Source organism: Rhinolophus ferrumequinum, chromosome 16 (genome assembly GCF_004115265.2).
Source record: "Rhinolophus ferrumequinum isolate MPI-CBG mRhiFer1 chromosome 16, mRhiFer1_v1.p, whole genome shotgun sequence".
In the NCBI taxonomy this organism is placed as follows: Eukaryota; Metazoa; Chordata; class Mammalia; order Chiroptera; family Rhinolophidae; genus Rhinolophus; species Rhinolophus ferrumequinum.
The window spans coordinates 7,274,851-7,344,758 of record NC_046299.1 but is presented as its reverse complement, the minus strand read 5'-3'; the positions used below and the strand labels follow the sequence as shown (position 1 = coordinate 7,344,758).

The window sequence follows — 69,908 nt, the reverse complement described above, 5'->3', positions numbered from 1 at the left end:
TAGGCTAGTCTGAGTGCTGGCAAGGGATTTTCTCCTAGCAATTGAACCATCCGTAAGAGGATATTGCTTTGGTACCTATAGCGTAAGATCTCAGGTTAGTGATTGTGGGAGGGGAGGGAAGGGCCATGGGAACAAGTGAGAAAGAATGAAAGTTTCCTATTCACTCTCCTTCCTTGATCAGCCATGCCTAATGGGGAGACACTTAGCATGTTTTTAAGATGGAACACATTATTTTCTAGATGACAACAAAAGTGTCTCTTGGGACAGTCATTTTGAAAATGGATGTGGAAACAACTGTGTAGTCACAAAGTTTGCCTGCACCAGGATTTCCACCTCTGCCTCTCTGGGCCCTACTGTTTGATCCCTTCCTCTCCCACCAGTGATAGGTGTAGTGGGTTAAATAGTCTCCCCCAAATTCATGTCCACTGGAAATTCATTATGTGAGCTTATTTGGAAATAGGGTCTTTGCAGATGTACTTGGTTAAGATGAGATAACTGGTGCCCTTACAGAGAGGAGAGGACACAGAGATGGGAAAGAGTCATACTCCATGTGACGATGGAGTCAGATTGCAGCGAAGCAGCCACAAGCCAAGGAATGCCAAGGAGTGCCAGCAACCGCCAGGTGCCAGGTGAGGCATGGGACAGACTCTCCCTCAGAGCCCACAGAAGGAACCATCCCTACCAACACCTTGATTTCGGACTTCTGGCCTCCAGACTGCGAGAGAATAAATATCCGTTGTAATTTGTTCTGGCAGTCCCCAGAGACTAACACAATAGGTAAAGGGCTAAAGACCTCTCTGAAATGTTGGCATTTTTTTTCTTTTTTCTGTTTTTTAGGTGATAGTAGAGAAAATGGCAGTTTCACACCGAAGTATGAATTGCTAATGTTGACTCTTCGTGTTCCACTGGGAAAGCCATTTTGGAATAAATGTAATCAAAATGCAAACAAGTAAGCCTGCCTGTACTATGTACACTTTTGACAGAAGGAAACATGTTGGCTGGGCCCCCACTAGTGCCAAGCAATGTCGTAGGTACTTTCACATTCCACTGAATTCTCACAGCTGTCCTGCGAGTTAGGAATTATTATGCCCATTTCACTGTTCAGAAAACTGAGGTTCAGAGAACATGAACAGCTGACTAAAGGGAACAGAGCTGACTAGGGGCAGACCCAGGATTCAAAATCCAGACCTCCTTCAAAGACCAAACCATTTCCAACAAGTCATTTTGTCCTTAAGGAAAATCATTTATTTTAAATTAGGGAGAAAGTGGTATATTCTGAATGCAACTGTTGGTATATTCTGAGTGCAACAGCCGACCTCTTTGTAGGACCAAGCCCTCTGCCTTGGAGACCCTCATGTCCTTGTGTGGTAGCATTTCCAAGGGGCTCACTAAGGCTGCCTGGGTCAACGCTAAGGGCATTGCCATTTTGTAGGAAATCTGACCCACTGTCAAATGTCACAGGTTCCTGCAAGAGGGGGATGGTAGCCCTTTTCAGGGTGGGGTGCCTGACAATGCAGCCCCTGGAAGAGGGTCTTGTGGGGGTGGAGGTGCATGAAAACAATACTCTTCCTCTCTTTCCAGCGTGCCATACTCTTCTACATCGCTCTCTAATTTGATCTGTATAACTTCCCTGGGTGATGCAATTAGCCCCAGCAAACAAGTCGATAAGGAAACAGAGAGGTTGAGGGCCTTGTCCAAGATTGCACAGCTAAGAACCTTAGCACAAGACTCCTTTTCCTGTGATACTTCACACCACTGCAGGAAGGAAACTCGAATGGTTTCTGTTTGCCAACCACCTTCCCTACCTCAACCAAAGTCTGAGTGAGAATAAATCAGTGAACAAGAGAAAACTCTGCTGTGTGAGGACCACTGTTTTTGGCTGCTCATACTGTGTCCTCCTGGAACCCCCTCCCTTCTTCCCATAGCCAGACATATGTGGCTGACCAATCAGAGGGCCCCATATGCTTGACCACTATGATTGAGTCAAGAATGGCCACCTGACCCAAGTTGGGCCAATCACAGGTCTCTAAGGTTCAGTTGAAGCTGGGGATTGGTGGGGATTGTCTCTTGTGAACCTAGACAGAAAAGCAGATCCCAGAGCAAGAAATAAATGCATTGCGAGCAAGAGGAGTAGTGAAGATCTTTACCCTGGATCCATCTTGCTTGAGGACAATTCCATCTACAGATTCCCTTTTCTCTAGAGCTGATTTGAGTTGAGTTTCTGAAAGAATTGCAGTGATTGCAGGCATTCACAGAATTGAGCCACATACGCCAGGATATTAGTTGAAATAGACTAACAGACCCCAAAATGAGTAATGGCTCCAACAAAGAAATTCATTTCACGTTTATGTAAACAGTTCAAGGCAGTTTAGTTTGGCAGTGGGGTAGCGGTCATGGCTTTGTTTCCCCACTGTCACTGGGGGCAGAGGGCAGAGGTCCTCCCAACTTCAATATGTGGCTTCTGAAGTCACCCTGGACGTGAACATCCACCAAAGGAAAGAGAATACTGAGGATCGAGTGTGGAAGATCTTTACAGGCCAGGATATCAAGGGGGGACATGACCCCAGCTAATTGCAAAGGAGGCTGGGAAATGTAGTCCAACAAGTGTCCAGGAAAAGTAGAATCAGGTTTTGACAACTAGTTCTCAGCTCCTGCTATATGTGGTAAACACCTTGTCCCCCAGCCCCTGCCTTCGCCCTGCCCAGACACTCCACTCCTAATTAGCACCTGTCCTTTGGAGCCAAGCTCAGGGTCTGCAGAGGAGAGAGAGTCCTGTGGGGGGACCCTTGAGCACCTCACACAGGGGCACTGTGGTGGGCCCCAAGCAGGGCCAACCCCTTAGGAGCACCATCTGGTGCAGTTCTGAGAAGGAAGGCCCAGCACACAGGTACCTCCCTGCAAAGACCTGACTGCTGTGGCATGTTCTGCAGGCCCGCCTCTACACAGTCTCCTGAGAGTAGTTCTGTTGGAGCCTCAGGGGAGAAGTGGCCTCTCCACTCCCTCTCCTGCAGGCCATCTCAGCGGGCCTGCCCCAGCGCTCTCCCACTGCGAAGCCTTGACTGTCTGAGACAACAGCAGGCTGTTGGGAGTCCCCAAATCACCAGCAGACCGTCACCAGCAGACATATAAAGTGCCAAGGCTGCGCCTCCGAGCACTTGGATGTCGAGTCCTGTACGTAGCTCCCCGGAGCCCTTGGAGAGTGCCCAGTCACACCCTGTCTCCCTCAGGTTGCTTTGGGGGCCTCTGACTTGCAGACCGTCAACCTTAAATGCAGAACCTGCTGTCCCTTCTCTGACTTGGGGACTCCTCCTCCCACCAGGTCCTTCCTAGCCAGCAGGGGACACCGCTCCCCAAGAGGGCTGTTCTTGGACTGCTCACCCTAGCCTGAACCCGACACCCACCGCCAACGCCACAAGAAGCAGATGGTTAAAATCCAGCACTGAACCTAGTGGAACCCTCATCAACGGGAACCCTGGTTGGGGAGCTCTCACGGCTTATCTCCCTGCCTGGCTGCACTCTCCTTTTTCAGCAGCCTCCTGCTTGGTTAAATATCTATAACATTAATTATTACAATTTATGAAATCTGGATAAATAAAATCTTACTGCACTCCCCTCACTGCCACCCCACTCTCCCACCAAAATGGAGTATCTTATTTTGCTAACTGCTTAAACATAAAATTCCAACAGAAAAAAATTGTCCCCATGGCTCATATTTTTCATCATTTGGTCATTAAATAGTGATGGATATAAACCTATAAAGAACCTAAACTGAACCTTTTAACAATCCATGAGCAATACTAGCATTTCTTTAATAGAACCTGCTGACCGTGCCTCGCTCAGACACCATTTGTCATTTTCAGCACACAATAATCAATAAGTTGGCTTGAAAATAAATAATGTAACAGTCACAATATATTATCTTTCAGACTGGCCTTATACTAACCATAAAATGGGACCAAAACAAGAGGGAAACTTCTACGTAAATGTTAAAAAGTTAGGAACATCGCAGTTGGGCTTAATGCACGAATTAGACCCATGCCAGCGTCTCGCCCTCATTTGCTCTGAGTTCTAGTGAGCTGGGCCTTCGCTGCTGCAAACTGCTGAGGCCAGACTGCAGCGTTCTAATCAGCTCTGTATGTGGGGGCCAGATATGACAGAGTTCGGTCACATGCTCTAGTACGCAGGTGCAGCCAGCTGAGGGGCCTGCCAAGTACCCAGGTCATTGCTTCAAACAGAAAAGGCCCGATGGGTCACCCACCCAATGCCATGGCCGGGGGACAGTCTGCTGAGATCCAGGAGGGTGCCACAGCCCAGATTCACCTTTAGGGATTTGTGTTCTGTGGGAGAGAAATGCCACAAAGAATCCAGGCCACCACGTGGCATTAATAGAGAGTGGCTCCTGGAAGCAGGGAAGGAGTGGCCCCCATCACAGTAATCTTCCTGGCGTAGGGGACCCACCAGCAGGCCCTCAGCAGGTCAGCTTGAGTTTGCTGCCCATCTAACGCTGCTCCTCAACAGCAGTGGAGAACCTACTGGACAGGATCCTGGTTCATTCATTCATTCAGTCAGTCAGTCACCAAAAAGTTAGTGAAAGCCTACATAAGTGCCAGGCACTGTTGTAGATGCACCTAGAACAGCAGTGGAGCAAACAGACAAAAATCCGTACCTCTTGGAGTTCCCATGCTAGTTGGGGCAACACAACAGACATGACACGTGAATCTCTAATATGTCGGAAGAGTGGTCAGTGCTAGAGAAGACCATGAAGCAAGGCTAGGGGATAAGTTCAAGTTGTGTTCTCTTCAGATCAAGCCCCTGCTGACTCCCTGGTGCCCAGACCTTCCTTCAGCATGTCCTGTCTAGCCTCAGACTTGCCTGTGGTTACCCAGCTTCTCTGGGAACCAGCCTCCCTGGGGTCCCAATGATACCCTCCATGGGTCAGCTCCAGACTGCCAGGCACCACACACCCCTCACACCTCTGTAAGGCAGGCAGCATCATCCCTTTCACATCTGGGACCCCGACGTTCAGAGGCAGCATGTGCCTTGTAAGTTGGGTGACTCACCGTCCCTGTTCACCTGGGTTTTTCAGTGCTGAAACCAGGGCGGTCCTGGGCAAACCAGGACGGTTGGTCACGCTCTGGCACGTGGCAGAGCTGCATCTCAAAGTCATTTGTGTCTAAGGCTTTCTACCCGCTCTCTGAGGGGACATCTTCTTACTAAAGCTGGCACACCCCTGGGACACTCCCGCAGCAACTTGAGACAGCAATTGTCACTCGAAGTTCTAATATGACTAGGATGGCAGAGAGACGAACTTAGATGATTTTGGTTTATTCGCACAGAATTTGAAGTCAGACAGAATGAGGATCCAACCCCAACCCAGTCACTCAATAACTAGGTGACCTTAGTCAAACTACTTAACCTCTCTGAGCCTCAGGTTCTTCATCTGAAAATGGAGATAAATGTGCATATTTCAGCAGAGTCTTTATGGGGATTCGCTACCGTGCATGTGACATAGCCCGTGATAGGTATCCCGTAAGTGCTGGTGGTATTAATATGGACAGTATTTTATCCCAGGAGCTAATGGAAGAACTCCTACTCCCGGGGGAGGTGTGGAGATAGGAACCAGCACTGCCACATTTATTATGAATCAGCTGGCTATGGGGAGCCAAAAATACTCTCCACGGGTAGCGTCTCTGTGACTGATATTAAAAATGACTGATTTAAGAGAAAGTGCTTCACCCCTGTTGCAAACTAAGAAGGTAGGCTGGAGTATTCTCAGCCTTAAATGCTGCCAGTATTTCATCTTTGGGTAGTCATAAAGTTAAAGGTTAATAGGCTGTACAAATGACAGAGTTTAAAGGGAAAAATGGGGAGGGGATGAGGTGCTCCCGGGCAGCTGTGCGAGAGTGGGAGCTAGGTGGCAGCTCACCTGCAGAGAGGAAATATGGAGGTGGGGCTGGCAGAGCAGATCTCGGCCCCTTCTCCTCTCTGCTCCCACAGGGAAATTCCTTATTCCAAGGGCTCTTTTTCCATCGGGGCATTTCTTTCCTGGTAAAACCTGAGGACACGCAGCCTTGGGGAGACTGAGGCTGGTTAGGGTTGTAAGAGTCAACACTTAATTCAAAGTCCTGAGAAAGAGACTCTCGTCGGTGGCCCTGGGAAAAGGCGGAAAGGGTTCAAATGGAAGTGCATTCAGCCCCATTTGCACGCAGCTGACTCTGGTCAGAGCTTGGTTCTCAAATTTGGGAGCCCGTGAGAATCCCTGGGGAGCTTGTTGTTCAAATGCAGATTCCTAAGCTCCCGCCCAGATGTTGAGAAGAGGTCTGGGAATCTGTACTCTAACAAATTCCGACCCATTTCCAAGGTGACTCCAAGGTGACTCTAAGACAGGTGATCCATGGGCACACTGTGAGAAACCCTGAATCAGTGAATGCATTAGACTCAAGTTCTAGATCCAGCTTCCTTGGCCTTCGATGATGGTGGGACTTTGGAGACTATCATGCCACAAGTTGCACCCAAATCAACCAGGTACTTGTTGAGACTCAGCCCGCAGTGGCTTATCTGACAAATATAGTCTTGAAGATGCTAATGAATAGCCAGGGCTGGAGACTACTCCCCTACTCATCCCATCACGGTACCAATGGGGAGATGGAGGTGCAGCCCAGAAATGACCTGCCCAAGGTTAACCACAAAACAGCACAGCTGGTACTTGCACCACAGGCCTTCCTTCCATAGGCAGTGGCCCGGCTTGTGTCACTAATCACTGCCACGGAGCCTTGGTTTCACCGATTCCTTCTTTCTACACATATGGAGCCAGCTGTGTCCTGGGCTCCATCTGGGGACTGACAAGCAAAAGGTATGACTGAAAATGTCCTAGCTTCATGTGCACACCTAAAACTCAGTTTACCCCCAATCTGGGGTTTTAGACAGAGCAGGAACCGAGCTGCCCGCCAACACAACCTGATTTAGGAAGGGATAAAATGTTAAATGCAATTTAAGCAGGATCCAGCTGTGCGTGTCCCCTCGGGGAGAAGACTTTTTCACTGAGTTTCTTCAAATGACCAAAAGTAGTTTCTCTCTGTAAGGAATTTAACATATAACAAAACACAATTTAGGACAGAGAAACTGAGGCCCAGAAAGGTCATTGGACTTGTCCAAGGTCACCGTGTAGGCAGGATAATGGCCTCCAAAGATGTCCACGTCCTAGTCCCCGAAACCTGTGACTATGTCACTTTCATGGCAAGAAGGACTTTACAAATGTGATGACATTGAGGATTTTGAGATGGAGAAAGGATCCTGGATGGTCCTTGTGATGACAAGGGTCCTTATTAGGAGAAAAAGGGAGGCAGGAGAGTCAGAATGATGCCCTGTAAGTAGGACCCATCCCTTTATTTCTGGCTTTGAAGATGGAGGAAGGGGCCATGAGGCAAGGAGGGTGGGTGGCCTCTAGTAGCAGAACAGGCCAAGAAACAGACTCTTCCCTAGAGCTTCTGGAAGGGCTGCAGCCCCACAGACACCTTGATTTTATTCCAGTGAGACCCATTTTGGACTTCTGACCTGCAGAACTGTAAGCTAATAACGTTGTATTGTTTTAAGCCACCCAATTTGTGGTATAGCAACAGAAAACTAATGTAATCACACAGGAAGGAAACAGCAGAGTTTGACCGAAAGTTGCAGAGGCCGCTTTGGAGGGATAGACACAGGTGAGGGGAAATATTTCGTGATTTCCCAGCGTCCTTTCCCCCTGGGAGCTGGTGATAACAGCCACAGGATGATAAATTATTCAAAGTCCTGCTAAAGGCCTGAGCAGGGGTCACTACTGTTTTTTCGTCTCCTTCTCCCGGGCCTCTCTCCACGCCCACAACCTCAGCCTCCACCCAGCCTGCCTATGAGATGTGACTTGGCAGCCTTGGCCTTGCCCAAACCCTAAACATAGACATTGCTTCCTCTTTCCTTCCTCACGGCAGGCCTCCAGAGTGCAAGAATCCAGAGGCATGGGCCATGTGCCTGGGCCGGTCTCTGCCCAGGCCACGGCAGCGACGCCCTGGGGTTCTTGTGGGGTCTGGGGCCCTGGCTGAGCTCCTGGCCAGGCCTCATCCCCTGCCTGGAGGCTCCAGGACAGTCCTGAGAAGGAGATTCTTGCGATCAATCTTGCCGTGGTCTCCATGAATTTTAAATAATAGCGACTCTGCTCTTTCTCGCTCACTCCCTGGGTGCGTCAGACTGCAGCTTTTACAAGATCATATTTCTTCACATTTTCATACAATTATTTTAAATGGACAAGATAATGTTGAAATTCTTATTTAAAATGTATGCAGGTAGAGAATGAACCTTCCTGCTTTTTATATTTAACACCAGATGGAGCAATAGAAGGGAATTTTAACAACAGAATTGAAGTAGAAGTGTCTTACGCCTTCATGATGGACTATGGTTTTAAGCAGCTGGTTTTCTTTGATGAATAAATAATTACTCCCAAAATAGACAGCTTGGCCATTATTAATCTCATTTTAGACTGTGCACATTTTATTGATTCTTAAGTACAAGAATTTTGCCATTTTCACCAACGGGTGACTTTCTTAATTAAAATGTAAGTTAAAGGAAAAAAAAGTTTCAGCAGTCTTGTCAGAGGCAGGGGGGCAGAGGCCCTGATTTCTTGTAGAATAAATCCTTTCCAGACTAATGATCCCCAGAGATGTTTTATGCAGCCGGCCTATCTCCAGAGCAGCCAGTGAGATTAGCAGAGGCCCAGCCAATCTGGGGCGGTAAGACATGACCCGGGAGCCTGGGTGCCAGCACCCCAATGTTTGGTTTTTGTCTCCGTGACCCCAGGAAACAGAGATGTCTGCCCTCCCCCCATCTCTATTGTCCCCACTCATATGCGTATCTCTTGTACAAATGTTGAGGCAATTATGTCTTATTTTGTTAAATGCTTACCAGGATTTTATAAATAGAGAAAATTATAAAGAAGAAAATTCAATAATCTTATCTCACAGATAACACATATAGACCTTTTTAAAATAAACGGAGTAGGTATACTCAGAGAGGTCAAGTAGAAGCACGAAGTAGCTGATATTTAGAGAGCACGTATGTGGTTCTCAGTATACAAAAACTGTGTAAGGCAGACACGGTCATTTTCCCTGCTCACAGACAGGAAACGGAAGCTCAGGGACTGTGATGGACATGCCCGAGTTTCCCCAGGGAAGGAGGGGCAGAACCGGGTTTCAGACCCAGCAATCAGTCTCTAGTGCCCTTAGTGCAACCATTATGCTCTGCCGCCTCTTAAATGAAAGCACATTTTAAACATGTGAAAACCAACCATTCCCCCAACCCCTCCCACAAAGGGAAACACTGTCAATAGTTTCTGGTAATTTCTTCCATAAAAAAAATTAAATGTTTGTGCTGGCCTAGTGGCTCAGGCGGTTGGAGCCCTGGGTTCCTAACACCGAGGTCGCCGGTTCGATTCCCACATGGGCCAGTGAGCTGCGCCCTCTACAGCTAAGATTGTGAACAACGGCTCTCCCGGGAGCTGGGCTGCCCTGAGCAGCCAGAGGTTGGCGTGTGCAGCGGCCGGCTACCCTGTGCTGCCATGAGCGGCGGTGGCCGGCGTGAGTCGCCGGCTGCTGGCGGGAGCTGCCATGAACTGCTGTGAGCGACTGACGACCAACCAGCGACCCACTGCCTCAGTGGCAGGGCAGGGAGGCTCATAATACCAGCATCAGCATAGGCCAGGGAGCTGACGGCAGTTTGAACTGGCATGGGGGGGAAGGGGTGGCGGAAGAAGGGGAAGGAAAAAAAAGATTAAAAAAAAACATTACATGTTTGCAGTTGCTCCGTATTCTACTTACAAATGTCAGACATGTGAAGCCGCAGGCACATTTTCTTAAGCGGTCAGTTTGCTTGGATCACCAGCCACGCCCCCCCTCCCCGCCCAGCTGCCCTGGGGCGATCCCTCTCTTATCTGTTTCATCTGCTGTGGTTCTGTGTCGGCCTGGGTAAAACGGAGAGTTACTGCTGAAGAAAACAGCACAGTGATAACATGTGAGGGCTCTTCCAGCTCCAAAGCTCCTTCTCTCAGAATGAACATCACCCCGACACAGAGAAGGCCCCTAGCCTGCCCTTAGAGGAGATGGGGGCGGGGACTTGGGGTCACTGCGGAGGCTCCGGACCAAGGCTGGGTTGGACTGGGCCTGCGAATTGTGGGGAGAGTGCGGCCGCCCTTCTAGGCAGAATCACCCTGGAAGTGCCTTAGATCAGCCTCAAGTGTAGCATATGTGCCACATTTACCTGCCACTTGGGAGACTGACATGTCATATCCCAGCCAGCCAGGCCTAGTACCGGGGTTTTCCTCTGGCTTCAGGGCACAGTGTCATCACAAAATGGTTGGCGTTGAGGAGCCAGTGGTATGAGAACAAAACTTGAAGTCGTGGAGCCATACTCCTAGAAGGGCATAGAAATGAGACTTTGGAGGGAAGAGTAAAGTCAGGCCTTGGATCCCACACTCTCCCAGGGCACTCGCTCAGGCAGAACCAATCTCTCTTTCTCACTCTCTGATTATTGGGGAACAACCAGACTTGGGGTGAATGTGAGCATGATGCTACTTTTCTGTGCTGGCCAATGACCACAGGTCAGTGGGGAGACCAGCCAGGCCACCTCGGGGTCTTCGACTCAGAACAATCCATCTTTTAAAAATTCCATCAAGTCACCAAATTTACCCTTAGTGACAATTCTTTGGTCATTCTTATTAATGCCAAATTTATTTCACCTAATTTATTTGCTATATTGAAGGCCAGTGAGAAAATGGGGCACAGGTTCAGAATTTGATTCCACATATCTACCACCTACAAAAGTGGGGGCAGTTTCCTTAGTTCTGTAGCCATTTCTATTTAAGGTGCTGTCTCTGATGTCTGAGATTTATAACTAATTCTGATAAAATTTCAGTGGAATTGGGATGGTTATGGCTGTTTTCCTTTGATAGAGAATCAAACATGTGACTTGAGTGAATACTCGCCTTTTATTACCTATCCCTGTCTGTAAAATATCTGGTTTATGTGCCAAGAAAAGTATAAACATATGGCACAGTATTGGTTTTGCAGTAACTTGGTTGAAGCCAAAGGGGAAAACAAATTCCATCCTGACACTATTTATGAAACAATTAATGTTGTCAACAGCCTTCCCATCTGCTGAGTTACACGTGGCCATCTAGACTACGACGAGTCCAAAAAGTGTCAACAATTCTAATATGAACTGTTGAAGCAAATCCATTTGAAAGGACTGATTTCTACAACTTATAAAATGTGATGATAGATTGTTCTCTGACTGTAGGGCACAAAAGATACCTTATTCTCCAGTAAAATTCCCTCATCATAAAGCTAATGTCAAGACAACAAGCAACGCTCACGTGCCTGGCATTTCCACAAATAGTATCTTACTTAATCCTAACAACGACCGGGTGCCGTGGATATCATTATTGTTATTGGTCATGTGAGAGCTAGAGGAGTTAATTCTTACTGAGGTTACATAACTCACTCAAAGATACAGTTAGAAGCTGAACAAGGATTATGTCTTAGCTTGGGCTGCTACAATGAAATACCATAGACTGGGCGACTTAAACAACAGAAATTTATTTCTCACCCTTCTGGAGGTTGAGGTGAGCTCAGGGTTCCCATGGCTCTGAGAGCGTGCTTCCGGCTCACAGACAGCTGTCTTCTATCTGTGTCCTCTGTGGCAGACAGAGCGCTCTGCTCTCTTAACCACCATAGAAGGGCACTAATCCCATCACTGGGGCTCCACCCTCACAATCTCACCCACATCTAATTCCCTCCCAAAGGCCCCATCTTCAAATACCACCCCATTGTGGGGTAGGACTTTAACATATGGAGTTGGGGGTACAGAGCATTCAGCCCATGGCAGGTTTCAAACCTGATCTTTGGGATCTAAGGGACTGTGTGTCCCACAGCAGATCACCCTCATCTAAATAACTCAGGAATTTCAAAAGTAACTTCTTTAAAGCTTAGATTTTCAAAATCAGTTTTTAAAAAGGGAAAACATCATGAAACACTTTAGAAAACTGTTGGGCAGTTTTATATAAACTTAAATATAACCCTGTGTGCCACGCAAGTCCACACAAAGACTTGCACAAAAATGTCCGTGGCAGCCCTAAACTGGGAACAACCCAAATCTGGTTCAACAGGTGACTAGATAAACAAATAGTGCTAGATCTCTACAATGCTCTCCTAATCAGCAAGAAAAAGGAATGAACTCCTAATCCCGGCAATAATGTAGCTCAAGCCCCACAACGTACTGAGCCAAAGAAGCCAGACACAAAAGAGTAGATATCCTATGAGTCCAATCATATAAAATTCTAGAATGGGTAAAACTAATATATAGTGACAGAAAGCAAGTGACTGGTTGCCTGAGGCTGGGGGCGGGAGGGTGACTGCAGAGAAGCATCTGGGAACTTTCTGGGGAAATGGAAATGTTCTCTCTCTCTCTCTTTTTTTTTAAATTAATTAATTTATTATTATTATTATTTTATTTTATTATTTTTTTTTAAAGAGGGCACAACTCACAGTGGCCCATACAGGGATCGAACTGGCAACCTTGGTCTAACCAACTGAGCTAACCAACCAGCCACCCCAAAATGCTCTCTCTCTTGATTGAGGGTATATGCATTTGACAAAACTTCTCGAACCGTACTCTTTAAATTGATACATTTTTATGGCATGCAAATTCTACCACAAGCATGTTGATTTTTTTTTTAAAGGCAGGATGGCATGGCATGTGGAAGAGAGGCTGGTTCTCAGAGAGGAGAGGACCTGACCTCATTGCCCACCCACAATTTCACCGACTCACCACAGGGCTCCAAACACATTGCTCAGTCCCTCAGAGCTCCAACTTTCCCAACCATTAACTAGAGAAGATGCCAAGGCTGTGCTGGGTAGGATGAATTTGGCTACACGGAACAGAAGCCTTATGCAGAGTTCTCAGAGATGTTTACAATAGTTCAGCTTAGAGTGGGTTGGCTAACATCTAATAGCATGGCCACTCCTCACTGAAAGAAAGTCCTTTATTCCACGTAGTGAAGTGCCCACCTACAAACTGGGGACTGTTACCAGGAAGAGGGGAGAAGATGTTGGGGGAGGCCTCCAGCAGCCTCTGCCCCAAATACCTCTTCTTCCAGAATAATCTGAGGATCCAAAGACATCCACACAGCCATTCTGGGGAGCTCAGTGCGCATGGTTACTGATATTGGTTATTAATTAGATACGTATTAATCCTCGTCTGCATGGAATGTTTTCTATGCAAAAGCTGTCACATTAGAATTCTATTAAGCAGCACTGTCCCGAATGCCTTTGTACAAAACTTGTATCAGTTTCCCAGGAGTCAGAGTTCCTGGCAGGATCATCCAATCAGCCAAGTCTGGGTCTCATGTGCAATAATTATTAAAATAATAATAAATATCCTAATAATCATCATGGCAGACAGTAATGAGCCCATATTTTGTTCCAGGCTCTGTGCCAAGTGGTCATGTTCATTTTCTCCTTTATTTCTCCCTACGCTACTGTGAGGTTGTACAAAAAACATTTGCTGTGTTTGGCCACTCAACACGGGAATGCCAGCCCCATACATGAGTCACCCAGCATCGCGAGATCTCATAGGAGAGAGACCGAGTATTGCTTTTGCTGTAGAAGCTACGGAGGTAGGGCAAACCTCTCATCCTCCCATTCTAGCAAACACAGCTCGAATGTGGCATGGACATGCGCTCGATCAACCAGATGTTCCTGCCAGGACTTTGGGAGGCAGTAGGACACTTACTGGTAGAGGCGGTGACCATACTGGTGAGGCCCTGTGCTGGGTCTTCTGCAGCAGCCATGCCCCGACTAGAAAGTTCTTCTGGCAGGACTTGGTGCTTACTTCTGGCTAGACTCCTTTGGTCCCTGCTTATTTCTGAGCCAGGTCTCCAACTTCCTATCCCTTCTTTATTTGCCCCATGTCCTTCCAAAGAATTCTCTCCCCCTAATCCCACTGCCACTTCTGTTGGGACCCACCGTGAGCCTGTGCCAGGAGGTGCTGGATGTCACCTCTGAAAGCAGATACAAGACTGGCCTCCTCCCGAGGGCCCGAGCTCGAGCCTAGAGTCTCTCAAATTCTGTGTGAAAACAGTTCCCTCACTTTTGGGCCTCAACCTCTCTCCTCTCAGTGCTTCATAGCAATCCACCAGCTCGGGAACAATAGGACAGACACCATGCCATTCTTCTTCCTTATTGTTCTTTCAAGTTAAATCAAAATGAAATAAAACAACGTTCTCGTTCTTGCTTCTGCCAAAAACAAAACAAAACAAAAAAGAACTCCATTCACTTCAACTTACTGAAAAAAAAAAAAAAAGAAGACCATCAGGTCACCGGTTTTAAAGTGAGCCAAATCCTAAAACTCATTGTACATTTATTTAGCTAGGAACAACCGTGCCACCAAAACAATAAATATTCCACACACATGTCCACCGACTTTTGGTTAGTCCAACACTCAGATAAACTCTGCAGTGGGTAGACTTGCTATCTAACTGAGCTGGCTGGTCTTGTCAGGCCACCACCAGTTTAATTTATTCTTAACCATCGGCTTCAACCTTAAGTGAATTTCCAATCTACTATTATTCTTTCAAACGAACTACAGTCATTTTGTCCTTAGATTTCAAAGCAAATCGATGTTCAATAGAAACCCACGCTAACTCTTTTGTGTGTTCGTTTTGTGATTTATTACAAATAGCCCTAATACTTTATCCTCAAAATACTTTCCTTTAAATGCTTTATTTCAAAATGTACTTTGCTGTTTTAAAAAAATTGTAAAATTGTTTCTGGTTATAAAAATAATATGTGCTTAACATAGAGAATTTGAAAATTACAAATGTACAAAGAATAAACTAAAAGTACCCATACTCCCATCATTGAAAAATGGACTGTGAAAGGTTTTTTTATATTTCTCAAGGATTTTTTTCCGATACACATATACATAGTGTTATTAAAATTTTGTGTCCGTACTATGCTTTGTAACATAATATTTTTTGGTTAAAATTATATTGTGAGTACTTTTCTTTGTCACTAAAGAGACTTACTTCAAAAACACCATTTTTGACTGCTTATGTAACATTCCATTCTGTTTGCTTATACCTCAATTTATTTAACCATTTGCTTATATAAATAGGTCCTACTGTATTACCCATAACAATGGAATGTGTATCTCTGTGTTTGTGGGTATATGTATGTGTTTAAACTCACAACTATTTTTTTAGGATATATTTTAAAAGGAATCTGTCTGTTTAAACATTTTTAAAGCTCTTGATCCATATTGGCAAATTACTTTCTACAAAACTTATACTGGTTTACCCTCTCCTTACTGATGTAAGAATCTCTCTCTTCATCCTTACCAGCAGTGAGGATTATCTTTTTACCTTAGTTTTGCTCATTTATTAATTAAAAGGAATTTCATCTATGTTTTAAATTGCATTTAATTGATTGATAGAGATTATCTGTTCATTATGTTCATGATTTGCTAAAATAACATTACATTCTTTGCTTAGGTTTCTGTATCGGTTAAATATTTTTGGAATGATGTATAAATGCTTTTTAAACATTAAGAATATGAACTTTTTATCACATTTATGGCAAAAAATTTCTGATTATTTTTCTATATTCATAGGCATCTTTTAGTTGCATATTGAGGCCATATATCTTTTGAAAAGGAACAAACTTCCAATTTGTTAGTAAAAGTCAATGCAAAATTTCTGGGCTTGATATACAGACACTCAATTTACAGAATCCGTTTCTTTCATGAAGTAGTACAGGCTCAATTGACCATGGTTTCTTCTTCATAAACTAAGTCCTGAACTAAAGGCAGTCTTTCTGAAAGGCACATAACTCAGCTGTATGTTCACACCAGCCTCCTTTCTTCAGAATTTTCCATGTACTTCCTTGTGGTTCCCATTTCCTCCCTCTTGAATCTGACGACCTTTGATCTCTCCTAAACTCCTTCTGCCTCGCCTTCCTTCCTGCATTCACGAAACCTTCCTTCAAGCTGTACCTCTATCTTCCCTGTTTTGAGTGAACATTTGTCTTCTATTTTCCTCCCTGCCTGTTGAATATCTGCTGACAAGAAAGAAACAACCCTCGAAGTCAGAGTGACCTGGGTTCAAATGCTGGATTTACTGGGTATTTGCTGTGCGACCTTTGGTGAGGTCTTAGAAACTTGAGTTAAAGTAGGGTTACTTTGAGGTTTAGGATCAAGGTCAAGTTCAGTACAGAGCCTAGCACAGAAGAATTCAGTAAGCAGCTCCTATTATGATTTTGCCTTCCCACATTCCTTACCCATCTCACTTTCAAGATTAGGGAGAAGACGTGTCTTCTCCCATTCTCCTACCGTGTTTTCCCGAAAATAAGACCTACTCCCAAAAATAAGCCCCATTAAGAACGTCAGCCAGACGGACGCATTTAGTACGTTATGACGATGTTCCAGAAGAAGATAACATGACTATATTTGAATAAATGTAGCTTGTTGTACATGAAAAAATAAAACATCCCCTGAAAATATGTCCTAATGTGTCTTTTGGAGCAAAAATCAATATAAGACCCAGTCTTATTTTCGGGGAAACATGGTATCTCCTGTTCCCCTGTCTGTACCTGTTATTCATCAGCTGAGTTACTCAACAGAGCATTTACTGGTACAATTCCTACGTTGTGCTATTAAAAGTGAAGTTTTCTTGTATTACTTAATAGTGACACATTTTTTGCTATTTTTAAATAATGGAAAATGTGTGAACTGTGCCTGTCTTTATTGCCAGGTGCTCCGTTACTGTAAACTGTAAAATCACATGTTAGTGAGTAATACTCCTTCTGCAGATCATACGTCAACTATATGTCATCTTCATTGTTTAATTCACACTTTATTCCCCCGTTAAGATACAAGCAGGAGTAAATTTCACTTCCTCCCCATACATGAAATTTCATTTCCATCACACATGTCAGTGGGAGCAATAAAACATCAAGGAAGCAACAGATTCCTGACAAATACATGGCATTTGATGCATAATTGCTCCCCTCCAAACTCATTTTCCCCAAGGCCAAGGCTTCCTGGACCATTTCTGTTCCAGGTTTCACCCTCTAAACTCCAGCATGAGTCTCCTACCTCTTTCCCCCAGGATGGGTGTCTTGGATACATCCCACCCAGGAGGAGCTGGGCTGGCAGGGAGTTTGGGATCACAGATTAGTTATTCAAATCAGGAAACTGAGTCTGAGGAGGCGAAAACCTTACATGCCTCCTCCAGGGGCCCCCGTCCTGCCCCCCACCTCTGAGGATCAGAGCTGGGGTTGGAACTCAAGTCAGCTCACTCATTTTCCACTACACTGATTCACGACTGCAGGGGCAGCATAGTTCACTATGCAGAGGAGAAGGAAGGAAGAGACCAGAGAAAGCCCAGTGCCTGGGGTTGTATGTCAGAGAAGGGGGTCTCTTTGTAAGATGTGGGGGTGGTGGACACCTGGTTGAGAAGGCTATGCAGAGAAGCCCTTCTCTCGACTCCAAGCTCCCTGAGGCTGGGTAACATTCTGCAAACAGGTTTGAGGGTCCCCTAAGTGCTGGGCACCCTGCAGGCCCTGGAGACTGGATGATCAGGTCCCTTCCAGCGCTCAGGCATCCTGGGGACAGCCATGGGGCTGTGTGCAGTGCCATAAGAGATGAATAAAGCCTGTGTGGTGAGAGGATAGAGGAGAGAGGCCCCAGTCAGCCTGCAGGACTCAGGGGAAGGCGGGAGCGACACAGGAACACAAAGTGGGTGCTCAATAAAGAGTGGTAAATGGTTTAAAATTTCTTAAAGCAGTGATTGCTTCTCCCCCAGAGGACACCGCCTAACGCCTTGGCTGGAAGGCTGGCTGGCTTCACGCTGGCTGGCCAGCCCTGACGGTTCCAAGGATGGTAAATGTTTGGGGGGCCTCTGCCGCTTCTGGAAACCCAACGGTGGCTCCTTTTCCAGGAAAGGCTGTCACAATTGGACTATGGTGTCTGGTGGAGGGGGGTGGAATGGGCTGTACCTGAAGTGTCATTTAAGGGGATGTTTAACTTCCACTCCCTCTTTCTAAAGAGTCATTTTCTGCAGAGACATGAAGAATAATAGGAGGAATCTGGCTCATTTTGGCAAATTGCTCCAATTTTCCCACAATTCTCAGCCCCCTGTTTCACCTGCCCCCCACCTGTCTATTTGGGCCACTTAATGCTCCGGATTCGGACCTAATCGAGGCTCTTTGTTTGGCCCTGTCCCAAAGGTAGACTTGTTTTCAGGACAGAAGCTGGAAGAAAACCCAATCTGGACATCTAAATCACAGCCAGGACTCATTACATAAATGATATATTTACACAATTGATCCCTTTTCCACTGGGTAATTAATTCAGCATCGGAACTCTTAACGATGTAATTGTCATATGTTTAAACTGAAATGGTTGCCACAAATTTCCAAAGACAAGGAGCAGATTGAGGAGAGGGCCTCCTTTTGTTTTCAGCATGGGGGTAGTCGTCTTGTTTCAATATTGCCACCAAAATGGGAGGGGGAGCCAGTTGATAGCCCCCAAAAGGCAAACATAGCAGGACCGTGTCTTGGTCATGTCTTGCTGGATTAGGTCTTTTAAGGGCTGGAGGGGCATGAGGCGTACAGAACTTAAGCCCAGAAGGGATAGATTGGGGTCCTGCTTCCACCATGAACTAGGACAGCACTGGTGCTCCAGCCAGATCCCCAGATCCTGCACACACACGTCCCCCCGCCCCCCACCCTGGCACTAATGTGGATGTTTCTGCTTCTAACTGCAAGCACCTGTGACTCTGGGATGACTGCCTCAGGGCTACTGGGGCCACTTTGCCCAAATGACCATATTGCTGGAAGTGCCTAGGAGTTTGTGTCCCCCCAGGGTGGCCTTGGCCAGACTGTCCGAGGGAGCAGGAACTTGACAGCACGGCATCCTTACCTCTGACAAGGACACTCTGAGGCATAACTGGCACCTCGGAGTTCCGCTGCAGGATCAGAGGGAGCCTACCCACTGCAGGATTCGGCCCGAAGTTGCACCTGACTCAGCTTCCTGCCCGTCCCTGCCTGGCTTTTCCCATCCCACCCCAGTCCCCCTGGGAGTACTGCTTTCATCCAGCAGTCCTTACCTCAGGGTCTGCTCAGGGGGAACCCAACCTAGAACAACTGCCGTCTAGCTGAATGACCTTGGCAGGCCTCTTGCTTTCTCTGTGCCTCAGAGCCCTCCCTGTAAAGTAGACAAAATAGTAACACCCACCTACTACTAACAGCTGGCATTTATGGAGTGTGTGCCAGGAACCTTCCTTGTAAGCACTTTCCACACATTGTCTCATTTGATCCTCTCAGCAGCTCCAGGAGGAAGATATTCATATGATCCCCATTTTACAGATGGGGATATTGAGGCACAGAGCAGTTAGCGCTTTGCCCACATTCACACAGCTGGTAAGAGGCAGGGACAGGATTCAAACCCAGGCGGTCTGGTACAGGGTACCCCATTCGCCCCTAGCCTCGTGCATAGTGCAGCCCATCCAGCAGAGGTACAGTATAGACTGAAGGAGATTATTGTGGAGGCTGGAGGCAGTGGGTGAAGTGCAGAGTGTCTGGGACCATCCCACAAGCAGGGAAGCTCACCCTAGCACTTTGTCTCACCTTAGTCCCCAGGGAAGAAAGGGGAGATTGTCCAGGTCGTGGGCACTGGCACGTCCCCACCACCTGTGTGCAGACCTCATCGGGAGATGCTGAGCCACACATTCCCTGCCAAATCCTGCAGCTTCTCCAGCTCAAGAGGTTCCTGCACGGCTCGTGGCCCCGCCCCCTCCGACCACTGCCTGGAGCAGCCATGCTGGCCTGTTCCCTTATGGATTAAAAATATCTGTGCAACATAAGGGACTAGAGGCTCCATCCTAATGTCACAACCAAAATTTGCTGAGACAGAAAACAGGAGTGAGGTGTCTGCACCACATCAGGCCTCTCAGCTGGATCAACTGAGGAGGCGGTGGTGGGGATTTAACGGGCCAGGGAGCCCTTTGCTGGTTCCATCTGCTCAGATTCTCTCTGATCCTCCAAACCCAGGCTAACTGCTGCGGTCTGACATTCCAAGCTTATAACCTCGGATTTACAGGTGTTCTCCACTAGGGACAAAGGATAGTGTAAGGTTAAGAGCACGGGCTTAAAGTCAGATCAGGTACATGCAGCATTCAACATCACGACTGCCTCCTAGTCTATAAATATACATGCTACGAAAACTTAGGGAGTTTTTAAGTTCTGTGTACTTTAGTGGGAATCAATCAAAGTCTTTCCAAATTGACAGATAATAACAATAAATTCTTAAGCTAGCTTAAGCGAAAAAGGGAAATGTCATGTAAGAATACACAGAACCTCAACAAACTCAGCCGGGAGGGAAGGAGAGGGCATTCCAGGCAGAGGGAGTAGCATGTGCGGAGATCTGGAGACTTACAGATTGAGGATGGAATTGACACACCTGCTGCGCTTGTTGAAATCTTCTCCATCTTAAAGACCTGCTTTCAATGCCACCTTCACCTCCTCCCCAAGACCATGACACTTTCCTGTCAAAGACAGCTGCCCCCCAGGGCCCTCTCTTCAGAATTCACCTCCACTCTCTCAGATACCACCTGCTACTTTCTCTCTATCTCTGTGCTAGCACTCATCTTGGTCCAACTTGACTTGATACCGTGTTTCCCCGAAAATAAGACTTAGCCAGACCATCAGCTCTCATGCGTCTTTTGGAGCAAAAAGTAATATAAGACCTGGTCTTATTTTAATATAATATAAGACCAGGTCTAATATAATATAATACTGTGTCTTATAATACCGGGTCTTATATTAATTTTTGCTCCAAAAGACGCATGAGAGCTGAGCTAGGTCTTATTTTTGGGGAAACATGGTAGCTGTGGGCCCTGCCTTCCCCCTGCCCTACATGGTAAGGTCCCAGAGGGCAGAGAGCACATCTCCATCAGCCTTGTGCCCCTTCAAGCGGGGAGGGGGTTGACACATGGTAGGTGTTCAATATGTGTTTGCCAAATTGGATTCAATTTTTCAGAAATTTAGTCACCCCATATTCCAGAAAAACAACATACACACCTGGGAGGATTAACATGTAAATCACACAGACCACAGTGCCCTGCAAGCTTCAGGGAAATCAGTTTATCTGATCAATCATTATAGCCCTTTCAGAGTTTTAAAATACGCTTATACATTTCTTAGAGAGAAATCTACAGGCTTATAGTTGCTTTGGGACCTCCAATTTGAGAGAAAATTGGGGCAAACTCATGTCCTGGGATGACTTCCCTCTGGCTGGGGTTCCTGAGAGAGCCAGCCTCATCCAAGCTCAGTTATGAACAGTGTGAGTGAGAACGCTCTCCTTTCAATTCGATCTAATCTGCAGGACTGTCTCAGGGAGGTTGAGAAAAGGACAAAACAAAATCATAGCACTTTTCAGCTGGATCTGTCTAGTGCAACCCTTCACTTTATAGATGAGGAAACAAGGACAATTGAGCTCTAGAGAGGCAAAATGACGTGGTCAAGCCACACAAGTGTGTGACAACCAGAACTGACTCAAATCCAGGCTTCAGTCACTTCCCTGTGCTGTGGACTGAAAGGTTGTATCCACCTAATTCATATGTCAAAGCCCAAATCCCCGAGGTGACAGTATTTGGAGCAGACTAGGATGCATTAATCTCTGTCATTTGGTTTTTCTCTATGAGTAAAAGGAAACATGGGCACACCCTAAAGCCTACAGTTCCACTCCTGGGATTATGCAACAGAAACACACATTTATGTTTACCAGAAGGTGTATTGATATCAGCTCCATGTAGAATTGTCCCAAACCGGAAACTACTCAAATGTCTATCAACAGCAAAATGGATAAATAAATTCACCCAATGCAATACTAAAGAGCAATAAAAAGGAACAAACTACAATTGCATGAGACAAAGTGGATAAAGCTCATACACACAGTGCTGAGTAAAAGAAGCCACACACAAAGGCAAGCAAACTATGATTCCGTCTATCTCAAATGCAAATATAGGCAAACTAATGTTTGGCCGGATAGTGGTTATCCTTGTTGGCGGTGGGGGAAGGGAATGACTGGATGGGAGTACAGGAGGCCTGCTAGGATTCTGGAATGTTCTGTTTCTTAATCTGGGTGCTGGTAATATGGGTACATTTACTTTGTGAAAAATCCCTGGTAGTTTAGGTCCTCATTAACCACTCCCTGACCAGCCTCCCAGCTCCCTGTCCATCCTTTCTCTGAGGAATTCTTCAAATTATTCAAGTGATCTTTCCAGAACCTAAATCTGATCAGATCCTCTGACTTTTGGTTGAAAATCCTTCCACGACTTCCAAGTGCTTACATCTTCAAGAGGACACCCTTTGCTCATCAAAGCAAGCAAGCTGAGGGATTAACAGAGAGAAGCAGCTAACAAGACAGATGTCACCATCTTTTGTAACCCAGTGATGGAAGTGACATCCATCACCTTTGCTGTATTATTTGATGGGTTAGGATTCAGTACTAGATCCAGCCCATACTCTAAAGGAGGGGATTACACAAGGTCATGAATACTAGGAGACAGGGATTATTGGGGACTGGTTAACTAAATCTTTCTCCCTCCAAAAAAAAGATATATTGAAGTCCTAACTCCCAATACCTGTGCATGTTACCTTATTTGGAAATAAGGTCTTCGCAGATGTAAGCTGAGATGTAAGATGTAAATCAAGTTAAGGTTAGATCATACTGGGTTAGAGTGGGCCCTCAATCCAATGACTAATGTCCTTATAAGAAGGCCACGTGCAGACACAGTGACACACACATAGGAAAGACAGAGACAGAAATTGGACTGATGAGGATATAGGCCAAGGAATGCCAAGGATTGCCAGATGCCACCAGAAGTTAGGAGAGAGGCATTCTCCCTAGAACAAATTCTTCTCTAGAACTTTAGAGGGAACATAGCCATGCCAACTCCTTGATTTTGGACTTCTAGTCTCCAGAACCATAAAGGAATAAATTTCTGTTGTTTTAAGACCATTGGATTGTTACAGCCGCCCTAGGAAACTAACACAGGGAACATGCTAGAAGACTCCCTATCACAGCTAGCAGAAACGGCAGATTCCTGAGCCCATGCTTCACTACCACCACCACCTCTTCGTGGGTTTGGCTGAGTCCTATTGATTTTGATGCAGGAAGTCAAGGTCCAACATAAAGGAAACAGCCTCTTTGGCCAGGTTCTGGCTTTGCTCTCCAGCCTTCTGTGCACTGTTCCTACCACATAAAGCCTTTCCCCAACCTTTCTGACTATGCCTTGGCTGTTTCCACTGTCTCTTCGTCCTTCTCTCTTCTTTACCTGATAACACACTCATCAAGGCTCTAGTTGACCACCTGCTCCAAGAAGCCTCTACTGACCACACCACACCACCACACTGAAGTAGTGGTTTCCTTCTCTGTATTCCCAAATCACTCTTTGTCTACCTGGGCTAGAGACGCTTTGCATCTCACATAGCATTGCCATTCTTTTGTTTCCTTCTCATTCTTCCTCCCTGGGCTGCAAGCTAGGACAGGGGCTGTAACTGGTTTAGTTTTATATTCCCAGAGCCTGGCACAAAGCCTGCCCAGGCATGACTGTTGACTGAGTGAATGAATGAAAGAATCTCTAGGGTTGCTTAGCCATTGGCATACATTCTGGAGGAGGTTGTGGCTGCTCCTTGCCTGGCAGTCTTCATGAGCTGTCCTGGTTTATACAAATGACCACTGATTTTCCTCATGTGGCAGAAGAGAATTAATAGTTCAGGGAGAATGGGTCATTCCTTAGTCACTGAAGTAAGGAGCACAGAATTACAGAACATCACAGCCGGAAGGGATAACGGCCCCCACATGGACCATGGGAACAGGCTTTCGCTCAATTCAGATGTAGCTGGTACAATCCCACTGAGGTTTGGAGGGCATAGATGCCCCCTATGTTGTTGGAGGAGAGTTTCTCACACACAGGAGGCTGAGCCAAGGGTCCTTGTGTCCCTCACTCCCTGCTCAGCAGACATAGGAACTGAGTAGAAAGAGTTGAGGGAGCCCCAATGTCATGCAGGGACTCAGCGCCTGCTCCGCGCACAAGAACACAGGATATGGTGAGGCCAAAAATGGACACCAATGGAGCCATGGATAGGGGCTTCATATCACTATATTCTCAACGGCGGCTGGGTTGGAGATACAGGAAGCAGGATCCACATGATCCACAATCTGCCATCCGCTTCTCTGCCAACCAACCAACCCGCTAGCGTAGTAGCCACAGCAGTTATATTAGTGGATGATGGTTAAATGGTAACAGCGGATGGCCATCTGATAACCAAGCCAGCACCTTTCCAAGTGAGGCCAAGAGCCTGGAAACTGCTCTCTGGGACTCTGTCCCCACACCCAGGTAAGTTACTGGACCAGCTTCATGGGACTCGTAAGACTGTATCTACATATGGGGTCTGGGAGGTGGATTTTTAAACAACTTCATTGAATTATCATTTATGTATTATACAATCTGCTCATTGAAAGTGTACAGTTTAGAGATCCAAGATGGCAGAGTAGATAAACACTGTGCCTGTTTCCTTCTGTGAACACATTAAAATTACAAAGAAATTATGGAACAATCACCCTAGAGAACCATCTGAAGTCTACCTGAACATAACTTTTATAACTAAGGATATAAAGAAGCCGCGACGAGACTGGTAGGAGGGGTGGAGAGGTAAAACGGGCTGGCCCCAAACCTCTGTGCGGTGGTTGATAATCAGGAGGGATATCAGCTGTGGAGTTCCACCCCCCAGACGATCAAGGGACCCCAAAACCACATCAGGCTCCCCAACCTGAAGTACTGGTACCGGAAAGAGGAGGCCCCACAACATTTAGCTGTGAAAAACAGTGGGGATTCCAACCTTCCAGGTAGAACGGAAGGCTGCAGGAAACCCAGACATCCTCTTTAACGGCTCGCGCACCGACTCACTCACAGGCACTTACCTTATGCTCCAGCGGTGAGACAGTGACTTGGAGGAGCATTGGAGGCATACGGGGAGCAGACTGAGGTGTGTGTCTTCAAAGAGAGGCCTGGTGGACAGTTGCCAATTTCCCTGTGTGGAATCTTCCTTTCATGCAGTTGGCAGGCAGATGCCATCTTTCCTGTGTCGAGCCCTACCCCTCCAGCCAAATCTGAATCTGATTTGCCTGATGAGCTCCACCTGGCCAAGACTGAGAGACATAGCAGATCTACCTAATACATAGAAACAAACACCAGCCAAAACAAGGAAGCAAAGAAATGCATCTGAAATGAAAGAACAGGAGAAAACTCCAGAAAAAGAACTAAATAAAACAGAGGCAATCAACCTACCAGATGCAGAGTTCAAAACAATGGTTATAAGGATACTCAAGAAATTTAGTGAGAACTTCAACAAAGAGATATAAAACACTTAAAAGGACATAAAAACCATAAAAAAGAACCGGTCTGAAGTGAAGAATACATGAACTAAAATGAAGAATGCACTAGAAAGAATCACCAGCAGACTAAATGAAGCAGAGGATCAAATCAGTGATTTGAAAGACAAGATAGCAGAAAACACCCAATGGGAACAGCAAAAAAAAAAAAAAAAAATCCAAAAAAATGAGGATAGTTTAAGAGACCTCTGGGACAACATCAAGCATAACAACATTCGCATCATAGGGGTACTAGAAGGAGAAGAGAGAAAACAAGGGATTGAGAAACTATTTGAAGAAATAATGACTGAAAACTTTTCTAACCTGGTGAAAGAAATAGATATATAAGCCCAGGACGCACAGACTCCCAAATAAGATGAACACAAACAGGCCCACACCAAGACACATTATAATCAAAATGGCAAAAGTTAAAGAGAGAATCCTAAAAGCAGCAGGAGAATGGCAACTAGTAACTTATAAGGGAGCTCCCATAAGACTATTAGCTGATTGCTCAACAGAGACTCTGCAGGCCAGAAGAAATTGGCATGAAATAGTCAGTGTGATGGAAACAAGGACCTACAATCAAGATTACTCTACCGAGGGGCCGGCCCGGTGGCTCAGGCGGTTGGAGCTCCGTGCTCCTAACTCTGAAGGCTGCCAGTTCGATTCCCACATGGGCCAGTGGGCTCTCAATCACAAGGTTGCCGGTTCAACTCCTCGAGTCCCGCAAGGGATGGTAGGCTCCGCCCCCTGCAACTAAGATTGAACACAGCACCTTGAGCTGAACTGCCTCCCGGATGGCTCAGTTGGTTGGAGCTTGAGCTCTCAACCACAAGGTTGCCAGTTCAATTCCTCGAGTCCCGAAAGGGATGGTGGGCTGTGCCCCCTGCAACTAGAAAACAACAACTGGACCTGGAGCTGAACTGCACCCTCCACAACTAAGACTGAAAGGACAACAGCTTGACTTGGAAAAAAGGCCTGGAAATATACAGTGTTCCCCAATAAAAGTGAAAAAAAAAAAATTACTCTACCCAGCAAGGTTACCATTTAAAATCAAAGGACAGGTAAAGAGCTTCCCAGACAAGAAAAAAACTAAAGGAGTTCATCACCACCAAACCAGTATTACAAGGAATGTGGAGGAACTTCTTTAAGATGGGGGCAAGGAGATAAAAATTATGAATGGCAACAGCTACATATCTATCAACAATTGCTTTCAATGTAAATGGATGAAATGCTCCAATCAAAAGACATGGGAGGGCCGAATGGATAAGAACACAAATCCTTACATATGCTGCCTACAAGAAACTCACTTCAGATTGAAAGACACACACAGACAGAAAGTAAAGGGATGGAAAAAAATATGAAAATGGAAACCAGAAAAGGTGGGGTAGCAATACTTATACCAGACAAAAAAAAATAGACTTTAAAACAAAGGCTATAAGAAGAGACAAAAAAGGCCCAGTAATCTCACTTCTGGGTATTTATCCAAAGAAACCCAAAATGCTACTTTGAGGGAGTGTGGGCATGCACATGTTCATTGTAGCATTGTTTACAATGGCCAAGATGTGAAGGCAGCCTAGGTGTCTGTCCATGGAAGAATGGATAAAGAGGAGGTGGTACATATACAGGGAGAGAAGGGAATGGGTTCTCGCCATCTGCAGCGGCATGGATGGACCTGGAGGGTGTTGTGCTGAGTGGAGTGTCAGACAGAGAAAGACAGATGCAATGTGATTTCACTTATTGTGGGAATCTAAAGAACAAAATAAAAACAACAGAAACAAACTCATAGATACAGAACACATTTTGATGATTGCCAGACGTGAGGGGGCTTGAGGGTATGGGTGAAAAACGGGGAAGGGATTAAGAAGTACAAATAGGTTGTTACAGGGTAGTCATGGGGATGTAGGGTTTAGCATAAAGATTATAGTCAATAATATTGTAATAACTACGTATGGTGTTAGGTGGACACTAGATTTACTGGGGTGATAGATGGGAGGGGGTTGGGAGCAGAGTGAAAAAGGTGAAGGGATTAAGAAGTACAAATTGGCAGGTACAAAATAGTCATGGGGGTGTAAAGTACAATATGGGGAGTATAGTCAATAACACAAGGTCTAACAATTACGTTCATGAACTTATTGCAACGATGTTGCTAACCTTTTTTTGATATCAGAGAGATTATTCATTATGAATTTGTACCAACTGGATAAACAGTTAACCAGCTTTACTATTTGGAAGTGCTTAAAAGGCTCCGTGAAAAAGTGAGACAACCTGAACTTTTTGCCAATAATTCCTGACTCTTGCATCATGACAATGCAGCAGCTCACATGTCCGTGAGGGAGTTTTTAGCCTGTAAACAAATAACTGTATTGGAACACCCTCCCTACTCACCTGATCTGGCCCCCAATGACTTTCTTTACCCAAAGAGAAAGGAAATATTGAAAGGAAGACATTTTGATGACATTCAGGACGTCAAGGGTAGTACAATGACAGCTCTGATGGCCATTTCAGAAAAAGAGTTCCAAAATTGCTTTGAAGGGTGAACTAGGCTCTGATGTTGGTGCATAGCTTCCCAAGGGGAGTGCTTCGACGGTGACCATAGTGATATTCAGCAATGAGGTATGTAGCACTTTTTCTAGGATGAGTTCGTGAACTTAATTGTCTGACTCGTATGTTAATAACTATGTATAGTGTCAGGCAGGTACTAGACACTTCAGGGAGATCACTTCCTAAATTATGTAAATGTCTAACCACTGTGCTGTACACCTGAAATTAATGTAAAATAATATTGAATGTCAACTGTAATTGAAAAATTTTAAAAGGGGGGAAAGGTGAAGGAGACTAAGAGATCCAAATTTCCAGGTATAAAACAAAAACGTCATGGAAATGTAATGTACAGCATAGAGAATATAGTCAATAATACTGTGATAGCGTGGTACGGTGTCAGATGGTTGCTGGACTTGTCATGGTGATCACTTGTTTAGGTATACAAATATTGAATAACTATTGCGTACACCTGAAACTAATATAATATTGTATGCTACCTGCATTTTTAATAAAAATCTTTAAAAAATAAAAATAAAGTGTACAGTTCAACTGGATTTAGTGTAGTCACAGAATTGGGCAGCCATTGTCATAACCAACTTTAGAATATTTTCATCATCCCCAAAAGAAACCCTGTACCCATTAGCAGTCACCCCCCCATTTCCCCTCAACCCCCAGCCCTAGGCAACCACTTATCTACTTTCTGTCTCTATGAAGTTGTCTATTGTGGCAACATTTCATATGAATGGAACCGAAGTAGAGAGTCTGTCCACAGCGGGGCCGTGGCACAGCCTCAGGGAAGCAGCCTTCCTGAGGAGGTATGGAGAGTACAGCAGTTCTCAGGGCCAGACCCAGGAGGAGGGTAAGCCCTGAGGATGGAGTCTGAGACCTTGCATAGCCTTTTCCATAATGAGGCCCTTCTTCCAAGACAGAAGGATGCCCTGCCTTGCTTTCATAATGGGGTCACTTTGCTGCATCCCATTGTTTTTCAGATGAAGAGGCTGAGCTAGGGCTGAGCCACAGAGAAGTTCAGGGTCTTATCAAAGATCACAGCAAATTATCAGCCAGAGCCCACACAATACCCACATACTTATAAACGGTAAGATTTGATGGAGCAAAATGCAAAAATCTGCCCTTCTTTTCCCATAGTGAGAACTCTGAAGATAGAAAGCACTCTGCAAATATTTCTTGGTTTGGGAAGAAAGACTTTTTTCAGAAGACAAGAGAACCAGGAAGAGAAAGGGGGATGGGGTGTGGGAGAGCTGGCTTGCTCCTACATAGTAGAGTAAGGCCACGCAGCAATTCCTGGGGCACCCTCCCTTGTAAGGGGTGCTAGCTTTCTCAGGGAAACCCTGCAAGAATGGATTTCTGGCCCATTCTGGACTTATCCTGAAAAGTGAATGAAGAATAACAGCAGCAAGACCCAGCACTTACATAGCACTTAGGGTATGCCCGCACTGTCATTATAACCACCCTCTGAGGCTAAACGCATTTAGTACTCTCTTTCTTTTATCACACTCTCTGTGCCTCAGTTTCCTACTCTGTCAAATAGATTATAATAGTACCTGCCTCGTAGGGTTATAGTGCCTGGCATATAAGGAGGACTCAGTGACTATTAGCTGATACCACCTCTCTATATAATTATTACCTTTAGTCTCAGGAAAGGGTTAGACATCAGCCATTCTAAGAACATCGCGTGTGACTCAGGATACATATGTGATAAGGACGACATGCATAAGACCCGTCTCTGAGAGCTGTGCATTTTCTGAGTCTCAGTCATCAGCCAAAGGGAGGGGTCTTTAGCAGCATTCCTGGCAGCATTGGAACAGATGGGGGAGAACTTTCCAGGAAAGAGAACCAGAGCACATGTAGGCTGGGACACAGTCTCCCCAGGATCACACCTTTAGGCTTTTGTCAATTCTGCCTACAAGTCAAGGACCTGCAGGTCAGGAGAGTTAGGTGTTAAAACGTGCCCATCAGGACCAGTGTAAACTCTGGCTAGGTTAATGGTGGGGAGCCTCCACGCCTGGGAGCTTTGCCGCCGTGGCAAGAAGCCTAAACATTTCCTCCTGCTCCATGGGTAAGCGCTTGGGCCATTCCAGGAAGCTATTCCAAGAAGGACTCTACGGAAGGGAGGAGGGAAAGTTTTAGAGAATAGGGAAATGCTCCCCTCCCCTGAGGAACTGGCTACCTCCTGACTTGTATGTGTGCATATGTGGATACGTGTTCTGGGTGTGTTCCGGTCACGGGAGGAGAGGTGGGGAGGTAGGTGAGAGCACCGTTCTAAGCACTCCTTTGCCAGACCTCGTTCTTTTGTGTAAAATTTGGGTGCTAATCACTGGTGTTGTACAGGCTCCCTCTGGCCTTTGGGCTCCTTGTCCCTCAGGAAGTGATGCAGAGACCCTGCTGCACAGCCCACGACCTTGGCTCACCTGTGAAAGGTCCTCTAGTGGTCCTGTGGCTGGTGCTCCTTTCGGTTTGGTAAAATGCGTCATCAAAAGACCTCAGGTCCTCATGAAACTTTTTAAAACCTGTTTTGGGGTATGATCAGGCTATCTGAAGGGCCCTAACCAACTAGGCAAATCCTCTGCAATGGGAACTTCATTCATTCACTCACTCACTCACTCACTCAGGCATTAACTGAGCACCACTGGTGAGCCATGTGTGCGCTGAGTGTTGGGAAGACGAATAAGACAGCCCCACCGCCCTCCGCCCTTCTAGGAGCTCACATCTAGCCCGCAGCTCGGATGGGCATCTCAGGATCGGTTACTCCGGGAACATTAAATGGACCCTAAAACGGGTAGGAAAGGAGGAGAGGAGATTGAGAGACAGGCAAGACAACTTTCTACGGTGGCCAGCTAACGATGAGCAGAAATCTGCAGGCGATTTCACTCTTTGCTTCTCCTGAAATCCACAGAAAAAAGTGCTTTTATTCTCTAGCCAAGGTCCGGAAGGGTAAGACCGCGATGACTTTGAAATGCTTTGCGCAGACGGGGTGGTTTCCCCCGCCGAGCCAGCAGCTTTGGTTTAGAGGATGTCCCTTAGAGGGCGCTGTTAGCCTGACTTTGAATGGAGTCGTGGGCGAGAGTAAGCTGAGGCAACACCCCACGCCAGAGGGCGAGAGAAGGGATGTGTCCGCGCCTGGGGCCCCATACCCAAAAGCTTTCTCGAAGCGAAAGACAAAGAGAGATTTCCTCTGTGCACCCGGTTGTTCAAATCCAGCATCCCTGAAACTCTGGGGATGGGTTGTGAAGCTGACACCCGAGCAACTCCTCTCCCTGGTCAAAACGCGCGCGCATGCACACACCAACACACCTGCACAGCCCCTGGGAGGAGAGACACTGGGAAAACTTGAGACAAGAGAGTAAGGCTCACGTACCGGCGCCACAGGGTGCGAGGATGGCTGTCCTGGACTGCTCCCGCCAGCCTGGGCCCCTTCCCCTCTGGGTCTAATCCCCGAATTTCGAACAGCCAAGAGCCCACTTCCCCAGCCAGAACTTTCGGCGACGTCTGCCAGGTGCTTCCTTTACCGGGGAGATGAACTTTACTGCTGGCCTCACTTTAAAGGCGGCTTCCACGCGTCAGAACTTTGGGCAAGTTTACACTTAGCCGCCTCGGACGGGAGAGCTCCCACAACACGCGAGCACATTTGCAGGGGCCTCTCAGCCACATCCTCAGCGGCGTGGCTGGGGGGTGCGGGCCGTCCACCCCAACCTGTGTAGACCTACGCACATCCAGCTCTCTCTGCAGTTGGAGAGAAAATGACTTCTGAGTGTCCAGCACCAGTTGGGTGACTTTGGCCTGCTCTCCTCTCCAGGAGCCCGTTTCCATCTATAAAACCCGAGTGTAAGACCCACCCTGCTTGAGTCTCAGTGCTGTGTTTGGTTCCAACTCAGATTTTGGATGGTACTGTATAGCGTTCTGCGTTCCAGTAAAGCCCTGTACAAACTCAAGGGAGTAATAATAATGAGATTAATAATTGTTTATGGAAGCACCATTTACAATGCTTCCAGGTTCCCAAAGCAAAAATAGGGTTCACTATTGTAGATGAATGTTTGCTGAAAAAAGCATTAAATGCGCCCGTCGAGATTTGATGGGGGAGGTCTGAAGCTGCGGATCAGAAAATAAAATATACCCACTTCTCAACTGGGGAACCAGAGCGAAGCGGTCGCAACTGCCAATGCAGGGCGGCCTTGAGTTAGGTGAGGGCTCGATCTAACGAAGAAGAAGGTGACGGGGAGGCGAAGGGACCACAAAAAGACCTCGGGTGTGTGGAAGCTCACAATGGGTAGTGAGGAGTGATGGCCAGTTTGCCACCTTTCTCTGACTGGGGCAGGCACCCCACAAGCATTTCTGATTATTTGATGCTTAAATCTAGAGTCTTACATGTCTGCCTTGCTGACTCCTTGTGCAACCTGGGGAGTTGTTTTTAAGGCCGATGGAGTAGAGTGAATGTCCTCCCAGCTGTCCCTCAGGGGTCCAGCAGGTTTCTCTAGGGACCTGGAGGCTGTCGGAAGGTACTGCGGGTGCCGCTGCTACGGTCACAGCCGAGGAAGGTACGTAGTTGTGCCTTCGAAGGCTCGCGCTGCCGCTCTGATAGCCAGTTCCAAACGTCAGCTGGAGAGACTTCCCGGGAAAAGGTACTGTCTTTGGGGCCGCGGGCTCCGAGTTAATCGCCAAGCTTTGGGCCCCAGTGGCCAGAGGAGAGGAGAAGAGCGCCTTTTGGAGCGTAGCCGTCGGAGCCGGGACGCCTCTGCCCCAGCAGCCCCATTGAGTGACTCGCGGGCGTCAGCCCGTTCTGCGCGCAGACTCGGGTGCGCAGAGACGCGCACCCATTCTTGCTCCCGGGGACAGGATCATTCTTCAGTTTCTCAGGGCCAAAGGCCAAGGCCACGCGGATTCCTGAGCCCGCTGACGCAGTGCAAGGACTTACACCCCGATTCCCTTACTATCGACTAGACGGTGTGTGGGGAACCCAAATCCTCCTCTCCGTTGCGGCGCCCGTAGCAGGCATTGGGGAAAATGCTGAGGCCGCCGGACCCCAAAGGGTAGGAAAGTGGTGAGTTCGCCCGGGGCCGGAGATCGCGTCCTGCCTCCTGGGCTGGGGTAGTTGCTTGGCTCTCCAGCTGCGTGGGAGCGGCGGGCCCCTGCCAAGCCCCTGGAGGCGGGGGAGCGGCAGCTGCAAGCGCGGATAACCCCGAGGTGACCCGGGCGGGCCTGGCCCGCCCCTTCCCCCTCCCGCAGGCCAGGCGGCTAGAAGCGGGTCCCTGAGCTGCGGGGGGCCGGGGAGGGGTGGAGAGGAGGGAGGCGTAGGCTCCTGGCTCTGCGGCTGTCAGTGCGCTCCGGGCCGGGGGCGCCACCGGCTCCGCGTCCCTCGCTCGCCTCCGGCGCTCGCGGGAGCGCTCCGAGTGCCTCTTTAGTGGGAGCCAATATCCTTTTGTGCTAATAGGCTTGTCCTCATTTGCTGCCTAATTGGACTATATAAAGCCAATAACAGGCGGGCTCTTATAGCCCGAAGCCAAAGCGCCAAAATCCAAGGGAAGGCGAAGAGGGGGCGGTGGCGGAGGCGGCTGCGGGGCCCGGGCTCGGCTGTGCCTTCGCCTGCCTAATCCCATTTGCCATTGTACGCGCCCAATCGCCGTATACTCCCCGCATTTAACTTGGATGACATTTTGATTTCATCATTAGCATCCGGCGCCGGATTGACGCAGCCCCAAGCCGGGGACTGCTCCTGCCGCCTCCTCCCCGGGAGCTGCAGCCGCCGCCGAGCCGCCTGGCTCCCTCGGTGAAGCAGCAGGGCCGCTCCCCGCCCCTCAGCACCCCTCCCCCATGCGAACCCGCCCCAGCCGGGTCCTCACCCCGCCCTCTTGCCGCTGGATTTGCGCCCCAGGCGGCCCCCGACTTAGCACCCCGTAGTTGAGTTCCGTTTATGGTCTGATTTCCGGCCGCCCGCCTGCTCGCCCGGCCGCCCGCCTGTCCCGCTCCCTCCCTCCCGGGGACCCGGAGGAGAGGGGACCATGCCGGAGCCGGGACCGGATGCCCCGGGCACTGCTAGCGCGCAGCCCCCGCCGCCGCCCCCGCCTCCCGCGCCCAAGGAGTCCCCGTTCTCCATCAAGAACCTGCTCAACGGAGATCACCACCGGCCTCCCCCTAAGCCGCAGCCGACCCCACGGACGCTCTTCGCTCCGGCCTCAGCCGCAGCCGCCGCCGCTGCCGCTGCCGCTGCGGCCAAAGGGGCCCTGGAGGGCGCCGCGGGCTTCGCGCTCTCGCAGGTGGGCGACCTGGCTTTCCCCCGCTTTGAGATCCCGGCGCAGAGGTTTGCCCTGCCCGCGCACTACCTGGAGCGCTCCCCGGCCTGGTGGTACCCCTACACCCTGACCCCTGCCAGCGGCCACCTCCCGCGACCTGAAGGTACCGACCTCTCTTTAAACTTTCGTTGTCCTCCCCGCCCGCCTGTCCCATCCCCGCCCCGCGCTGCCTCCCATCGCAGCCCCGGGACCCCCGCACCCTACAACCCAGTTTGGCCAACTTTCTCTCTGGCCCCTGGCTTGCATCTCCGGCTGTGTGCTCGGTTGCGCTGCCCGGGAATCCAGTCCCACTTGGTGAGAAAAGTGGAGTCGGAGTCCGGGGCGCAGGCGCTTCCAGGGAAAGTGGCCTCAGGCATGAATGGGGAGGCTTCTGGCGGCTGGGCCTGGGGACTTGGCCTGGAGGGAGGGAGTGACCTGAGCTGGCTCAAGCCAGAAGCGAATCTGTCCATGGGCCCTGGGTGGGGATGCTGAGGGAAAGAAAGGAAGCGGCCACTCTGCCACCACCCCTGTCTCTGTCTCCTGTCTTTGGGAGGAGTGGGGATCCCAGGACTCGACGGCCCTATTCTGGCTCAGCCGGGCAGGAGGAGGCCGGCCGGAATGGTGAGGCCTCGAGGCCTGGGGCCCTGAGGTAGGCGCGGATCGAGCCTGCAGCCCCCGGGCGCCGGCCTCGCTGAAGGCTGTGTCGGTGTGCTTGTGTGTGCGTCCGTCTGTCTGTCTCTCCCCAGCCTCTGAGAAGGCCCTCCTGCGAGACTCCTCCCCCGCCTCTGGCACAGACCGCGACTCCCCCGAGCCACTGCTCAAGGCCGACCCCGACCACAAGGAGCTGGACTCCAAGAGCCCGGACGAGATCATTCTGGAGGAGAGCGACTCGGAAGAAGGCAAGAAGGAGGGCGAGGCGCCGCCCGGCGCGGCTGGGACGAGCCTAGGGGCTTCGGCGGCGACGCCGGGCGCCGAGGACTGGAAGAAGGGCGCTGAAAGCCCGGAGAAGAAGCCCGCGTGCCGCAAGAAGAAGACGCGCACGGTCTTCTCGCGCAGCCAGGTCTTTCAGCTCGAGTCCACCTTCGACATGAAGCGCTACCTAAGCAGCTCAGAGCGCGCTGGTCTGGCCGCGTCGCTGCATCTCACCGAAACGCAGGTCAAGATCTGGTTCCAGAACCGCCGCAACAAGTGGAAGCGGCAGCTGGCGGCTGAGCTCGAGGCGGCCAACCTAAGCCACGCGGCGGCGCAGCGCATCGTGCGGGTGCCCATCCTCTACCACGAGAACTCGGCGGCCGAGGGCGCGGCGGCGGCGGCCGCGGGGGCCCCGGTGCCTGTCAGCCAGCCTCTGCTCACCTTTCCGCACCCCGTCTACTACTCGCACCCAGTGGTCTCGTCTGTGCCGCTGCTACGGCCCGTCTGAGGCCCGAGAGGGGAGGAGGGAGCGCCCGGCCCCCTTCCCAGACCCTGAAGGAGACTGGGCCGGGCCGAGGGCGCCGAGACGTCCAGCGGCCTTCGGGAACCAGGGCTTTGGCGCGCTGCCCCGGCCTCCCCTCTCCCAATCGGTAGCGTTTTGTAAGTATTTGCAATGCATTTTCGTGCAATTCACCCCTAATGGATTTGAGGCGCTTCCCCTCTTACTTTTGGTTTTGGTATATATTAAGAGAGAGCAGAAAAAAATAATAAAATTCCCGGGTCAAATATTTCAGCTGAAAACTTTTGTAATATGAGGAACCCTCCCCCAATATTTACCTTGCGTTGTGGCTTTTTGGTTTTGTTTTTAAAGAAGGAAAATAAGGACAAAAACCTGAACCCCTCTAGTTTATTCAGTTTCTATTGAACTATTTTCAGAAGAAGAGAGAGAACTTACACTGTAGTACTTTTATTTCTGGATTTCTAGGTGTGGTTCTTCCTCTCCACCCCCAAAGGGTTATTCTCCCCAATTTTCAGAATCTGAGTAGCCTCTCATAAGAACCCCAACTCAGGCCGCATTTCTCTCTGGCAGAGGTCTGTCTCAGTTGACCTCTTCATCTGTCCTGCTTTGTGATGGAAGAATTCTCTAATTAAGTGTTTAAAGGGAAAAGACAAGACAGCCAAAAATCAGACTTCTGATTATCGAAACAGTTCCACATCTGGCCCAGTGTGAGTGGTCTTATTTATTTAGTAGCATTTACTTTGGGAATTTCATTTGTTGGTAAATTATTTAATATTTCTATTATTCTTCATTCCCTGTTTTGAGAGAGTGGTTTCAATATTTAAAAACATCCTGTATCTTTTATTTCCTACCTTTTTGTTCTGCAGTAACGGTTGTACTTCTGACCTGTGCAATATTGTACAAAATTTCCTGAGAGCCCTGCTCTTCCTCCACGGAGAGAAGCAGACGTTTTCACTGTGTAATCCCAGTCATTCGTTTAGGAAGAGAAAATTAAGAAGGAGAAAGGGGGGAAGGAAGGAAACAAGGATAGGTAGCAATGCTCAAAGGAGTAAGATAGGATACTGGAGCGCTTTAAGTGAAGGACAATCAATTTAGGAGAATTTTAACTTATTTGATAAATGTACAGATTTCTTGTAAAATTCACCCTCAGTTCTTCAGGGCTCCTTGCTCTGCCACCCAATGTGTTTTCTTTCTGTTAGCTACACCTGTTGTTCTGCGATAGTTTGTCCCCCCTCCACCGCCCCGGCTCCCCACCTCTGCCCTGGTTCAGTCCCTTTTTAAAAAAAAAGAGAAAAAGAAACAAAATATTGTTACACTTAATGTTGTCGTGAAATTGAATTAATTAAAAAGAAAAGCGAAGCGTTTCGTGTTGCCAGCGTGTGTAACTTTGGACGGTTTCCCTCGGAGCAGGTGTCTCGGAAACTCTTTCCTGCCTGGTTCTATGGCTGCCTCTGCGCTCGCGGAGTCCGACCTGGACGCACATCACTATAATCCAAGAGGCGGCGAAGACAGAGGCGGCTTTGTTCGCTACCAGAGCCGTTCTCTCACCCTGTATCTTACCGGGCTTGAAAGGCCCTGCGAGCAGGGAAGAATGCTGGGCGGAAGGGGCGAGGACCTGGGCTTATCTAGTTTGCGAAATCGAGCCAAGCGGCAGCCATCAGCTCAGAGGTAGCTAGTATTTCCTAACTGAAGGTTGCACACTCGCGTTCGGTTCCCAGACCACTGTTCCTTCGGGAGCCGCGAGCTTCCGGGACGGACATCCCCGGGCACTCGGCAGCGGGCCTGAAGCGTGGCGGGCTCCGCGGGAGGGGGAGGGAAGAAGAGAGTGAACTTAGAGTTGAGCTGCGGCCGCAGACCGATCGCGAAGTCCAGCTGGGAGATCCGTCGCACCCAACCAGTCCTAGGGACCGCGGCTCCCAGAGCGGGGACACGGCGGCCTCCGCAGGCCTTAAGGAACTGTGGCTTCCGGGAAAGCTCGGGTGTGGGTGCAGTCCTGGTGTGTCCAGTGACAGGGAACAGAGACCACCCGACTGTGGCTGCGAAGACCGAAAGGATCTTGCCTCCTAACAGCGGGGCCCTTTTCTGAGCACCGGCGCCCAACACCTCAAGGGCAGCCTCTCTGGGTTTCCCGCATCCTCCCCGCAGCTGCCTGGCAGTGCAACGCTAGATGTTCCCACGCGCCTGCTGTGCGCCAGGCCACCGCGCTCGTGGTGGGCCGCCTGCCGAGGCGCGGCGCGCTGAGAACGGCGGGGAAGCGCGGGTCCGCTCGACCGAAGCAAGTGCTTGGGCGCCCCTCTCCAGCCCGGCGGCTCCCTGCCTTGGAGCACGGGGTCTGCACGCCCAACTCCTGGCAGGGCGCGGTTTGAAGCAGGGAGCCAGAAGGGGGAGGTGAGGAACCCGGAGACCGTGAAGACTGTGGAGCGCACAGGCAGGGCGCGTCCGCTGGGGAGCGCCTCCACGCGTTTCCAGTGCCTCACCCAGTGCTTTGCTAGGTTCCTCAAACCCGATTGACGCAATTGATTCAACTATGGCCGAAACGTCCACTATCGTTTTCTATTGATAGGAAACTGCCCCAAATAAACTGGCATGAGTATTTATGGCAAAAATTTTAGCCTGGACCTCAGTGAAGATAGATCTCTCTTCATTTCCCTCTAGTTTGGAATAAAAACGAGGGCATGTGTTGTAAATGAAAAATAAACAGAAATTCGGGGTCAAAATATGTTGTTCCTTGTGTTACCTGCAAACATAGTGATGCCTTTTACTGTTGGCAATACTAACTGCAGGACAGGCCAATAACAGCTCATTAAAAATAATGTTGCAATAGCAAACACGTCCTTAGATTTTACAGCCAGGACACGATGTTATCAAACGCCAAGAAAATACTTTATTTGTGTTTGGATTCTAGAAAACGATTCTTGACTGACCCAGTCTTTACAAAGTCGAGAAACAACTGGTTCTCCACGCGCACAGTTTATCCTTTGTTCTGCTCCCTGCGGCCTCCCTTTCCCTCCTATGGTATTGGGGAGGCCCGCTGCCCTGGTCAGCGCGTTTCTCCCAGGAGCCAAGGGTGCAGCGCCCTGGGGGAGAAGGGTGGGGCGGATACTTCCTGTGACTGGCGGCTGTGTGAGCACAGAAGCTGGCCCAGGTGGAAAACGTCTGCTTCCCTCGGGTGGGGTGGTGCCACGGTGTAGGACTACAGGACCACCGAAGCTGCTCCAGGCCGGAAGCATCCTAGGCTCCTCTGCATGTCTTTCTGAGGCTTTCCTGTCAGAGGCCAAGAAAGCAGTTGGGACCATCACATCCGGACAGCTGGCTCGGGTGATCTTTCCCCCACACAGGAACATTCCTTCTCAGCTGCCTCTTCAGGGATTGCGGGGAGCTGCTGGAACCACTCACCACAGGGAGTTATCTGGGGGAGTGAGGGTGCCTCCATGCAATTCCTCCAAGACATTCCATCATGGGAAGACAGTGTCTCCTACCCTAGGACGCTGAACAACATTCTCAATCCTTTCTTCTTCCCTCCCTTCAGATGTGTACCCCAGCCTCCTCTCCTCCTCCTCTAACTTCAGATCCTTCCCTATCCGCACCCCCAATTAATCTTCACGTTAGTGCAAGTGACATTGGTTTCCTGGCTAAATCTTTTCTGCATCACTCAAACAGTCATACATGCAAACAACACATAGGATACACTCACGTTTGATATACACTCAACACACGCACTTTAGTTAGATTTCCTAACACACCTTATTCCGGGGCTCTCAGTACACCCTCCCCCCACATATGTGTTTAGCATGACAGCCATCGCTAATGCACAGTCCGATACACCTTGGTTGAGGTGACTCTGGCAGCTGGGGAAAATCCTGTAGGAAGAATGGGGCAACGAGAGAGGTGGCGTTCCTGCCTCTGCTAAACGGAAGCCAGAAACCTTTCCGGCAGGGATGGCTGGTGCTCCCTCCTCACAAGGCACCTGGAACAAACTAGCAGAGCCCGTCAACACCCCACAGTGCACCGCCATACTCCTATGGGCCGGGGCCTCACTCGGAGCCCGGATACCCACGGTGCCGGACTCTGTGGCTCTGAGCGCCCGCGAGCGCCTCTGGGCCATGGGAGACAGCGGGGCCAGCGCGAGAGCTGTTTCTGTTGGCAACACAGATGTATTTCTTTTATTTGATAGTAAATAGAGTGGGTGTGTGTACATTAAACAACAGCAAGACAGATATAAACTGCCCCCCCGCCACTGGGCACTCATTCTCAGCCGGGACGTCCCCTTGGTCAGCTCCTGGCACGCCAGAGCCCGAGGCCACGCGCGAGAAGCCCAGTGAGCTTTCCTCTCTTTACTTCCAGAGCGCACGGTGGAGGGTAGAGCTGGCAGAAAGAGGAGGAGGCAAGAAGGTTGGTGGGTTTTGCTTTCTCTGCTGTGGGCGCACCCTGGGCCCCCTAAGGCCTGGGCGATGGGGGTTGTTGTCAGAACAATGGCGAGGCCTCTCGTTGCTGAGCTTCCTGGGCTGGGGCCAGGTGCTCCTGCTTCTCCCGCTCCGTGCGCGCGGGTCACCTGAACTTCCCTCCGGAGTTCATGCAGGGTCGCAAACTTCGCCCCGCACGGCCCTGCCCGCCTCCAAGACTTCATTTTGCCCCACCTCTCGAGGTTGTCCACGCCCCGCGACCCAGTGACCTATCCAGGGGGCCGTTTTCCCTTAGCGATCCAAACACAGACTCCGCAGAGCCGCTAGGAAAAGACCTCTCTTACTGGGTCACCCCTACGCGATCAGGGTACAAGGACCATGAACCCCATATATGTCCTCACTTAGGCTCCAAAGCGCATCTGGGCAAGCACAGGGAATAGCGCCCGGAGGGGACATGTGAGCCGCGGGGCACAAGCAGTCCCCGCAGCTCCTCCTCCCGGCTTCCCGCCCACTCTCTGCTAGCTACCCCGCCCCGCCTGGCAGACGCTCCCAGGCTTCTGGGTGCCAGCGATCTGTGCCTGCACATCTGCAAGTGTGCACGCCGGTGTGTGCACGTGCGCCCGTCTGGGTGTGCAGGGCAGATGTTCACCCTTTGACCTACAAACGGTTGTGGGTGGGTAGGTGGCGGAAGAGAGGAAACGGCCGCCAAGATAACTAGGCCGGCTGTACTTGGAGCCTTTCCTGGTGCCTCTGACCGGGGTCTTGAGTGCACTTGTCCCCGGGCGTACCTCTCCTGCGGAAGTCCCTGAAAGCTTATCCGGTGGGGAGAGGCAGCTTCTGGGAAATCGTGTCTCAGACGTCTGCGCAGCCCTAGCTCCCACTGGGATCCATTTATCTGCCTGGGATTCCTTCCTACCCTTCTGCCTCCAGGATCCCAGAGAACTACTTTCGAGTGTCCGGGCAGTTTTCAGAGACGTGAGGCAAGGATAGCTGGAGGCTGGGAGAGTTCCCAGGAGGTGCATATTGGTTGTACAGCTCAGGACACTTCCTTAGCTGCTGATCCAGGCGATGCGTCTCAGGGTGAAACTGGCCCAAATCTGGGTGGCTGGGGTTCCCAAAGGATCCCTTCTGGTTGAAGTGGACGGAGAGAAAAAAGAGCTGGGGGAGAGGTGTAGAGCCAGCGAGAGGGAGAGTTTCGAGAGCGCGTTGGGCCCGTCAGTTAGCCAGGAGTAGCGAGGTGGAGTCACCTGGTGTGCCTCACTCCAGCGCTAATGTCTTAAAGAAATACAAAGAATCCCCCTTCTGTGGTGAGCTCCTTCGCTGCCCTCGCCCCCCTTGGTGATGGAGTGCACGCATCAGATTTTCATCAAAGTTCTATTAAGTGAAACATAGGTTGCAGGGCACCCTTTGATTGAAACAGTTTAAATTTTAATTGTGTTTTTAATTTGACATATAGTTGCAGAAAGGAATGACACTGCGTCGCCAAGGGGCGGTCGATTTTCTTAATTTCTCCCAGAGGAATTGATGAGTCTATCAGGCCACTAGATTGGAAACCCATTAAAGCTCTCTGGTTAGGCTGTTAATTGGAACTTGATGGATGGGGGGGGGGACTTGGCTATGCTGATCCAATCTTCATGACTTTCTGTTTTCCAATAAATTACACAATTCATTTTCCAGCCGCAGATTACATAAATTGTACACCTCTGGGGCTCTCTTTTTCAAATAAGGAGCCCTTTCCCCCAAAAGCCTATTGCAAGATGTCATTTGCACCAAAGAACGAACAGCAGAGGCCCTTGAATGAAAATCGAAACATAATCAACGTTTATACTTAGAAAATTTATTGAGATCATTTTCTCTGGTATTTCCTTATTTTAAAGTTTGGACGCGCCATATATCATAATCCACTGGCGTAAAGGGGGGGTCAGACTGTGTTTAATATTTATCGAAGCTTGATTCCAAGATCAAACTTGTTTATGACTTCATCTGTCATTTCAGAGGGAGCCTTCTTCCACTATTACCGGCTCAGCCAGCCTATTTCCCAACTGCCGCAGAGCAGAGAGGATCAATTTTTATTAGGCTCCTCCGCAAGTTTGCTCTGGGCCGCTTTAATATTGAGCAGTGACATAATCTCCAGACCTAAACTTTAAGCGTCCCTTCAGTCTCGGAAAGTTTATCATTCCTAGGAACCGGGTTATGCCTAATTGTTGATGTCATTTGCACCAAAGATGCCCCCACCCAAAAGGATGCCCCCACCCAAATGAGGAGGGCCCTTCCTCTAGGGTAGCTGCCCTTAAACTGAATGGAGTGGGGGGGGGCGGAGCTCTCCCGATACTGGTAGGGTGGGGCGGGAGGTGGTACGGAATTGTAGGATTGCCACACTTGAGGACAGACAGACGGGTGTCTGAGGGCGGTGGTTCCGGGAGCGGAAGGTTCCTGGGGAGTGGGTTTTGCAGGGGCACTGGGCCCAGGAGAGGGCGTCTGGGTCTCTGCGCTCTCCATGAAGTCTCGTGGAACCCCAGGTGCCCCAAAGGGATGGCGGGCATCCGGCCCCTGAGATGTGAATGCTGTCGGTGCAGGCGGGGCAGGAGACCCCGCAGGTGACCAGTTGAAGAGAGCGGAGGAGAGGCGGGGGGAGAGTCCGTGGAGTTGCAGAGCCAGGAGTCTCTCCAGTCTCGGTCACTGCCTCCCTGTCTCCGCCCTGCGCCCACCATCGCTTCCCTGGTTCAGTGTAGTGCGAGTGTGTGTGTGTGTGTGTGTGTGTGTGTCACACTAGTCGGAGCTCAGTGGAAGTTTGCTGACTGAATGTGTGTGAGTGCGTAAGCGTTTATGCAAGTGGGTGCACGCCGCTTAAAGCGTGAACGTCTGAAGACGTGTGGGGTGTGGGGGTGGAGGAGGCTCGCCGGACCCGGTTGTAGCGCACCTCAGTGTCAGACGGTCAATGGGAGTGCGAATGGCAAGCAGGCGATGGAAGAGGCCAGATGGCTCCTTTTGACTTCGAAACTAGCCTGGGGCGGAGGAATGGGGTGGAGGAGGTTGTGGGGTCGCGAGGCAGCGCGTTTCCTAGTTTAGCGCCACAAGCCAGACTTCACGGGTCAGCCCCGCGTCCTTCGCTGCTCCCAGGCCTGGGAGCTGCTTCTCCGAGGCCCACCCCTGAGGCACAGCAGCTGCCTCGCATAGTCTTCGACTTGGCAGAGGCCAACCCGGTGCACCCTTCACCCCAACCACACATCCGCCGCGGACGTCCCAATAGGGTTGCTCCCTCAGGGACTTATTCGCAGCTCTTCCTTCCCCAAGCTCAATGCCAATGCTGCTCCATCCCTCGCCCTTCTTCAGGGCCTGGTAGTGGCAATGGAAGAAACTTGAGCTTCAATATTGCTTACTCTGCTTGGCCTGGTCACTTTATTTTTTCGTGAGCCTCAGTTTCCTCGTCTGTACATTGGGAGCAAGGATTTGCCACAGGTTTGCTGTGAGGATTAAAGTGAAGAATGATGGGATGTTCCACGCGTGTTCCTGATTACCGGCATTGAGTATCTAGTAGCTCAGAAGGGTTCAACCAACCCACCCCCACTCCAACTCCTCTTCCCCAGTGGGTGGTGGGTTCCTCTGGTCGGGTTGGCCAATTTCCCGCGGAGCCACCTCTGCCCGGGCTAGAAGAGGAGCCCAGCCAGGGAGCTTGCGGTAGGCAGAGGCTGCAAGCCGGTGAGAGAGTCGGGTGCTTCTTTCCAGCAACCTCCTCTTTACCCCCCAAACCGCGCGGGAGCCTGCAGAAGCCGCTGCGACGTGGCCCTGGAGCCTGCGCCGCCGCGGCGCAGAGGAGGACGCACAAATTGTATTTCAGCGCTAGGTCCTTCCGGGTTAATGAGCTGACACCATGATTAAAGCTGACCATTTGTAATGTGTCTCGACCCCGCCGCCGAGCCCTGAAGAGGTTAATGCGGTGACGGAGGCCGGCACCTGCCCCTCGCCGGCCTCCCGGTCTCGTGGCGCACAGCTTCTGGCCCCCGCCTCCTCGCCTGCCCCTGCTCCGGCTGCGCCACGGACTCCTAATCAATTAGCCCATTAACGAGCCCTTCGAGGAGTTAAGTAGGGAGAGGTTCTGCCACCGGCAGGGCTGCAGTCGCTAACTCACCGCGGCTAATGATATTATAAGCGCTCTACTCAATAACCCGGGCGCAGCGCGGGCGAAGAGAGAACTGCACCGTCATGGTGCAGCGTCTGGACATTTGTGGGGACTGATTCCAGAGTCTCCTCTCAGCCTTGACTGCATTTGGGGATATCTTAGGGGCAGGGCTTCTGGGATTTCTTGACGGATGGATGCGAGGCCGCAGACCCAGGAGGTGGGGTTGCCTGAGCACGTTGGGGCCTTTGCTCACCTTCGTTTCTTGGAAGCTTGTGTAGACAACTGTGTCCCTGAACTGCTTTGCCTCCACCAGACTGATTCTAGATGCGGTTACAGCTGATCTGGGAATTAAAGAGGCGAGAGTCAGGGCTCAGAGGGGTCTCTGAGGAGAAGGGAGGGAACCAGGTTTATTGAGCGAGTACCGTGCGGGCCGCTTGGAGCTGGCCACTTTGACCTCACACAGCTTCTGCGAGGTAGGCATTGCTTTCTCCAATATGGGGAACGAGAAAACCGAGGCTCAGAAAGTTTAAGTATCCTGTTCAAAGTCACCCAGCTGAAATGTGAATCGACTTTGCCCAACTCTAAACCCATGTCCCTGCGCTCTGCTCTCCTTCCCGGGAGCAAAGCACTTCTATTTCTGCACCAATTCCGTGACCTCCAATATTTGCAACAAACAAAAACCCTCAAGAGAATCACCTATGGAACAGGAGGACAGGCGTGGCCTATTCAGCAAAGGTCTGCAGAGTACCTACTATGAGCTCCAAGGCTTTCGGGCGCTTTTCCCTATCTACTTAAGGCGATCCTCAGAACAGGAGAAGGGGGAGATGCTAAAGAGAAGTTCATTTCACCTACGAGGGCAGTGTGCCTCTGATTGGGACTGGAATTGTTCAAGTTCACGCAGTAGGTGAATGGTGGTGCTGGGACTCGAACCAGGATTTCTTGAAACAAGATCTAGGGCTCCCACCTCCCAACAACGGTCAAGATCCTGCAGCCCCGTTGGACCTGTGACAGGGGTGGGGTCTGCAGGCGAGGCAGGGCAGAAGTTGTCTGCTCCTGGTCTCCCAACTAAACTCCCCGGAATAGCACGTCAGTTCCAAGGCGCATGCTCCTAAACTCCCTACTCTCCCGCGCTGGAGGCGTTGGTCTGGGGCCTCCCAGCCCTGCTTGCTTGCCCGGACGAGAAGAGGTGGGAGGCTGGGGGAGGATCGTGGAGCAGCCTGTGCTAGCTCCTCCTGAGGGAGGCGTCGGGCCACTCCAGCTCAGAGACCCGCGCGGTCTCTGCCCCTCGAGAGGGCCGGAGTCCGAGCGGTCAGAGCGGCCACAGAGGCCGAGAACCCGGGCTGGAATCTATTCTGTTTTCGGCCCCGTCGGTCCATGGTTAGACGCAGTCGATGCCCGCCCGGCTCTCGACGTGCTCCCGGGCGCACAGGCATTGCTTGCCCGGCCTGGGCTGTTTGAAAATTTCCGGGGCCGCTCGGCGGCGCTGCGATTGGCGGCGTCCGGGTAACCTCTATGCAAATGAGGCCGCGCTACCTCCGCACCGCCGGAGACCCAGCCAGCTGGCCGGCAAAGAAGGGGCATTTGCGCCGGGGCTGGGCGGGCACACCCAGAGCCCGCAGGGCAAGGACCCCCGCGCAGCCATCCGGTGCCCGCGTGTCCTCAGCGCGGAGGGGACCCCTCGCCAGCTTCGCCGCCCCCTCCCCCTGACTCCCCTCCCCGCCCCTCCCCCCCTCCTGCCTGCCTGCCTGCACCACCTTCCACTCAGACCGTCTCTAAAGGGAGTTCTTGGTTTCCTCCGATTTCTTATGAACCCAGGATGGGCAGCAAGGAAGATGCGGGCAAGGGGTGTCCTGCGGCCGGCGGCGTCTCCAGCTTCACCATTCAGTCCATCCTGGGCGGGGGCCCCTCGGAGGCGCCACGAGAGCCCGCCGGCTGGCCGGCCAGGAAGCGCAGCCTGTCCGTGTCCTCGGAGGAGGAGGAACCGGACGACGGCTGGAAGGCATCCGCTTGCTTCTGCCCAGACCCGCACGGCCCCAAGGAGCCCGGCCCCAAGCACCATCCCCCAATCCCCTTTCCTTGCCTGGGTAAGGATCGCAACGCCACCGGGTCGGCCGCGAGCAGGCTTTAGGGGAGGGAAGCTGTGCTGGAGCTCTCGCGCGGGGCCCCCTCGGCCAGAGCCGCCGCAGCCCGGGGTCCGCGTCCGAGGGGAGGAGACGCGCGCGCGGTGCTGCCTCCTCCGCCCGGCGGGCGCTCGGGAGGAGACCGGGAACACAGACCTTGAGTGGCGCGGGCTTGGGGAAAGTTGGGTTGGGGGAGTGTAGCATAGCGGGTTGGGCACAGGGCGGGCCGCACCCACGGCTCTGCCCTCAATATCCCCTATGCACATCTGATCCTTTCCAAACACGAGGTCTGGAAGTCGGGTCTGAGCCGTCTGTCTGTCTGTCTCTATCGCAATCTCTTTCAGCGTCTTCTCCGCAACCCCTCTCATTGTCTCTGTCTCTCCCTCTCTCCCTCTCTCCTCCGCCTTCTCGGAATGATTAGCACTCCAAGATGATTGACAATGGTGCCTTTCAGAGATGGTTCCTCTTTACAACATCTGACGAAGGGGAGACCCGTGTTAGTCCGTAGCATGATTTCCGAACAAACGGCCTGTGAAATGATGCCACCCTATAAAGCTCAGGGAACTCTTCCAGCTCAGTCATTACAAGGCAAAATCACCTTTTAAAATGATGCTAATGTTCCACCTCCAGACCTCCCCCCCCTTATTGCCACATGTCCTTTCATGACGCTGGGAGCACAGAGACCCCAGACTCGAAGTAGCTGGGTCCCTCTCCTGTTGCTTTTTAAAGGCCGGGGTGCTGGGTTGCTGGCTGTGGGTTCCCGAAGAGGAAGGGGTTGGGACGAAGAAAGATGGGACCCAGGCTGCGGCCGCCTGCCGGCCAGAGCTGGGGTCTTTGAGGCTCCCCAACTCCATGGCCTCTCTGTCTGTTCTCACTCCCCAGGTACCCCCAAGGGCAGCGGAGGCACAGGGCCCGCGAGCTCGGAGCGCACACCTTTCCTCTCTCCTTCGCACCCGGACTTTAAAGAAGAGAAAGAGAGGCTCTTGCCCCCGGGCTCGCCGTCTCCGGGGCCAGAGCGACCGCGGGACGGCGGCGCAGAGCGGCAGGCGGGCTCAGCCAAGAAGAAGACGCGCACGGTCTTCTCGCGCAGCCAGGTGTACCAGCTCGAGTCCACCTTCGACATGAAGCGCTACCTGAGCAGCTCGGAGCGTGCCTGCCTCGCCTCCAGCCTGCAGCTCACTGAGACCCAGGTCAAGACTTGGTTCCAGAACCGCCGCAACAAGTGGAAGCGGCAGCTCTCCGCCGAGCTGGAGGCGGCCAACATGGCGCACGCGTCGGCGCAGACTCTAGTGGGAATGCCGCTTGTGTTCCGGGACAGCTCGCTGCTGCGCGTGCCAGTGCCGCGCTCCCTCGCCTTCCCGGCGCCGCTTTATTACCCCGGCAGCAACCTCTCGGCCTTACCTCTCTACAACCTCTACAACAAGCTCGACTACTGACCCGCCCGCCGGCCCCGCGCCGCCCGGCACTCCTCCCGCTGCCTGGGAGCCTGGCGCGGGCTGCCCCTCTCCCAGCGCTCCGGAGCACGGCGGCGTGTTGCCAGAAATATTAAGAAATACACCATGTGTATTCATTATCTCTTATTTATGGCCTCTGCTCTACTTTTTGTTTTGATTGTTTCGGGTACTTATCGGCGTTCCTCAAAGCCAGATCTCCAGCTTTCTACCCCAAAACAACCAGTATGCTTTGAAAACCACTTTCGAGGGGATGTTCTCGGGTGGTAGTGGGAATGGGAGTTTCGGCCAGATCGACGTAGGGAAAAAAAATCAGAAAAACACCAACGAAAACTGGTACAATCCTCTCCCCATATACACACCTGTATATATATGTACATGCACACACGGCCAGCCACACCAGCCTTTGGGGGCTTGCTTTGGACAATTATCTTAAGGCCTCTTTTCGTTTCCCTCATCCCGAGGATGGGCAGGGGAGAAAGAGAGAGATGTCAGATCTGTAAATATTTTTAAAGAGGAAAAAAATAAAACATTTTAAGCATCGTTGCTAACTTTGGTGGCATTTGTTGCCCGGCGTGCTGACGCGTGGAAGGTTTCCTCACTTGTGAGTGGAGGGACTTGTGGGTGTGCGTTAGAGGAGGGCTGGCTCGCCCCATTTGGAGGGTGGGGCCAGGGTCAGGGGTTAAAGGTTGGGACGCTGGCGCAGCCAAAGCGGCGCACGGGCTGGAGACGCACTCCCTTCCACTCCCTGGTACACAGTCTGGGAGCTGGTGGAGGCTCTCGCCGGCTGTATCCAGCTGCTGAGCCCGCGCTGAAAGGAACAGAGGCGGGCAGGTAGGCCTCGCTGCAGAAGCGAATGCCTCCCTGGAGCGAGCATCTTCCCAGAGCCTGGATCGCTTTGGGCTTGGCCGCAGCAGGGCATCGTGCAACTTGGCTCAACCATTGATACGAGCCTCCTCTCCGAGGGCGCGGGGCAAGTGGGGCGGCGCTGCCTGGACCAGGTAAAGAGCCCGCTTGGCTCGTCCCGCAGCCAGGCGCGACAAGCTTGCGGTCGCGCACAGTTCTCGGGCTGGCGGCACAGTTGTGTGTGTTCCGCGCCGCGCAGGACCTGGGAGCAGAAACGCGGCACTTCGGCAGAGGAGGGATCTGAGGCTGGAAACTAGGCAAAGAAAGCGCGAGAGGCAAAGGCGCCTCCCTACACCCTTTTGTTGTTGTTGTTGTTTATAGTTTGCATTGTACGTGGCTAAATGGCCGGAGCACAGGCAAGCACGTGCCGGTTCACGCTAAATGGGACGGTGGTGTGCTGCCCGGGCGCCAATGGACTTCCGCGTCCCGACAGCCGAGTTTCGCACCCGGCCTGGGAGGGCGCGTCACTGACAGACGAACCGCACAAGTGTCATGCAAATCCCAGAGTATAGCAAAGTTAGATCGCAGCCACCTGTTCCTTGTAAAACATTAGAAAAGGAAGCCTATGTTTAGACAAGGCCGAGGGTTGGTGTCACGTGGGACGAGCTCCTGGGTCCTCCTGCCTCTAGCCCCGGGCCTCCCAGCCCCCAACGGTCGGTGCAAAACTGCCCGGAGTCCGCAGCACAGACGCCAGGTTTCATCCTCTCGAAGGGGGAACATTTTTGTGATAGAATTGCCTCTTTGAGAGTAATTATCTGCATTTGTGAAAGTATACAAGACATCTGTAAACCGTCTATGTGACCCGCAATATTCTGTTTCAAATGCTTAGTCTGTTGTTCATTTTGAGGCCTTTTTAAAAAATCTTCTCACGTTAGATTTCATATAAATCGCAATTTATTTCAAGTTGACATCAGAAGGATGTTACCTGCGAATGCTGTTAGTTCAGTTGCATGTATTTCATTTCAACTGAGTTCAATAAATATTTACTGGGCCCTAGTACTTGCAGAGAACTATGCTAAATATTGAATATTCCAAGATGGAAAACAAAAGTGACACTGGATCCATTTTTTTCTGATTTATTTGGTACACATATTTTATTTCAATTAACTTTTCTCTTTCCAGATGACCCACTTTAAATTCTTTTCCTCAAAAGTTGCTACTTGCATATTCCATGCAGAAATAACCAAATTGCTTTCAAGGAACTACTTGTATAGGAATATTCCATCCATATCATTTTTGTTTGCATTTCAGTAGATGGCTTTTTTCCCAAGAGGTCAGGGTTTTAAAAGTATTGGGTCACTATATCCTTCCTAGGATGACTTTTCTTACAGGAAGTGGTTTCCTGTAGCCACTGTTGTCACTTAAGGGCAAAGTCTTGCCCTTAAGATTTCAGGGATGACCCTTTTCCAGTTTGTCATATAGTGGGTATTTCACTCTTTTGACTAATCCAGAAATTAGCAGTCAAAGGTGGTCCAACAGTGTAGTTTCTAGGAATTCCTCTCTCTTACTGGCAACTAAGTATTAAAACACATGCACACAGACACAGACACACACACACACACACACACTTTGGATATAAAATGTTGTTTAATAATCCATTGTGTCCAGATTTCCTATCTCAAGACTATCAATTCATTTGAATAATCAGCAAAATAATCAGCCTCCTTTCAGGTTCTAAACTGGATTTAAAAGATTGACGTTTCTTAAAACTCAAATCGAGTCCGGCTGCAACTGCCTGCCTAGAGGGGCCTGAATTATACACACACTGGATAATGAAATACACTTAGATTTTATTAGTGGATAATTCATGCTGAGAATCTCAAAACACTGATAGAATTAAATAAACAACTGGGAGAAGGAACCAAATACAATTATTTGGAGATAAAATTATTTAACCAAAGTTAGAATGGAGACAAGGCACTGCATTTTAAAATTCTTAACCTGGCCATTACCTCTTTGAAAGAGAAGAGAGAGACCCAAGTATGAGGACTACTGAGATGGGAGAGCAAGAATCTGTCCTTTTAGCAGTGATATCATCAATACAGTGAGGAGAAGGGTGGTTGGGTGTGCATTTATTGTGTCAAGAATTATAAAAGATGAGCACCTAAATCAGCATATGTGAATGAATAAAGACCAAACCTTTTTCTCTATTAATATACCTTAAAAATTAAACATTTCAACCTCAACAATTTCCTCTCATTTCATTCAAAGTCACGTAATAAGATTTTTTTTCACAAAAGACAATGAAAAAGAGTACTGATAGTATGGATTACATTGAAAATTTTCACTGAGCTTTTGATATTCAAAAGTAACTGAGTCACAGCATTTTAGTTACAAATTAAGTATTGCTTTTCTTTCATGGAGATCAAATCATTTCTTACTATGGAAGCAACCTTCTTGATTCTCCTATTTGTGGAGAATTCCAGAAGCAAAAAATGGAGCAAACTGAGCGTGCAACTCTAGGGAGTTGTTGGGGTGTTGGTGAGGTGAACAGGAAGAAGCTTGGAGCTGTCATTTTAGGGCCCTATTTAAACATATGTCTAAAGGAAGTTTTTGAGCTTTAACATATTGCAAATTGTTTTCCAGTCTGTCCACTTGTCCGGATAGCAAGTTCCTCCAGAGCAAGGACTGGTCTGGTTAATGCATCTTTCTAGTCTCTTACCAGGCCTGGCACACAATAAATGTTTGTGGAAAGATGGAATTAAGAGATAAAGCATAGTATATAATAAAGATGATTTTCTATGAGATCAACAGATCTTAAGACAATGGGAAACATGAGACCCTGGTTCCCATGCGGAAATTCCAGGAAAATGAGAAAAATTCGGGGCAAAATAATGCAATTAATTAGAGTAAATATGTCTTTCACCACTCCAACTTTTGGTTAACTTCATAGGCGTATGTACGTCCAGTGACAGAATAATTTAACTCTATAGAAGTATTGACCAGAAGGGGTTCTTGTGTCTACGAGATTAACTCAGACGGTGAAGCGCCCAGGGTGGAACTGGAAAAAGCACCTTTGGCGCCTACTATTCAGAGGACAGGCAGGGCATCGGCCTCAGGAAGACTACATCTCCCAGCCTGCTGCACACGGGCCGAGAAGGGGTGAGCGTAGTCTTGGCGCGATGCTCCTTGGGAGTTGTAGTTTTCACTCATCTAGCATGAGCCGGGGTGCCTCAGCCATGTGGTAAAGCTAGACCACGTGATCGGAAAAGCCGCGGTTTGCCTTTGAGCCGGAAGAGGATGACTGGGTTGACCGACGCCGGGCCTCCGAGCGGACTAATCGGAAGCCTAGAGTGAGACGTTGGCGTTTGAAATCAGCCAATGGCAGGCATTCGCTGGAACTTCCTCTCTGCCTCTTTCGCCCCGCTCGCGAATGCTGAGAGGGAAGCTAGTCGGCGGCGAGCGTCTGCGAACTTGTTTCTGAGGGGAACCCAAGGTAGCGGGGAGAGGCGACGGGGCGCAGAAGCGGGCACTCCCCGGGTCCGGAGCTGGCGGAACTGTTCGCAGGGAATGCGTTTCACTTCCATTGTCTTTTAGGAGCATCCAGGGCCGGGGGAGGGGCCGAGATGGAGGAGCCCGCAGAGGGGAGGGATGCGGAGGGCCAGGCTGAGGGCTGAAGTTAGGGGTGCGGAGGCGCGGGCCGGTGGCGTTGGGGCGCTTCAGGGCGGCGGGGGGGGGTCAAGGGGCGAATCGCCACCTTGGGGGAGGGGGCGAGTCCCGAGCGTGGCGGGCGCGCAGGCTTTGCGCAGGCGCAGAGACCCCGTCGCCGAGGTTTTCTAGGTCCTTCCCTTGTGGGGCTCCCACCACTGCCTAGCCGTCAGTCAGCCCGGCTCTCCGACCCCGCACCGTTCGGGGCCTCTGACTGGGCGCTTGTTCCGTAGATGACCGGTTCTAACGAGTTCAAGCTGAACCAGCCCCCCGAAGACGGCATCTCCTCGGTGAAGTTCAGCCCCAACACCTCTCAGTTCCTGCTGGTCTCCTCCTGGGACACGTCGGTGCGCCTCTACGATGTGCCGGCCAACTCCATGCGGCTCAAGTACCAGCACACCGGTGCGGTCCTGGACTGCGCCTTCTACGTAGGTGTCCGCAGTTTCCGGTTCTGCGCTCTGTGTGTGTTACGATGTCCCACGTTAATAGCAACCCTCTTCCAGTGTGGGCAGAGGCTGGTGTCCGTGGACTTATTTGGACAGCTCATTACATTTTCTCGAACGTTTGCCTTCAGCTGGATACTGGTTTTTGGCGTTGGGGACATGCAAACGTCGGAAACGCGTTGTCCCCTTAAAAGTGGAGTCTAATGGAATAGCTCTGCAAACAGTTTTGACATATGATAATTGTATTTGAAATTTGCAGCAAGGCGATAAAAATTGGCTGTCTTATTAGACGGAATAATAATAAGGCTTATTAGACTGTATTTATTAGTCAGTAGGAATGCCTGTTTATTCTTCAGCCCGTGTGGTGAACCGTTAACTCCCTGACAGTAGTTTCTGTGATCACTGATTGGCTTTACTTTTTGTGCTTTGTTTGTGTTTATAGTGAATAGTTGAGCCCAGTGTACTTCATGTGTGCATAAACTGAACAGTTGGCTGTAGAAACAGGAACTTTGAGACACTTTGTAAAACTCTGTTTCAAATGACTTGAAATTTTATTTTGTAGGATCCAACGCATGCCTGGAGTGGAGGATTAGATCATCAATTGAAAATGCATGATTTGAACACTGATCAAGGTAATATGGCCACCTTTCACCAGTTTGTTTTCTCAGCTAGTGTACTAGCGTATAAATGTTCATTTAGGAAGAGTAGTTTCTGAATTGCTTAATTCCCGAAGTTCTTAGACATAAGCAAACATGACTTGTATTTAGGAATTTTTTTGTTCCAATGATAACCATTAAGTTACCGATCACAAAGTAGTATGCATGTGTTTTTTCAGTAAAGCAAATTCTCATCTCTATCTCAAGTGTTCATGTGAAGGGACACTTAAGTCTTTGACGTTTCCCTTATCCTCAGAAGTGGACTGGACCTTGAGTTGGTGTACTTTTCATTAGGCTTTCCAGGACAGGGCTGATGTTTTAGAGTTCTCTTCAGAAGCTAATTTCGTGGAGACTGAAGGAAGATAGTTTTTTAAAAATCTAATGTTATAAAATAGCCAATCCTGCCCGGGAAATATATTAATCCTGTTTGTATCATTATTTAGCGTAGAATATGCTTCAGTTGGATGAATTAATAAGATGACACATTTTCTTTTAGTTAATAATTTCTTAAAGGCCCAGCCACCTCCAATTTTTTTTTCAGTTATAGTTGATATTCAGTATTACTTTATATTAATTGCAGGTGTACAGCATAGTATTAGGTTGGTGTAAAAGTAATTGGTTTAAAAGGTTGAAAATAATTGCAAAAACTGCAATTTCTTTTGCACCAACCTAATCGTTAGACATTTATATAATTTATGAAGCGATCCCCCAATAAATCTACTACCTACCTGGCATTATGCATAGTTATTATGTTATTGACTGTATTCCCTGTACTGTACTTTACATCCCTGTGATTATTTTGTAACTACTAATTTGTTCTTAATCCCTTCATCTTTTTTGCCCTGTCCCTCAACCCTCCTCCAAACTGGTAACCATCAGTTTGTTCTCTGTATCTATGAGTCTGTTTCTGTGGGTTTTTTCTTTGTTTATTCTTTAGATTCCACCTGTAAATGAGATAATATGGTATTTCTCTCTCTCTGCCAGACACCCAAATTGTTATGGTGACTTTGGAGCAGAGCAGAGATTGTGATGGAACCCAAATGCACAGAACTCTAGGGGAGCTGTTTTTTGTTTGTTTATTTTTTGGTATATGCATACATTAGACTAAGATATACTTGAAGGAGATGGTAAGGCACAGAGCGGTAACTAGAGGGTATGAGTTGGACAGTGGGAGGATAGGCACAATGTTTTGTCAAAATAACCCAATCAGAAGAGGCTTTTGCACAAAAGTCACTTTGTCATGTCACTTAAAACTGCAGATGTTCAGTTTTGTTTGCTAGCAGCTTAATCGACGTAAGTTAGTCTGCAGGACCTAGTCTTTAGGTCCTATTTGTTCAAAAGCTTAGGAGGAAAAAAACACGGAAAAGCAAACTTAAAGATTTTCGATACTAGAGACCATAATTAAGGGGATTAGCTATTTATTCTCTGAAGGTCATCGCTGAACTTCATGAGATTTTTCCTGTTTAGGTAGTGTTCCTGTTTGAAGGTCAAGACCACACATGTTGTTTCTTGCTGTTTGTGGCATAGATTCTGGCACATAGTAGACATTCACTAGATGTTAGTTGAATGAATTAATGAGACAATGAAGAGTTGAAATTAAAAGGAAAGAAATTGTGTACTGGGAATTTGACCATGAAAACGAAGTGGATTTATTCATCATAAGACTCCCTGCTTTCCTTATTTCCAGATCTCAGATAATCTCTTACCACTTAAATAAGTTTCTTATAAGCATTGGCTTAATTTGGTAAGTTTTATCCAGATCCAGACCAGAGTTACCCACTCATTTGTTCATTCAGCAGGCATTGAGCATACCTACCATGTATCAGAACCTGCACTAGATACAGTCAGAACCAGAGTTAAACAAGGTTCCTGATTTAAAGGAATCCAGAATCAAGTGAGGAAAGAAAGGAACACAGATATGCCATCATTTTAATGTGATCTGAAATTCAAGTCAGCCTTTGACATATACTGTGCCTGTGAAACATACTGTGCACTGTAAGGTGGACAGAGAAGAATGGATGACTTGTAGTCACGGAGAAATTTTTCTGTGTACAGATATTTCCATAGAGTTGGTGGGAGTGGATTCATAGTAGTCGAATGCACATTTCTTTCTGTTGTTCACTTGAGGAATCTTTGTTTAGTAGATTTAGTAAAACTAAGTGGTGTTTGTTTTTTTCCTATAGAAAATCTTGTTGGAACCCATGATGCCCCTATCAGATGTGTTGAGTACTGTCCAGAAGTGAATGTGATGGTTACTGGCAGTTGGGATCAGACAGTGAAATTGTGGGATCCCAGAACTCCTTGTAATGCTGGGACCTTCTCTCAGCCTGAAAAGGTAGGCACTTGACGTTTATGACAGGAATTACGGTCCTGGATTTGATGTGTGTCTGATGAAGATGGTATTGCATATAGAGGTTAAGACTTGACGAATTGATTTTACAAGCCCAAATACCTAGAAATATTTTGATGCAAAAGAAAATGTTGTCCAACTTTTTCCTGGCAGCTGTCATGTTTGTACTGTGAGTATGAGCTTAAATAATAAATTTCCATGTATTGTTAATACTTTAAATCCCAGGCCTCAAAAGCAACTCAGTGCTTTTTCAGAGAAGTCATTTAGCAAAGTCCGTTCAGTTATCTTAAATTGGGTTTGACGTGCCCAAACCAGAAAGTGGGATGGAGCATCGCTCATTTTCACTTACGACCCGAGGGTTCATCTGAGTTTACTGTTAAGGGGGTTAAATGGGTTATTTCAAGTTGAAGGAGAAAGTTGGCTCATGTTCCCTGGCTTTGACCAGTTATTTCTTTATTTTTAATACTGACATATGTAGTTTGAAGACTAGTGAGCGAAGCTTCTTAAAACTGGATCTTTGTGTATTATTCTAACTTTTTATCTGTACAGGGAAAGTAATGGAGTGTTCTTGCTGTATCCTCATCAGACTTTAGGTGGTAGTTAATTTTCCACCTAAAGATTGTTTTCGCAGTTTAAAAGTATCCTTAAGTCTGTTTTCTCAATGTAAATACACTATTCAGTTCTGTTAGCCATCATTATATACTGTAGTGCATCCAAAGAGCCATTATTTTTGTCACATCACAGTCGAAGCTACTCCTGGCAAGACCTTTGTTCAGAATAAAATAATTGCATTGTTTCTAGTTTTGATTTATGGTTGTATGTAACATGTTAAGAGTTGTGATAAATTGCTGACAGAATATCATATAATAGACAGCCACACTGAATCAAGCTGCTTATTGGTTCAGCAAGGTTCATTATGTCACTTTTTTTAATACTTTCTTTGATAAATGTATATGCCTAGTCAGTAGCATGACAGTGGTTTCATTTGATTTACGATCAATGGGGATAGAAAGCACTATTAGAATCTTGTGTGTCACCTGTATAAAGATTTAAGATAAAATTCCCACTCTGGTTGTACTATGACAAATCGATTTCTTTCTGGATTTTGTGCTTTTTAAGTTTGGTGTTTTCATGTGTCTTAGGTTAATTTCTATTTTTCTACAAACATTTTGTTTTCTGAGTAAACTGGTAAACCTTATATTTTTCTTATTTAAATATGCCTGTATTAAATCTACTGTTTTGATTTTTTTTAATTCCTTGTTTTTCCTTTGATCAAAATAGTTGTTGAATTTTAAGGCCAGATTTAGGAGACTATCGGGTGTTATACCATTAAGCCTAACTTGGTATTTTTTGACTGGTGATACGTAGTTAACACATTAGTGATTACTAACTGTATGGTTTAATTACTGAATGTTAAAGAGATGTCATACCATTTTATGGAACCTCTTCATTTTTTTATAATGATTCTTCAGGTTTTAAAATACTAAATCAGATTAGAGTTGCTTATTAATTGAAAGTAATACAACAATAGCTAGGTATCTGAAGTCTAGATTAAAAAAAAATTTAACCTGATCAAAAATAATACATTTTGCCACCATTTTCATGAGTTTGCTGTCTCTGTTTGGTCCCCGAATAACCTATTTGAAAATAATCACTAAATGGTTGCATATAGGAATACTATGATTTATTATAAAGGAATTTTTTGTGGAAATGGTTTTAATATTGAAGAAAAATCATTATGAAGGAAAAAATAAATACTTTTATGGGAGAATATGCTTTTTAAATTTTCCCTAAAGATGAACTTTATCTTAGATGTTTACTATGACATCAGGGCATGAGAATTTGCTTTGTCATATGCCAGACCACCGTCCTTGTCTTTTAATTTTGAGTTTGTATGCTACCAAAGCAACTAAGCAGCTAATTAACGATGCCTCCCTTGCTCTTCCTGGAAAGGCCTTTTATTTAGTGTGACAGGTGGGAAAGTCAAGATTTTTAGAGTTACAACATGAAATCTCATTCCAAAAGGTGGTTATAGAAAAATAACTTTGAAAATGATTGTTTTATGAAAAGCCAGAAACCCCTTGAAAGGTATCTTGAATTGTTTTATGGGTTTATTGTGTCCTTTATGAGTATTTTTTACTTTTTTATTGTCACTAACTGAAACAGGGCTGGAAAAATTGTTTAATAATTTAATTTGTTTTGGTAGTGAAGCAAATTATGTCTTCAAAAGTTTTTACAGAATTAATGAGTACGTACATTATATGATACTTGGTTAAGTATTAAGAATACCTTGGGTTTATTATTTTGTGTGAATTATTTGGTTTGTGTAATTGTAGTACTCGAAATTTGGTACCTAATGTTTGAGAACCTGATCAGCTAAGCTTTTTATGGTTTTATGATTAGTGGACTTTATTTTGGGGCACAGATGTCATTTTGGGGCAAGTAGATGATTTTTACAAGGTTTGGTCTTTCTTGAAAGGTGTATACCCTCTCAGTGTCTGGAGACCGGCTGATTGTGGGCACCGCTGGCCGTAGGGTGTTGGTGTGGGATCTGCGGAACATGGGGTACGTGCAGCAGCGCCGGGAGTCCAGCCTCAAGTACCAGACGCGCTGCATACGCGCATTTCCAAACAAGCAGGTGTGGCCCTCGTACCCTTCCCCCCCTTTTTGGAATTTGAAAATAATCTGATCTTATATAATGATTTTGGTCACTGCCTTTTAAAACTTTTCTCTCCTTCCCTCCTTTTTTTGAGTGGTGATTTAGAATTTGCTGTTAGGTATGTTTTCTACATCCTTGTGTTAAAAGGTAGTGCGTTAACCCAATTTTAGAGAAGACCTTGATGTTCAGAGAGGCTGCGTAATCTGGCAGTGGTTTGAGTAGAGGTCTTCTGATTCCATGTTGATCCTCGTCCAGGATGCTTGACAGACATCCAGTAATCACGGAGAATTTGGCAGATACGTCAGTTTACAAGCCAGCGAACTCAAATTTGAATCTGGAATTTGCTGTTCTCTTGCTCTCTCTTTTTTTTTTTTTGCGTAACCCCAGTACTGATAGAGTTCTTTAGCCAGTCTAACAGAGCAGAACTTGGATTTTTTTGTTTTTTTCAAGAATGCCACTGAGGTTAGAGAGGCAGTGCCCTTCATATAATGACTAACTCTTGATGTATAGGGTGGGTCATCCTTCCATCATCATTGCTAAATGAGCTTACCCTGTTGATTAGTGAGCCCCTTCTCCCTGCAAATGCTTAACATTCGAGGGGGTGGTGTGGTCAGCTGCTATACAGGAATTTTGCAGGAGGAAAAGTCATTAAAAATAACAGATATCTTGGAGTCTTATGGCTGTCCTTTAGTGGTTGTGGAGCTTGAAGCAATTATGTCAATTACTCTTTTGGTCCTTTATCTTAAAAGGTTAGTACCTCAAGTGGTGATCACATTTTTTCCCAGAGTATGTTAATTTCTATTGCTAATAAGGAATTGCAGTTTCTTGCAACTTCAGAGATTTAAATACATGATTAAAATATGCTTGCATTTATAAATATTTTTATGTCTTATATCTAAAATTTTCTGTCAGAATGTTTCTCCAGTTTATAATGGAAGTTTAACGAAAAGTAAGATTTTTTGTTGTTGTTGTTCCATAAGTAATTTTTTAGGAATAAATCTTTTTCATACTTTGAAGAATTAAAAAGAAGTAAAGTATAGATTTCATATCTATCTCTTTGACATAAGAAAAGCAAGTGATAGCCTTTTTTGTTTTTTTAATAAAACGAGTATTAGTGTTCTTAAACTTTTGCAACTGTCATAACTGTTAGTACAGCTTAAGCACTTTGTTAAAACCTGGCCATGCTTGCTTTTCCTTTTTGAAGTAATTTTCTTTAGTGTGGGTTGAATTTGGGAATTAGTGCCTTATTTTTGGAAGCTGGATTCACCCTTCTTGGCCTTCTGGCTCCCTCTTGGCAGGGTTATGTATTGAGCTCTATTGAAGGCCGAGTGGCGGTTGAGTACTTGGACCCAAGCCCTGAGGTTCAGAAGAAGAAGTATGCCTTCAAGTGTCACAGACTAAAAGAAAATAATATTGAACAGATTTACCCAGTCAATGCGATTTCCTTTCACAACATCCACAACACATTTGCCACAGGTAACGTATGGCATGTTAACCTGTACCTAATCGTTAAGGTAGCATCATTTTCCTATTGAACAGTAGACATATGTAGGCAGAGGTTTTTTTTAAAAACATTGTGCTTGCTTTGTATGGTATTGAAGGGGGAAAAAAATCTGGTACAGTACTTCAGGAAAATTTACCTTCTGTGACCTTAAAAACTAACTGTTTGTTCACGTTTTTTTCTGTATCTGTTTTTAAGAACCACTTTAACTCTTTCAAAATGACTTGCAGGTGGTTCTGATGGATTTGTAAATATTTGGGATCCGTTTAACAAAAAGCGGTTGTGCCAGTTCCATCGGTACCCCACCAGTATCGCATCACTTGCCTTCAGTAATGACGGCACCACACTTGCAATAGCATCATCATATATGTATGAAATGGATGACACGGAGCATCCTGAAGATGGTATCTTCATTCGCCAAGTGACAGATGCAGAAACAAAACCCAAGTGAGTATGCTTCACCTGTATTTGAGCCTTTTCTTGCATTCAACCCAGGATTTATTAATTTTTCTAAATTCATGAATAGCATTGTTGATGCCTGCTCGATATTACAGCTGACTGTAGGGCTGGAGTTGATTTTATCTTGTTCTCCCAAGCTTTCAATATCCGTAGGTTGATAGACGTCTGATGGATAAAATTGTGCCTAGTTGTTTTGTAGAGAAGAATGTCAAACTCTCATTCTTCTTGAATAGGCACTATTATTTGACTCTCTGGAGTTATTACTAGCTCATTGCTTCAAAATTAAGTTGAGGAATTCAAGAATAATTTATTTAAGCAAAATTCTATTTAAGATATTTGAGAATTTGAACATCCAAAAATCTTTCCTCTCCACAGAGGTTGTTTCTTTAATATTTACACAAAATGAATGACCTTCAGGTCTTATTGGAAACGCAGAGTAATACGGCCTTGCCGGGAGTAGCAAATTTCCTTAGTTTTGAATTTTTTGAGATGTCCTTGGCTCTTGGTGTTAACTGTTGACAGAGAGGAACCATTTACATTTTTTGGTACCAACAAGGCAAAGCTCTTTACCTAATGACCTGTACCAGGCTTAAGGGAAAACTGATACTTAGGCGCTTGTTAAACCATAAAAAGACCCACCTCGGGTGTCCTGTCTTGTTCCTTGTCCCTCTCTACCCAGGCCCTGGCAGGGAGTCCTCAACAAATATTCATGCAATAACAAATATTTATGAATGTTTTGAGGATTGCAATATTTTTCTGAATTAAAATGGTCTAGCACCCTTGCTAAATTGAGTCCCTGAGAGAGGGCAGCATATTAAATATTCAACATCATGTATATTTTTATGGGTTTGTCTTTGGAAAAGACTAAGCATGTGAAGCCTGTGCATAAAGGGCTGTGTCTGCATTCAATCTCTCACTTTTGTATCTCTTGTCCTGGCCGGCCATTTTGATCTCAGCGCTGTTCTTTTTTTCTTTTGAACTTGTAGGTCACCATGTACTTGACAAGATTTCATTTAAGTGCCATGTTGATGCTAATAAAACAATTTGTAATCCTTAACAGTGGATTTATTACTATTAACAAAGAAACCAGGGGAAAGTACTAATTTTAGTATTATAAGAACCTGAAAACAATGGAAAAGAGGTTTTTACTGACTTTTTTTTTTTTTTTTTAAATAAGGACTTTCTTTAAGTGCATGAGATGGTTTGATGGTTTGCTTCATTAAAGGTATTCGGGCAAACAAAACTGAAGGGCAGTGAATGCACTTTTGAGAATCAGTTTTGGCCTTGATGATTTTGTTTCCAGTGTGGAAATAAATGTTTGTAAATAAATATAGGTAATAAAATCCCTTTGCATTCTTTCTGGACCTTAAATGGTAGAGCAGAAGGCTCTTGAGCCATTTGTTTCTTTTGCTGGTTGTAGTTGCTCATTCTGAAGCTGCTTCAGACTGCCTCCTGAGGAGGTTAATCTACAATTAAACAATATTTCCTCTTGGCCTTCCATTATTTTCTGAAGCAGATGGTTCATCATTTCCTGGGCTGTTAAACAAAGCGGGGCTAAGGTTAGACTCTTGGGAATCAACTAGTTTGCAATCTTATTAGGGCGCAGAAGGAAAACTAATAAGAAAACCTCCTAACATCATTTTGGGACTGTAAACAATTATTTATTAGCAAACAATTGATCCCAGAAGGGCAAATTGTTTGAGTCAGTAATGAGCTGAGAAAAGACAGAGCATATCTGTGTATTTGGAAAAATAATTGTAACGTAATTGCAGTACATTTAGACAGGCATCTATTTGGACCTGTTTCTCTCTCTAAATGAATTTTTGGAAACATTAATGAGGTTTACATATTTCTATGACATTTATATAGTTCTCATGTCCATTTCAGTTGCCCAGCCGCTGGTGATTAAGCTTAAAAAGAAAAAAATGATAGTGAGAATGAGATTCATTTCAATGTAATGCCCTGGAGCAGAACACGAACTTAGCTTGGCTTATTCTAGGGGGTTCCAAATAGTGTTTTTATTGTCATACTTCTTGTTTTACTTATATGCAAATGTATGTTTCTGAATGGTACTTAGACCTTTACTAGAATTTATTTTATCTATGATGTATTTTTCAAAAATTCTTTTGATACAGAGTAAGGTCTTATTTTTATTAAAAATTTCAGTGAAAACTTAGTGAAAGACTGAACCCATCTATTTTCTTCATTGCAGGTCCACCTAATCATCTCGTGAAAGTGGTTTCTCTATGGAAAGTTTTGTTTTCCTTCCTACAAATCCGTGCTTTTCCCCTCAAGGATGTGTTAGAGTCATTGTGGACATGTTACTTAGTATGTGGATTTCTCTGTTTTCTGTCTGACACAAAAAGCTTGCCTGCGTCCTTTCTTACTGACTTTGTGAGGGTGGAGTCTGGTGTCCTCGTGCAGTGGTCAGAAGAATTGTTTTTCTCCAGCAAACACAGTTGTCTGAGCAGCTTGATCTCTTTTTTGTAAAATAATCCAACCCGTTATTTCCATGCTGTCTAATAAATCAGAGATTCAGAACCCTTAAATGTTGGATGTTTTCAAATGTTGGTAATTAATGTAATTTACTTAGTGAAAAGGCTTCTGGAGAGCGGAGCTCCCTTTATCAGGGGCCTGGTGGGGATGACATTTTACCTTTAGGTCCACACTGTCTCATTTCATTATGTCTATACTGATGTACATTGGGATTCAGTCCTGGATAAAGTGATCTGTTGGAGTTCTGCCATTTCCCTCGTGCCTTCTTGCTGGATCAGCAGGGCCCTTGAGCCAGCGGTGCAGCTTTATAGGATGGGTGCAGACTATGCGTGCCCTGTGGCACGATTTGCTCCCAGCCGTGCTGGTGCAGTAGGGCTCACGCAGCTCGGACCTCCCTGTGCTGTGGCAGCCATGGTGCGCACACAGAACCGAATGACAGACCTGTCTGTACTTATCCATCAAATGCTCAATCACAGTGAAGCCCTGGGGATGGTAAATAATGTAATAGCCAGGAACTAACTGATGGTATTGGTTTTTTAGTGTGATTATGTGCCTTTTGAAGTCATAACCACTTGGTTGAGGACAGAACATAAAAACATTTAACTGAAAGAGAATTAATATGATATCGTAAAAGGTGACTAAATTAAAGCAGTGTTAGGGACCTGTTTTTGAACTTGTGTGGGAGAGCTTTTTTTTGTGGTTTCACCTGGATGTCCTGTTGTCTTGTGAAAGCAAATGTATCTTAACCCTAAATACAAGGTGTGATCAAAACATACAGTGAATGTTTAAATAAAAATTATTACAGCAAAAGACACATTGCCGTTAATCTCCCTCAGAATACTCCCCGTCTCTTGGAGCATACTTATCCCATTATTCTTGCCATTTTCTGAAGCAGTTCTGGAAGTCCTCTTTTGTGTGTCTAGTTGAGCTGCCTCAATGTCTCCTGAATCATATTGACTTTGGAGAAGAGCCAGAAGTCGCATGGTGCCAGCTCCGGTGAATCTGGAGCCAGATCCGGTAAATAAGATGGATGAGGATGCACCATAATGTGTTTGACAGAAATTGCTGTCTACCAGAAGTGAAGTGTGACACAGCCTTTCTGTTGTGACCACAAAATACAGTGAATGCTGGCTGCCCAATGCCATCCAATGGAAAGACAGGGATCTTCAATACAGGAAGTGGCGTGTTGAACCTTAGTAACAGTGTGTGACAAGTTTCAACTTGTTCAGTGCAGTCAGTCGGATGTGAGCTAAGGTTAAGAGAAGGTGTGTTTTAAAGTGTGCTGTAAATCATCCTACATCATAACAGCGCTCCATGTCACACATCGCTTCTAGTGTGCGGCAATTTTTGTCAAAAACATGACGGTGTGTCCTCATCCACCTTATTCACTGGATATGGTGCCCGTGCGGCTTCTGGCTCTTCCCCAAAGTCAAAATAATTCAGGACCTTGAGGCAGCCATGACAGCACAGCTATAGACACTCACGAAAGAGGACTTCCAGAATTGCTTCAGAAGGTGACAAGAATGATGGGATAAGTGTGTTTGGGGGCGGGGGGAGTATTTTGAGGAGGATTAACGGCAAAGTTTCTTCTACTTTTATAAATTGGTTTGATTTAAACATTCGCCGTATTGTTTGATCACACCTCATACGTCTCCTTGCCTCCCTTGGAGACCTCTAGACTAGCTCTCTTACAGTTGTCTGTTTATGGTTGTACCCACCTTTTCTCCAGTGCTGCAGGAATAGTGTCTTAGCGTTTTCACTGGTTTCCAGGTACCCACGTTTTCATCTTTATGTATTTCTGTTCATCTTTTCTTTCTGCTGCTGCTACCCCTCTGCCTTAAAGACTCCCCCCACCCACCTTGGGGCAGTGCCCCAGCCTCCAGTCTCTGCCCCAAGTCTTCTGTCTTCTGGAACAGTGACCTTCCAACGTTTTAACTGCAAGCCAAGTATGATGGATTTGAATCACGGTCTAGAACACACAGGCCAATACACTGTGTAACAGAGAAGTTTTATGAAACATTGTCTTCTGTATATGTGATGCATCCATTTGCTTTTTCTTTTTTTAAAGAAAAGCTGATTACGGCCTCCTGAACTGATTTTATAACAAATGCCTTGCCGTTTGAACAAACTGCCTTATACCACACAAGACTAAAAAAACTCTTGCTCTTCTTACCATGCTGTGTTTGGGGTCCTCCAGCGTCCCCCATAAGACCGGGTCTTATATTAATTTTTGCTCCAAAAGATGCATTAGAGCGGATGGTCCGGCTAGGTCTTGTTTTCGGGGAAACACAGTAGTAGCCTTTTAATCACGTCTTAAGAAGGCGAGCTTCTTCCGAGGGCTGCAGATCACCAGAAAGGGACTGCTCTCTGTCAAGTTGCTCTCAGAAGAATGGGGGTAGGACTGACCTTGGCTGGGAATTCTGACTAAGTGGGTGGACGTGTCCTGGTGGCAGCAGTATCTGGTTGACTTCCTTCCACTGGGTAGAAGCTGAGATCTGTGCGAGCAGGTTCTCCTTTGTTCTGGGCGAATCCAGGCCCTGTTAGAAGGTCAAGGTCAGACTGCCCGGTGTACCTTGCCATTCAAGCCCTGCATTGTTTTGCTTTGGTTATTTGTTCAATTGTTTCCTAAAGTGTTTTGCTATGCACTTAGATCTCTTCAGTGGAAAAGTATTCTATTCTGGTCAGAGAAGACTACATTTCCCCCCTTAGTGAGAGGACACTGCACATTAGCCTACTAAGAGCGTGGAGAATGCCAGCAGTGAAGAAATGCCTGTAACTTGGTTAAACTGGTTTTCCCCAAATGTCTTTGACCCCGAGCCTCTACTCTCTGCCCGATTCCTCCCCATTTTACTTTTTACCATTCCCCCCTAAACACTGGCGTTCTCTTACTCTGAGTGGCAGGCTATTTGCTTCACTTACTCCCATGCATATGTTGATCCCCAAATTTCACAGTCTGCTGGGGCGGGGGGAGGGTTCCTTTTTCAGGATTGCTCTTTGACTTTTCATCTGAATCCTGCCAGGTCCTGTTCATGACCCCCTTTTCCAAGAAGCCTTCCATCCTGGCTTCAGCTCAAAAAGAATGTGCCCTTTCTCCAAACCTGGATGAAACATGCTTATTTGCCATTGGCAGTTACTCGTATTATCTGGCATTTTAACATTTTTGTATGTGCATGTCTTGCCCCCCCACTACATTCTGTCAAGAGCAGGGACCACATCGTTTTGTATATCCAAATGCACGGACGCTGGGCCATTTTGACGTTACTGCGTGAGAGTCCCTTTTTCAAAATAATTTTCAATGTAATTTTGGAATAGTATCCAGTGCACTGGACCTTTGTGAATTCATTCAGTAAGCATTTAGTAACTTAGAGAGGTAATGTGTTCGTTGTAGAAAAGTTTAGATAACAGAATGCAAAAAGGAATTACACCATCACACAATTCGACAGTAGAAGATAACATTTTGGTGTGTATCCATCCTTCAGAATTCTCTGTGCTTATTTCTCTATGAATAAAAGTTTGTTGACCACATCATGTGAAAATGGGTGAAGATTTGAAGATTTCATTTGAGATGGTGTGTGGTACAGGCCATGTGGCTTCATGGCCTTTATTTTGGGGGGTCATCATCAGTGTACTTTGGAGTAATGGCTGGCTGCTCACCCCCTAGAGCATCTGAAGCCTGGATGCAAGAGCTCCTGTAACAGTGGCTGAGGAGTCTGGCCCCTGGGAGTTCAATGACGAGGACTTCAAATTTGCACCTCCCGTGTCACATGGAAAAGTACTCCAGATGGCTGGGGACAGTTTGTAAAGGAGCTGCTTCTCACTTACACTGGGCTCTTACTCTTCCAGAAAGAGGCAGCAGGTGCCCACTTACCTGTGGCTAAGACGCTCCTGAGCAACACTGGGAGGCCAGTTAGAATATAGTTTTATAAACTTGGATTGTATGTAAGAATCCTGCTTTGTATACTGAATGTGTTAGGAAAATTCTCCCTTAATTTATTTTTGCTTTATGTTTAATAGACACCTAGTATTTGACTATTTGAACTAATATTTAGTGCCCGCTGAATGCTCAGCACTGGTAGGTGCCGGGGCTCCAATGCTAAGTAGGATAAAGTCCGTCCCCTTACTGGGTTTCCAGTCGGGCAGGAAGTGTGGCTGGGAGTGACGAGCATACTGACAATTACAGCAGCGTGAGAAACGGTACGATACCGGAGCGTGACCACATTTGGTTTTCAAGCACTTTGCTGTGGTCCTCACTTCCACTAACCTGTCAGCGAAGAGGGCAGTTAAGTTTGGCAATTACTCTTAAATTGAAGCTCGTATAACTGGTTAATGCAGGTGCCGTGACAACCTGTGCGCCCAGAAAAGGGGACAGAAAACCCCCGTTTGAGAACCTGGTAGTACCTTAAAGAGGAATGAGTCTAGCAAGACGCTGTAAAGTGCTCCCTCACCTGTGTGGTCTGGAACTGCATATGCTCGTTTATCAGGTAGGGCAGCATGGTGAGTCCAGCCTTTGAACCTGGCTTCGAATCCCAACTGCTGGCTTAATTCATTGCGTCACTGGCCAAGTTACTTTCTGAACCTCCGTTTCCTCATCTGCAAAATGAAGATACTGCCTAACTCATGGAGTTATAAATGAGTATATGGAGTGTTATTAGGGTGTGCGAATACACAGTGAAGAGCAAATCCTTGCTCTATTTGGATGAGAAATAATCCATTGCTCTGTTATTAGCTGACTTTTCAGGTTTGTGGTTCCTAGTTCTTAAATTTGCCAGTATATTTATCTTTCAAAAAACATTTATGAGCTTTCAAACATTCAGAAAAACTCAACGAATCGCACCCACCATCCAGATTTTAAAATGGTAATATTTTGCCATATTCACTTCATCTCTGTTTTAAAAAAAATCTGCACATACTTGATTGAAGCTTCATTTGTAATCCCGCCCTCACCCCATTCCCATTTTCCATTAAATATTGTACTCATTTATGCCTTTATGCTCATGTGGTGTCCATATTATGTTTTAAGAAATATGCCTAAACGGTGTACTCTCTATCTTGGAATGAACCCCCCCGTTCAACGTCAAATGTGGTTAGGATGTAGAGAGAAAGGGACAAAGCTACAGACAGGATCACTTGTAGGGAAACAGCTAAGCAGCCCCAGGATTGTACAGTGGAGTGGCTGAGCTGAGCGCCCCACTTTCTCGAAGTAGGTGATCAGCCATCGTTACAAAAGGAGGGGTGGTTGTTCTCTGACGTGTTGTCTTCAAGGATGAAAACCATAATCTAACAGAACTTGTTCTTTCCTCTAGGGAAATGTGAGTGTGTTAATAGTACCCAATAGATTAGGTGTGTGAAAAATAAAACAACCCCGTTTGCCATCCAGGAAGCAAGCCATAACTCCAGTTTCATTGTTCTCTCTTTTGATTTCCCCACCTCAGTCTTGGAAGTGTCTCTGGGTCCTCTTTCACTTTTGAAAGTACTGATTTAAGCTATCAGGACTAGTTATAGCAGTTTCCTTTAAAAATGGCACCTGGTTCTGTTGCTGTGGAACTAACTCTAAGAAATGAAAGCGGCCGCACCCGGTGGCCACAAATACCAATTGGACCATTGAGTACAAAGGTACTTTTCCCTTGATCAGTGGCAGGTTGCAACAATGCTTTCATTTTTGAAGGATACCCACAAAACTTGTTCTGGGGTTGTCATGGGGCATTGGTTTCTTATTTGGGAAGTATTTTGTATTCTGATGGAAAGAAATCTGAAGGTAAAAACTAGACTGTACTGTGATTTATGGAGAGTTGTAATTGGGGGAACATGCCGTGAGTTAGCCTGCCGGTTTAATGTAACTCATGATTTGGCAACTGGCTTCCAGAACTTACTTTAAATGAAAAGCATTTGATTTTATTTTGTTTTGCTTTCCTTGACTACAGTACACCACTGGTCGTATGACTTTCTAAGTCACCTGGCTTTAATAGAGAAATGGAAGAAGAATTGCTTTACTTTTGAGAGTTAATGTAGCAGGATGTCAGATTGAAGGCCCATTTTCAATGGTTTATTTCATTAAATAATTTCCCAAGAAATACTCTTTCACTTCGGATGATCCTAGCCAACTTGTGCAGTTAACACGAACCTGAGGAAGTCATACAGATTTTACCTGCTGGTCTCAGAAGCACCTAAGTTTGCTTTTCCAGTGTTGTAATGAAGTACCTTTCATACCCTTTCTGGAACTCTGTTATAGGCTATTGCGGTAATTTAAAAACCTGTGTACCTGGACTCCTGACCTTGTTATAACATCACTTCATAACTCTCAAAATACTTGGCTCTTGAAGGTTTTCTTAGCACCAGCCATGTACGCTTAAAGAGTCCAGGTGATTTGTCTTCGGGTTTGTATTACCTCTATCTCCTCAGCCAGTAAAAGCTAACATTCTTACTGAATCTCCTGGCAGAAATCCTTCAATTCTTTCATTACGTCACAGCTTACCATGGGAGTCAGTTATTAGCATTCTCCATTTAAAGAAACCCCCTTGCTTGAAACAATGGCCATGTATGCCTTCGTCAACCTTAGGATATAGAAGTGGCTCTTGCTGGGTTCACTGTTAGTTTATCAGGGTTGCTGGTGATATGATGGAGAAGCACAGCTTTCCACATGGGACTAACATAAAGGTGGTCATGGAAATGGGGACAAGTATGTTAATTAGGCTCTGACCACGCTGTCCTTTGTTGCTGCTCTTCATCAGCTGGATATTGACCGCGGTAAGGTAACCAGCAGACGTCTCCAATGGGCACTGTTCATTGAGAGCTGGGGGGCGTGGCTCTGCTTCCTTACGTTACAGAATGTGTCCTGTCGAAGACGTACCATTTCAAACCATCCTGTGCTTATGCTGCAATCGTAATCCAGGGTGGTGTTTTTGAGTCGGATCTGAAGCTATT

At 47.4% G+C, this 69,908-nt stretch overlaps 3 protein-coding genes and 1 long non-coding RNA gene across 8 annotated transcripts; 3 read left to right on the top strand and 1 right to left on the bottom strand.

Moving 5' to 3' along the window:
• Positions 1–9,605: 9,605 nt before the first annotated feature.
• Positions 9,606–25,309, bottom strand: LOC117036026 (uncharacterized). Its single transcript, XR_004425313.1, has 3 exons — positions 25,066–25,309; positions 10,282–10,434; positions 9,606–9,746 (listed from the first exon to the last, which is right to left on the bottom strand). It is a non-coding gene; the product is annotated as an uncharacterized LOC117036026 (long non-coding RNA).
• Positions 25,310–31,464: 6,155 nt separating this feature from the next.
• Positions 31,465–38,452, top strand: HMX3 (H6 family homeobox 3). 3 transcript variants are annotated; one of them, XM_033130574.1, is made up of 3 exons: positions 31,465–33,104; positions 33,745–34,467; positions 35,090–36,018. In XM_033130574.1, exons 2-3 carry the CDS (start codon positions 34,074–34,076, stop codon positions 35,761–35,763), a joined length of 1,068 nt encoding a protein of 355 aa, XP_032986465.1. In that variant the 5' UTR covers positions 31,465–33,104; positions 33,745–34,073; the 3' UTR covers positions 35,764–36,018. The 3 variants fall into 3 exon arrangements, 2 of the variants coding, with proteins under 2 accessions (XP_032986465.1, XP_032986464.1); XM_033130573.1 differs by having other exon boundaries at positions 31,465–33,115; XR_004425312.1 differs by lacking the exon at positions 31,465–33,104 and adding an exon at positions 37,186–38,452 and having other exon boundaries at positions 33,820–34,467; positions 35,090–35,915.
• A 1,584-nt stretch (positions 38,453–40,036) lies between these two features.
• Positions 40,037–48,412, top strand: HMX2 (H6 family homeobox 2). 3 transcript variants are annotated; one of them, XM_033130722.1, is made up of 3 exons: positions 40,037–40,167; positions 46,114–46,382; positions 47,301–48,402. In XM_033130722.1, exons 2-3 carry the CDS (start codon positions 46,115–46,117, stop codon positions 47,852–47,854), a joined length of 822 nt encoding a protein of 273 aa, XP_032986613.1. In that variant the 5' UTR covers positions 40,037–40,167; position 46,114; the 3' UTR covers positions 47,855–48,402. The 3 variants fall into 3 exon arrangements, with proteins under 3 accessions (XP_032986613.1, XP_032986614.1, XP_032986612.1); XM_033130723.1 differs by lacking the exon at positions 40,037–40,167 and adding an exon at positions 43,253–45,484; XM_033130721.1 differs by lacking the exon at positions 40,037–40,167 and having other exon boundaries at positions 45,521–46,382; positions 47,301–48,412.
• A 3,577-nt stretch (positions 48,413–51,989) lies between these two features.
• BUB3 (BUB3 mitotic checkpoint protein) lies at positions 51,990–63,054 on the top strand. Its single transcript, XM_033131265.1, has 8 exons — positions 51,990–52,211; positions 52,657–52,851; positions 53,429–53,498; positions 55,706–55,857; positions 58,352–58,510; positions 59,830–60,007; positions 60,263–60,479; positions 62,704–63,054. The coding sequence occupies exons 2-8, from the start codon at positions 52,657–52,659 to the stop codon at positions 62,711–62,713; spliced, it is 981 nt and encodes a 326-aa protein (XP_032987156.1). The 5' UTR covers positions 51,990–52,211; the 3' UTR covers positions 62,714–63,054.
• The last annotated feature ends 6,854 nt before the right edge of the window (positions 63,055–69,908 follow it).

Coding starts and splice junctions, on each gene's coding strand:
- HMX3 (XM_033130574.1), top strand. CDS start 34,074: ATGCCGGAGCCGGGACCGGATGCCCCGGGCACTGCTAGCGCGCAGCCC. Junction 34,468..35,089: donor CCACCTCCCGCGACCTGAAG/GTACCGACCTCT, acceptor GTCTCTCCCCAG/CCTCTGAGAAGGCCCTCCTG.
- BUB3 (XM_033131265.1), top strand. CDS start 52,657: ATGACCGGTTCTAACGAGTTCAAGCTGAACCAGCCCCCCGAAGACGGC. Junction 53,499..55,705: donor TGATTTGAACACTGATCAAG/GTAATATGGCCA, acceptor TTTTTCCTATAG/AAAATCTTGTTGGAACCCAT. Junction 60,008..60,262: donor CCACAACACATTTGCCACAG/GTAACGTATGGC, acceptor AATGACTTGCAG/GTGGTTCTGATGGATTTGTA.
- HMX2 (XM_033130721.1), top strand. CDS start 46,115: ATGGGCAGCAAGGAAGATGCGGGCAAGGGGTGTCCTGCGGCCGGCGGC. Junction 46,383..47,300: donor AATCCCCTTTCCTTGCCTGG/GTAAGGATCGCA, acceptor CTCACTCCCCAG/GTACCCCCAAGGGCAGCGGA.